Source organism: Salmo salar, chromosome 24 (genome assembly GCF_965601325.2).
Source record: "Salmo salar chromosome 24, fSalSal1, whole genome shotgun sequence".
Lineage (NCBI taxonomy): Eukaryota > Metazoa > Chordata > Actinopteri > Salmoniformes > Salmonidae > Salmo > Salmo salar.
In genome coordinates, this window is record NC_138314.1 from 43111926 (window position 1) to 43184014 (window position 72089).

General features: G+C 41.4%; 2 protein-coding genes and 1 long non-coding RNA gene across 3 annotated transcripts; 1 reads left to right on the top strand and 2 right to left on the bottom strand.

Moving 5' to 3' along the window:
- Positions 1 to 26554: 26554 nt before the first annotated feature.
- Positions 26555 to 28534, bottom strand: LOC145863979 (protein FAM200C). Its single transcript, XM_082968718.1, has one exon. The coding sequence runs from the start codon at positions 28423 to 28425 to the stop codon at positions 27280 to 27282; it is 1146 nt and encodes a 381-aa protein (XP_082824844.1). The 5' UTR covers positions 28426 to 28534; the 3' UTR covers positions 26555 to 27279.
- Positions 28535 to 29251: 717 nt separating this feature from the next.
- On the top strand, positions 29252 to 31903 carry LOC145863980 (uncharacterized). The gene is made up of 2 exons (XR_014382568.1): positions 29252 to 30175; positions 30537 to 31903. It is a non-coding gene; the product is annotated as an uncharacterized LOC145863980 (long non-coding RNA).
- Positions 31904 to 39411: 7508 nt separating this feature from the next.
- On the bottom strand, positions 39412 to 51367 carry LOC106585893 (uncharacterized). The gene is made up of 4 exons (XM_082968765.1): positions 50755 to 51367; positions 47165 to 50459; positions 45970 to 46579; positions 39412 to 39607 (listed from the first exon to the last, which is right to left on the bottom strand). The coding sequence occupies exons 2-4, from the start codon at positions 49260 to 49262 to the stop codon at positions 39412 to 39414; spliced, it is 2904 nt and encodes a 967-aa protein (XP_082824891.1). The 5' UTR covers positions 49263 to 50459; positions 50755 to 51367.
- Positions 51368 to 72089: the final 20722 nt, after the last annotated feature.

Here is a 72089-nt window from a genome sequence, read left to right on the forward strand (position 1 = left end):
CCTTGATGCCCTCAATCTCACACAAATTATTAATGAACCCACCAGGTACAACCCCAAAGCCGCAAACACTGGCACCCTCATAGATATCATCCTAACCAACATGCCCTCTAAATACACCTCTGCTGTTTTCAACCAAGATCTCAGCGATCACTGCCTCATTGCCTGCACCCGTAATGGGTCAGCGGTCAAACGACCTCCACTCATCACTGTCAAACGCTCCCTGAAACATTTCAACGAGCAAGCCTTTCTAATCGACCTGGCCCTGGTATCCTGGAAGGATGTTGACCTCATCCCGTCAGTAGAGGATGCCTGGTTATTTTTTTTAAATGCCTTCCTCTCCATCTTAAATAAGCATGCCCCTTTCAAGAAATTTAGAACCAGGAACAGATATAGCCCTTGGTTCTCCCCAGACCTGACTGCCCTTAACCAACACAAAAATATCCTGTGGCGTTCTGCATTAGCATCGAACTGCCCCCGCGATATGCAACTTTTTAGGGAAGTTAGAAACCAATACACACAGGCAGTTAGAAACTCCAAGGCTAGCTTTTTCAAACAGAAATTCGCTTCGTGCAACTCCAACTCTAAAAAGTTCTGGGACATTGTAAAGTCCATGGAGAATAAGAACACCTCCTCCCAACTGCCCACTGCACTGAGGATAGGAAACTCTGTCACCACCGATAAGCCCACTATAATTGAGAATTTCAACAAGCATTTTTCTACGGCTGGCCATGCTTTCCAACCGAACTACCCCTACTGCCTTCCCTGTAGCTCAGTTGGTAGAGCATGGTGTTTGCAACGCCAGGGTTGTGGGTTCGATTCCCACGGGGGGCCAGCACAGAAAAAAAAAAAAATGTATGAAATTGTATGAAATGTATGCATTCACTACTGTAAGTCGCTCTGGATAAGAGCGTCTGCTAAATGACTAAAATGTAAAATGTAAAAAATGTACTGCATTCAACAGCACTGCACCCCCCACAGCTACTCGCCCAAGCCTCCCCCATTTCTCCTTCTCCCAAATCCATTCAGCTGATGTTCTGAAAGAGCTGCAAAATCTGGACCCCTACAAATCAGCTGGGCTTGACAATCTGGACCCTTTCTTTCTAAAATTATCTGCCGAAATTATTGCAACCCCTAGCCTGTTCAACCTCTCTTTCGTGTCGTCTGAGATTCCCATAGATTGGAAAGCAGCTGCTGTCATCCCCCTCTTCAAAGGAGGTGACACTCTTGACCCAAATTGCTACAGACCTATATCCATCCTACCCTGCCTTTCTAAGGTCTTCGAAAGCCAAGTTAACAAACAGATTACCGACCATTTCAAATCCCACCGCACCCTCTCCGCTATGCAATCTGGTTTCAGAGCTGGTCATGGGTGCACCTCAGCCACGCTCAAGGTCCTAAACGACATCGTAACCGCCATCGATAAGAAACAATACTGTGCTGCCGTATTCATTGACCTGGCCAAAGCTTTTGACTCTGTTAATCACCACATCCTCATCGGCAGACTCAGTAGCCTTGGTTTCTCAAACGATTGCGTCGCCTGGTTCACCAACTACTTCTCTGACAGAGTTCAGTGTGTCAAATCGGAGGGCCTACTGTCTGGACCTCTGGCAGTCTCTATGGGGGTACCACAGGGTTCAATTCTTGGGCCAACTCTTTTCTCTGTATACATAAATGATGTCGCTCTTGCTGCTGGTGAATCTCTGATCCACCTCTACGCAGACGACACCATTCTGTACACTTCTGGCCCTTCTTTGGACACTGTGTTAACAACCCTCCAGACGAGCTTCAATGCCATTCAACTCTCCTTCCGTGGTCTCCAACTGCTCCTAAACACAAGTAAAACTAAATGCATGCTCTTCAACCGATCGCTGCCTGCACCTGCCCGCCTGTCCAGCATCACTTCTCTGGACGGTTCTAACTTAGAATTTGTGGACAACTACAAATACCTAGGTGTCTGGTTAGACTGTAAACTCTCCTTCCAGACTCACATCAATCATCTCCAATCCAAAGTGAAATCTCGAATTGGCTTCCTATTTCGCAACAAAGCATCCTTCACTCATGCTGCCAAACATACCCTCGTAAAACTGACCATCCTACCAATCCTCGACTTCAGCGATGTCATTTACAAAATAGCTTCCAATACCCTACTCAACAAGCTGGATGCAGTCTATCACAGTGCCATCCGTTTTGTCACCAAAGCCCCATATACTACCCACCACTGCGACCTGTACGCTCTCGTTGGCTGGCCTTCGCTTCATAATCATCGCCAAACACATTGGCTCCAGGTCATCTACAAGACCCTGCTAGGTAAAGTCCCCCCTTATCTCCGCTCACTGGTCACCATAGCAGCACCCACCTGTAGCACGCGCTCCAGCAGGTATATCTCTCTGGTCACCCCTAAAGCCAACTCCTCCTTTGGTCGTCTCTCCTTCCAGTTCTCTGCTGCCAATGACTGGAACGTACTACAAAAATCTCTGAAACTGGAAACACTTATCTCCCTCACTAGCTTTAAGCACCAGCTGTCAGAGCAGCTCACAGATCACTGCACCTGTACATAGCCCATCTATAATTTAGCCCAAACTACTACCTCTTCCCCTACTGTATTTATTTTATTTATTTATTTTGCTCCTTTGCACCATATTATTTATATTTTATCTCTGAACTTTCTTCAAACTACAAATCTACCATTCCAGTGTTTTTCATGCTATACTTTATTTACTTTGCCTTTACCTCCCTTATCTCACATCATTTGCTAACATTGTATTAAATCTTCTTTTTTTTTTTTTTTCCTACTGCATCATTGATTGTATGTTGTTTTACTCCATGTGTAACTCTGTGTTTTTGTATGTTGTCGAACTGCTTTGCTTTATCTTGGCCAGGTCGCAATTGTAAATGAGAACTTGTTCTCAACTTGCCTACCTGGTTAAATAAAGGTGAAATTAAAAATTAAAAAATGTCCCAGGAGTGGTAAACACTGTTGAAGTGTATAATTGTAATACATTCCTGCAAACACAGCATCATTCAAATAATGGAGTTTGATATGACTGAAAAAGAAGGTCTCAGAGATCATACCTGAACCGCACCTTTTATTTGCCAAGGAAGAGTACATGATCAGTGAATATATATTTAATGTACAGGCTACAATGTGGGAATCTCATGCATGGAAATAACTACAGTACATGTGTATGTACACTGCTCAAAAAAATAAAGGGAACACTAAAATAACACATCCTAGATCAGAATGAATGAAATAATCTTATTAAATACTTTTTTCTTTACATAGTTGAATGTGCTGACAACAAAATCACACACAAATAATCAATGGAAATCCAATTTATCAACCCATGGAGGTCTGGATTTGGAGTCACACTCAAAATTAAAGTGGAAAACCACACTACAGGCTGATCCAACGTTGAAGTAATGTCCTTAAAACAAGTCAAAATGAGGCTCAGTAGTGTGTGTGGCCTCCACGTGCCTGTATGACCTCCCGACAACGCCTGGGCATGCTCCTGATGAGGTGGCGGATGGTCTCCTGAGGGATCTCCTCCCAGACCTGGACTAAAGCATCCGCCAACTCCTGGACAGTCTGTGGTGCAACGTGGCGTTGGTGGATGGAGCGAGACATGATGTCCCAGATGTGCTCAATTGGATTCAGGTCTGGGGAACGGGGGGGCCAGTCCATAGCATCAATGCCTTCCTCTTGCAGGAACTGCTGACACACTCCAGCCACATGAGGTCTAGCATTGTCTTGCATTAGGAGGAACCCAGGGCCAACCGCACCAGCATATGGTCTCACAAGGGGTCTGAGGATCTCATCTCGGTGCCTAATGGCAGTCAGGCTACCTCTGGCGAGCACATGGAGGGCTGTGCGGCCCCCCAAAGAAATGCCACCCCACACCATGACTGACACACCGCCAAACCGGTCATGCTGGAGGATGTTGCAGGCAGCAGAATGTTCTCCACGGCATCTCCAGACTCTCACGTCTGTCACATGTGCTCAGTGTGAACCTGCTTTCATCTGTGAAGAGCACAGGGCGCCAGTGGCAAATTTGCCAATCTTGGTGTTCTCTGGCAAATGCCAAACGTCCTGCACGGTGTTGGGCTGTAAGCACAACCCCCACCTGGGGACGTCGGGCCCTCATACCACCCTCATGGACTCTGTTTCTGACCGTTTGAGCAGACACATGCACATTTGTGGCCTTCTGGAGGTCATTTTGCAGGGCTCTGGCAGTGCTCCTCCTGCTCCTCCTTGCACAAAGGCGGAGGTAGCGGTCCTGCTGCTGGGTTGTTGCCCTCCTACGGCCTCCTCCACGTCTCCTGATGTACTGGCCTGTCTCCTGGTAGCGCCTCCATGCTCTGGACACTACGCTGACAGACACAGCAAACCTTCTTGCCACAGCTCGCATTGATGTGCCATCCTGGATGAGCTGCACTACCTGAGCCACTTGTGTGGGTTGTAGACTCCGTCTCATGCTACCACTAGAGTGAAAGCACCGCCAGCATTCAAAAGTGACCAAAACATCAGCAAGGAAGCATAGGAACTGAGAAGTGGTCTGTGGTTACCACCTGCAGAACCACTCCTTTATTGGGGGTGTCTTGCTAATTGCCTATAATTTCCACCTGTTGTCTATTCCATTTGCACAACAGCATGTGACATTTATTGTCAATCAGTGTTGCTTCCTAAGTGGACAGTTTGATTTCACAGAAGTGTGATTGACTTAGAGTTACATTGTGTTGTTTAAGTGTTCCCTTTATTTTTTTGAGCAGTGTATATAGGACTTGCATCTTTGGCACAATAAAGTTATTATACTCTACTCAATCCATAGGCTTCATTAATGCCGTTCAGACTTGAAGTTGATACAACTATGATAGCTGAGGTTCATAGATAGGTTCTGAACTAATATTCATACCAAACGTTTTAGGGTCCATACACAGATCGGCTATATACTGTAGCTAGCTACACATCCATAGGCATACAGTTATTTTTATCCTCCACTACACAATAAGCAAGTAAGTAGTTAGCCATCTATGTTACTTCAGATGCATTGCAAGGCAAGGCAAGCTTACACAATTGTAATTTCAATTTGCAGTAAGTGCTTTAGCTAGCTAGATTCTTTACATCCACTGTTTCCCAAGACGACAGCCTGGTTTGCTGGTTTTCTCAGGAGTCCATAAAACATGAAACAACAGAAATTACAATGTCATGCTCATGTCAGCAAAAAAAAAAATGCATGAAATGAAATGTATGCATTCACTACTGTAAGTCGCTCTGGTTAAGAGCGTCTGCTAAATGACTAAAATGTAATGTCATTACACCAGCTTGCTAGCAGGCTAATGTTAGCTAGTCAGCTAACTTGCCAAATAGCGATTTTTGTAAATTAACTGAATGGGGAAAAAATGCAATCGTTTGTCTTTACATTAACTAACATATTCCTCTCAATTGTACATTTTTACCTGACTCGTTATGACGTTATAATTACTTACATTTGCTTCCCCCGTAATGTTTTGTCAGCCATCTTTGCTGAAGAAAGTCACCAGGGACAGGTGACTCGTGCCAAATTTGTCATTGGAACCACTCAATATGATTGGTCATATAAAAACCTTGGGACCTAAATGCATAATGAGTGCTCTAACTCCCCCTTGTGGTGGTCTGGAGCAATGAAGCCGTGACGCTGGTTACCTCTAAAGTCTCGCGGTGTAAGCTCACAACTCTTAAAGAAGGAACCACTGCAATCAATATCACCATTTGTTCAGCACTTTTGAAATGTACAGCGACAGAATTTGGAACATGGGCCGTTATTACAGTATTCTCCCTGTACACCATATCAGAACCGCAGGATAAATAAAGCAGACAATGAAAGCTCTTACAATATTCGATGATTACATTTCTCTAAAACAGGCTATAGTCTACATGTGCACCACCAAGTCAGAACAGCATTGGAGGGGAAAGAGACACAATTATTAGGGTGAGCCACATGGGCTACTAACAGCTTACTACACAACCTACACTTAGTATTACTTTATTAGCTGCAGTCAGTATACATATCTCCCTGGCATATTACATAATTTAAGCAGCAGCATACAAGACATTTTTGGACTCAACTTGTTATGCTGGCTCACTTGAACAGGAAGGTGGTGTGGCGGTTCTTGTGGCAAAGTTTGTCATCAAACCTTGTCATCGCAGTCTGGCATTCTCTGGAATTATGGTGCTTTCAAGACAACTGGGAACTTGAAAAAAAACAGGTTGAATCATGACATCAGTGATCTTCAGGTTGGAGCTCAAGAAAGAGGCCTGAGTTCCCGACTTTGAATTCAGAATTGGATGACCGTTCAAAACGTATTTTCCCAGTCGGAGTTCAAAGTTGTCTTGAACTCACTGAAGTCTAAGATTTCCCAGTTCTGAGTTTCCAGTTGTTTTGAACGTGGCAGGAGTCATGCTGAATAGCAGGCAAGTGATTGCTTTGCTAAGCTTGCAGTTAGCCACTGATTCCTTTCAAACCACTCATTGCTGAATTAGCGATTTCCAACTTGTTGTGTAATGTTTATGTCCAATGGCCGATGACAACCGATACTTTTAATCTATAGTTTCTCTTCATATGACAAGGATTGAAAAGGATTTGCCAGTAGATTGTTGACTGGATTCATGATGATGACTGCTAGCTTTAGTAGCTAAGATTTAGAAAATATGATGTTGACATGATCAGTCCAATCAAAGCTACGGTAAATATAACCTGATTTTTGACTAATTTTATCTGTGGCCAATTACCTTGAGCATTCTTGGATGGGCACTTCTAATGTAACTCTATGGCAGGACCAAAGGGGCTTGAATTTATGTTTTGCAGTGATGTAGTGTCCCCTTGAGTGACAGAACACTGAGCCAATCACGGCACAACTAGAGAACATTACCAACCCCTAAGCTCTGTATTTTCCGCAGGCTGTACCACCACAACACAGAGAGCACTGAGCTAGTTTTAAACACCTGCATTTTGGAGCTGCCTTACGCAAGAAAAGAGACCATGTACAAATGCGGCTTTATTATATATACATATATTTTTTTACATTGTTTGCAAACTTAAATGTGACACTTATTAATGCCAAAATAACATGCAAAACAAGCAACATAATTGCAAAATGTTTTTTTTCTTCTTCTATTGTTAGGGTTGAACTGGCTATTTGTATGCATAACCTTTATAATATACCGGGGAAGCTATGCTACAATATTAAGTATATGAACTGCGGATAAATCAACGCCTGAAGACAGGAAGAACGACACCCGGCGACAGGAAGTGCGTCACGACGCTGGGACCAGCCTGCGCGCCGACGTTAGGAGGAGCAACCACGCTCCTCCTCCCTCTGACAGGCCAGCATTGAGCGGGAACTATCTCTGTCAAAAAGCGTATAAAAGCGAGAACAATAGGATGTGTCGTTCTCTTCTCTGTTTGCCCTGCGAGGTAAAACAGCGAGACCGTATATACGAACCACCTATTTACCACACACGTGTTTGCATTAATTAAAGTACAAATAAATCAGAAGTTACTGTGTGCTGACTATTTTGTTCTGATACCAGAAACGAATAGACGCAACTTTAACACTAAACATGTTGAGCTCAAAACGGGTGTGGCTCTGCCCCACCTGCCCTAAATGACGGCTCACCACTCACAATACTAAAATAATTCTATGATGAATACATTACTATTAAAAGATGAGCTCACCGTTTTTATTGGTGAATCAAAATGGGATGATTCAATCATACAGTGTTTTACAGCGGTGAAGTTTGTTTTATATGAAAGTTTCAGACTTTGCTCTTCAATACCTCTTCAACGGAACATGCAAGGATGATATCACTGTAATATTCTAAATCGGTTGATGATAGTGAATAAGTTACACCCCTTGTTTTTCCAATCCGGTGTCATATTTACTTTTTGGAGGTGAAATGTAGCTAACAATGTGCCATCTTCTGCTCAGAGGGTTAAGGGACCGTCTTAAAACTGCAACGCCTACTGTTGCTTGTAAATTAAAAATGTCAATACCTTCTCAACTACATGACATAGAGATCTCAAACCAATTTGACATTGTAAAGACACCTCTTCTCTCGAGCGCAATTAGTTTAACTCTGTTTGACTTTATCTACAAAATGTGAAATAAGTCAGTACTTCCAAAAAATGTCAATATCTTCCACACCATAAGACTTTCATAAATACAACCAACTAGCTACTGGTTCACAGACCTCATCCCTCCAATCAACTACAATTACTTTTGTAGTTTCTTTCTTTAGCGATTTTACATACCCAAATCTAACTGCCTGTAGCACAGGCCCTGAAGCAAGTATATTATTATATATTCTTTGCACCATTTGAAAGGAAACACTTTGAAGTTTGTGGAAATGTGAATTGAATGTAGGAGAATATAACACAATAGATCTGGTAGAAGAAAATACAAAGAAAAAAACGTTAGGTTTTTTTTCTACCACCATCTCTGAAACGCAACAGAAAGGTCCCAGTTCCAGCCATCACTTTGGTTGTAATTCTGTTGGTGTCCACAAGATGGCAGCAGTGTATGTGCAAAGACGGATAACTTGAAGTATGAGCGAACTACATGACATTTAGTGTGAAGTCACCCAGGTACATTTGGGCAAATCGTGAAGGAGACATTTGCATTCATATTACATTTTTCTGATACTTGGACTTTTATTTAGCTCTTCCAGTATTAGTAGCCATATTATAACTTCAACATTTGCAAAACAACCAGTTTTCATAACTTCATAATTCTGAATATTCTTATAATTTTTGTCCAAAAGGAAAAGGCATGCTGTCGTACAAGGTTACTAGCTACATTTTATGACAGATACAGGGTTTCCGAATACTCCCGTAAAGCCCAGCTCACTGTCTATCTAGTTAGCTTTGTTTGTTTGTGCTTATTTGACATTCAAGTGAAGACCGCCGGCGTTGCTCTCTCACCAAATATGGTGTCCTATAGGATATGTATACAACCAGCTGTTTTTGGTTCAGGAACCTCACCCCACATATTACTTTTTTGTATTTGGTATTTTAAAAATTAATTTGAATTGAGTTTACATTAAAAATACTTCCCTAAAACTTCAATAGCTTCAATACAACAAACTGATATTAGTTCACAGATCTCTTCCCTCCAATTAACAGCAATTCCATGCAATTTTTTACTTTAAATATTTTCATTTTATTTTATGTAAAGAAAATTTCCTTAATAAAACTTCAATAGCTTCAACTCAATATGACTTGCATGAATACAACCAATAAGTACGTTTGGACATTCTCTATTTTTGATCAATGTTAATTGTGTTAACATGACAAATACTTTCTTCAAATCTCAATTACTTCCATTCCATATGACTTGTTAGAATGAAAAAGGTACAGAGACCAGCTTTTGCTCCACTGGCCATTTTAGAGCAGTGTGACCATTTCTGACCATAATTCAGTATGTTCCAAGTCGTTTGAACGAAAAATAATGGTTTTATCAAAATGCGTTTTTTGCCAGAAATGCCTTCTCAAACATGTGAACTTTTATGTGCCTTAATAACAAACTTGTATGCCATCTGTAAATTATGAGCCTTGTTGGTTAAGCCACAGAAAAAGTTGCAACCTTCCCACTAGCCATGATTGGCTGAGATAATGAGTGGGCTGGACATGCCGAGAGAGGAGTTCGGATTGGTCTGCCATATTGAAGGCGTCTGTCTATTTGAGCTCGTCAGCCTGTGTTGGTAATCCTGTTGAACTCAGCTCTTTTTTAATGTATTGTGTAGTGGAGTTGCATAAGTGTTGCTCTCCATTTTCTGGAGGATCAAGTTTTGAAATCAGTGGAATTAGACTATGATAGCTAAAGAGATGGAGAAAACACCTGTCTCTGGATTACATCTTTAAACTAAGGGCAACCGTGATATGGCATTCCTGACAGGGAGACGCATCCATGATGCATGTTGATGTATGCGGGTAAGATAGTCTAGCGTTACCTAGCTACATTTTCATATATAACATGTTTCTAATTTTGACAGAAAGTGGTTTCATTTCAAGCTAAATTGCATTGTTAGCTAGCCAGCTAACGTTAGCTGACTGGGTCCCTAGCTGACATTATTTGTTTCCCAGAGCCGTTTGCTTTTCTAGTTAAGAGTCTAATGTTAGCTAGCTAACATTGGACCTGGTTGGTTAGCTCCCAGCACTGTGGCATTGTTGCCACTTTGTTCATTGTTGTTTAACTAGCTAATGTTAGTTGGCTGGCTCCTTAGCTAAAGTTACGTGACGTGTGTGGTCTTAAACATTGTTTACCAAGCTTGTTTACCTAGCTAGGTTCATTGTTTACCTAGCTAGTTAGCTAGCTATATGTCTTAAGCTAAAGTGTACTGTTAGCTAGCTAACGTTAGCTGGCTGGTGTTGATGATCAGTTACTTGAGAAGGAGACCAAGTCAAAACGCTGGACCGGGTGGATTCAGTTTATAGTAAGGCAGTTTATTAAGAGACAAAGATATTTGCCAAAGCGTGCACGGACTCGTTCGTTTAGCTCATAGGGAACTAGCGGAAGAGAGCCCCGAAACATAGTGTGCGTTTAATTTATACAATGAAATAACAGTGTGTTGACGTAGGTTGAGTCTAGTGGGTCCGCTCTCCTGACTGGTCGATGAGTGGAGGAACGGTCCATTCTCCGGGTGGTGTCGACTTCCCATTGGCCCTTGGCAGTGTCCTTTGTCCTCGGAGTCCAACACCCCTAAGTGTGTGTGTGTGTGTGTGTGGTGTCTGCTAAGTCGTGTCTGGGTGGTTGCGATAGTCATGGGGTGTTGTTTTTTACACCAGTGGTCAGTTCGTGTGGCTAGGGCGCTTCCTGTTTTGTCATGTTATGTGAGTGCTTAAGTCAGCCATCTGTCTCTGAGTGTGCTCGTGATTGGTATCAGTTGGTTGCCCAATATGTCTCTGGAGCCCTGCTGTGCGCTGCTGCAAAGCATGTCGTGCAAATGCCCTCCTTATACATCACTAGGTAAAAAGTTAGATTATCTTTATTACACTGGCTCCCTAGCGGACGTTATTATACGTTTCTCAGAACTGTTTGCTTTTCTAGTTAGAGCCTAATGTTAGGCAGTGTTGGCACTTTGTTCATTATTGTTTCACTAGCTAACGTTAGCTGGCTGGCTCGTTAGCTACCATTACATAACGTGTGTACAACACCCGTTGAATATGGCCGGTGTCAGTAAACGTCTGCAAAAAAGCATAATGAAATTGTTGCCAGCAGAGCTGGTTAGGCTGTTTTCATGTTATCCAGAAGTAAACAAATCATCGGCCAGAGCGTCAAGTGTGCGGTCAGAGAGCGCTCCGAGATGGGTGGGGCTAAAGCTTAAGAGGGTGTGAACGATGCTGAATGGGTGTAGACAAAGAAGAGCTCTTCACTAGATACCAAAACATTCAACGGCGATTTTCCACAAAAGTGAGTTTACATGTTGATCAACTTTCAAATCAGAATGACTTTCCCATTGTTCCTCAAATGCAGTGTATGATATACCATTTTGTAACTCTGAGTCTCTACTTTTATCCAATGTAAAAAAAAAAAAAACAGTTTCACATTTTGCCTCATAAGACTGCATCCGGGTGGTGAGTCACATTTGACTACCTTAAAGCGATAATCCACCCCAGGAATAAAAATCATGAAACTCCTGTCAATTTGGTGAAAGCCTATGGGTGACAGGTAACCTAGTTAACAGCGTTGGGCCAATAACTGAAAGGTTGCTGGTTTGAATCGCCAAGCTCACTAGGTGAAAGATCTGTCGACGTGCCCTTGAGCTAGTCATTTAACCCTAATTGCTCCTGTAAGTCACTCTGGATAAGAGTGTCTGCTAAGTGATGTAAATGTTTGTTCTATCAGTGGATAAAATTAAAATGACAATTTTCCTGCATGATTTAACTTCTAAGTTGTCGGGAAATCATACAGGAACGCATAATACCTATATGGTTCTCATAACTGGTGATAGGGGATAACACACTGTCACACTGAGATTGATAGTGCAGTTTGTTTAGGTGATGGTACAGCTAGCTAGCTACATTTGTATTATTGTGTGTCGCTATGTTTACTAGCTACCTAGCTAGCCAGAGAGCCAAGAGAGAGAGAGAGCATTGCATTGTGGGTTTTGTGGTCGACATGAGCTGCAACAGATTTCCACAGTGATTTTCACATGTTTCTACCAACCTTGCTCTAGCGACAAAATAAAACATTTGTTCACAAAAATATTGTTTTCACATACTAGTGTTATTAAACACTGTTATTAATTGGGATTCAAAAAATGTACATGTTCTATCTGTGGGTAAAATTACAATTTTCCTGCATGATTTAACTTCTAAATGGTCAGGAAATCGTACAGGAACGCATAGTAGCTACATGGTTCTCATAACTGGTGATAGGGGATAACACACTATCACATTTCAGAACGCTTTTAAAACAATTACATGGACTCCAGATTGACAAATCAACCAATACATGGTATGGGCATACTTTCCACATGTTCATATTGTCATGACAAAGTATTTATTTTGCTTAGATGTACTCAGTCTAAACAGTGTAGGAAATTATTCAACACAGTTTCTCCTTCAAATACCATCTCCCAATGCACCATGTGTGTCTGTGGGAAAGGCTGTTGCTGCCATAGCAACGTACTCTGCCCTCACTCTGGCCTGAGATGAACTGTTGAACTCTGTGAGATTGATAGTGCAGTTTGTTTAGGTGACGGTAGATCTAGTATTGACAATTTTCCAGAACATGTGTGGTAATTAATTGCAGAAGAGCTAGCAAGATGAGTGCACTCTATATGTGCTCTGGGTCATAAGACACCATTAGACATGCACCTGTCTGGGGAGTGGACATGACTGTTTATATTTGTTACTGTTATGTCCTAATATGTACTATTGCTATGATTACATATAGCGGTTTTTAAATGTACCACAGGAGAACCAAGAAATGAAGAGCGACACCATGGCTGTCTTTTTGGCTTTTATGTTGATCTGCAATAGTATTGTGAAAAGACAGGACAGGAACACATCAGTCTCCAATGCACCATCTGACAAGGTGTTCTTTCTCTCTGTGTTTTCTCAGACTTTACATATAGCGGTTTTTAAATGTACCACAGGAGAACCAAGAAATGAAGAGCGACACCATGGCTGTCTTTTTGGCTTTTATGTTGATCTGCAATAGTATTGTGAAAAGACAGGACAGGAACACATCAGTCTCCAATGCACCATCTGACAAGGTGTTCTTTCTCTCTGTGTTTTCTCAGACTGAGGAGAACGGGAGCTACGGGTAGTACCAGGGTGTTAGTAGGTGACGCAAGCACCCAGATGAAATAAAATACACTTAATGAAACAAAACCCAAATATGTTAACGTCGTTCAGCTACTGTAGCTGCCTACCTAACATCAACAGGCAGCACCAGTAGCGCAACAATTAAAAATAGACACCAAAAGTAAAGTTCCTGGCGATCATAGCGATCTGACTCCCTCCCCCTTCTGTCTGAACTTGGAATATTCCTGTTTGCGTGCTTGGGCCACTGACCCCCAACCTGGTTGTTCTGTTCTGCGTTGTGTACTATTCTAATAATTTGAAGTTTGATGGAATAACCTTTTTAACTCTCCTACATACACCTCTTGGGATTTTTCCAGAGCATGGGTGTTCCTTTCAGAGGAGCTAGCACAATAATAATAATAGTACTATCATACTATTCTCCTATTTATATCCATGTTATTTTCCTCTCTCTGATTATTGTACTCGGACTATTGGTAATTAACCGTGTCAAGGTTTTTATAATTGTTCTCTCTTTTTGAGTATATTCTTACTTCAAATGTTCCAATTTCTATATACTGTATATTCTTCCACTTCTAGTATCATATTCCTTCAATGGGTATTTATGTACCAATCACATTCACCTCCCCTAGTGCAGGACGAGACGCGTCCCCTCAATCAGATCAAGAGAGGCCCGCAACCTTTTTATCCCACAACAGCAGAGAACTGTCACACTCACCTTTCACGCTTTCCTAAGCGACCTGAGTATACAGGATTTGCATCTTAGTTAATTAATTATCGATACACTCCCTCAACACGATAAGTAATCTTATAGTATTTCTCTTACACTTTCCTAAGTGGCCTGGAATGCACATTCTGATCCACTTCCTCGACACAGAAAAGCAATATTATACCGCATTATTTGAGTAAGGATATTCTAAAAAGTTTCTAACACAGAACCCAAACCGGCAAACGTGATCACGACACGCAGGTTAAAATATCAAAACAAACTCTGAACCAATTATATTAATTTGGGGACAGGTCGAAAAGCATTAAACATGTATGGCAATTTAGCTAGCTAGCTTGCACTTGCTAGCTAAGTTGTCCTATGTAGCTAGCTTGCTGTTGCTAGCAAATTTGTCCTGGGAAATAAACATTGAGTTGTTATTTTACCTGAAATGCACAAGGTCCTCTACTCCGACAATTAATCCACATAAAACGGTCAACCGAAACGTTTCTAGTCATCTCTCCTCCTTCCAGGCCTTTTCTTCTCTTGACTTTATAATGCGATTGGCAACTTTCATAAATTAGGTGCATTACCGCCACTGACCTCGTTTGTCTTTCAGTCACCCACGTGGGTATAACCAATGAGGCACGTGGGTACTGTACCTGCTTCTATAAACCAATGAGGAGATAGGAGAGGCAGGACTTGCAGCGCGATCTGCATCAGAAATAGAACTGAATTCTATTTTAACCCTTGGCAACGCAGACGCTTGTGGCGTGCGCGAGAAGTGTGGGTGATATAATTGAATAACATAAATTTAGAAATCTATTTCGCAACGCGTGCGCGAGTGGTTTAGTCAGCCTGTAAGCCAAATATCTACTTTGTCATGACAATATGAACATATGGATGTGTTCTATACAAGTATGCCCATACCATATATTGGCAATCTGGAGTCCTGGTAATTGTTTTAAAAGCGTTATGAAATGTGATAGTTTTGTCCCTTTCCCCTCCAATACTGTTCTGACTTGGTGGTGCACATGTAGACTATAGCCTGTTTTAGAGAAATGTAATCATCGAATATTGTAAGAGCTTTCATTGTCTGCTTATACGCCCGCTTTATCCTGCGCTTCTGATTTGGTGTACAGGGAGAATACTGTAATAACGGCCCATGTTCTAAATTCTGTCGCTGAAAATTTCAAAAGTGCTGAACAAATGGTTATATTGATTACAGTGGTTCCTTTAAAAGTTGTGAGCTTACACCGCGGAACTTTAGAGGTAACCAGCGTCACGGCTTCATTGCTCCAGACCACCACAAGGGGGAGTTAGAGCAGTCATAATGCATTTGGGTCCCAAGGTTTTTATATGACCAATCATATCCAATTTGATGCGAGCCACCCAGCCCCGGTGACTTTCTTCAGCAAAGATGGCTGACAAAACATTACGGGGGATGCAAATGTAAAGAATTATAACGTCACAACGAGTCAAGCAAAATCTTTACAATTGATATGAATATGATAGTTAATGTAAAGACAAATGATTGTGCATATTTGTTTGTCAAGTTAATTTACGAAAATCACTATTTAGCAAGTTAGCTGACTAGCTAGCATTAGCCAGCTAGCTAGCTGGTGTAATGACATGAGTATGACATTGTAATTTGTGTGGTTTAATGTTTTAGGGACTCCTGAGAAAACCAGCAAACCAGGCTGTCATCTTGGGAAACAGTGGATGTAAAGAATCTAGCTAGCTAAAGCATTTACTGCAAATTTAATGTACAATTGTGTAAGCTTGCCTTGCCGTGCAATGCATCTGAAGTAACATAGCTAGCTAACTATTTACTTGCTTATTGTGTAGTGGAGGATAAGAAGACCTGTATGCTTATGGATGTGTAGCTAGCTATAATATGTAGCCGATCTGTGTATGGACCCTAAAACGTTAGGTTCTGAAGTAATATTCATACCAATCTATGAACCTCAGCTATCATAGTTGTTGTATCAACTTCAAGTCTGAATGGCATTAATGAAGCCTATGAATTGAGTAGAATATAATAACTTTATTGTGCCAAGGATGCAAGTCCTATATACATGTACTGTAGTTATTTCCACGCATGAGATTCCCACATTGTAGCCTGTACATTAAATATATATTCACTGATCATGTATTCTTCCTTGGCAAATAAAAGGTGCGGTTCAGGTATGAATCTCTGAGACATTCTTTTTCAGTCATATCAAACTCTGTTATTTGAATGATGCTGTGTCTGCAGGTATGTATTACAATTATACACTTCAACAGTGTTTACCACTCATGGGACATCAATGATTACACATTGTAACTATGCAATAGAGTAGAAACATGATTTAAGTAAAAGCTGATTTGTTATCCATATATACAGAAAAAAACTTTGCATCTAACACCCTTCATCTGCATTAATCTGAGGACACAGGATAGTATTTCAATGAGACACTTAATTTCAACCAGTGGAGAATGTGAAATGCTTTATTGAAAGAAGTTCATTATCCAGGTGTTATAAATACATACTACATGCATTATAATTATGATAACTGTAATATTATATAATAAATACAACTTCAATTTGTACTTCAATGCACATATGGTGTACATTATAAAATGCTACCCTAATATTCTCTCAGTTCATCACAATTACAGTGTCTCTAGCCGTGTCTCCTAACCAGCCTTGGGCCCCCAGTTGGCCCGAAGGTTATCTTAAGATCGGGTGAGGTGGCGATAACCGGACTGCAGACGAGAGACACGGTCAGTCATCTTAAATCAGCAGGTAAAATGGAAAACTGACCTTGGATCATTAACAATGGGACTACTACATCTCTATCTGTATTTCAATGTAAAGCATCTATTTAATAATACTTCCTGTTGACCCAACCAAGTGACCTTTCACCTATGATCATGCTGTGCCCTCTGCTTCAGCCAGTTCAGATGCGGGAGGGGATCACCAACACAGCTGATATAACCTAGAGGATTTAGGGAGAAGGGAGAGAGGGATGAAGTGAAGGAGAGAGAGTGTTATTATTGTGTGTGTGTGGTCTCACCTGGTGTCCACACTAAGTGTTTCAGTGTTGCCAACTCCTCAGTAAGGAAAGTAGCTATATTGGCTGTCCTAAAAGCCGCTAAATGACGTCATCACCTAATTTGCATTTTACATTTACATTTTAGTCATTATAGCAGACGCTCTGTACATTGTGAGCCATAATTGGCCATGTAATTGTGATGGACGCTGTAGGACAGAGGAATAATGTCATGGGAGAGACAAAAAGTGAGTAAAAAACACCCTAAATGTGTTTAGAACTACAAATGAGCAAGCTGCAGAGAGTGGCACACAGCGAATAAGAACCAGATATTTGATGCCACACTCCTTCAGCACTTTATGGACAGAGGCATTGTCAGTCCCTATCCCCAGGAGTTTCTCTTTTTTAAGACAACACTTCTCGAGGAAAGCCACAACAGCACGGGCTATAGATTTGGCATCTCCTCTCTCCAACTCAACAAGCCCCAGAAATGTTGATACAATTGTCTGCTTGGTGCCACTAAAGTACCTTATCACAACCCCCAGGTACTTAGAAACACTTACATCCGTGGACTCATCAAGGACGAGGCTGAAACGCTGGTCACCCTCATCTGTGACCAACTTTTTCAGAAATTATGGTGCTAGAACACCATTAGTCATTTCTGTTCCTATGCATTTTGAAGTGGGTAGCAGCAGTGGAGTCTGAGAAATGTGATCCAATGTGATCACATGCCAGCATGGAACAGTGTTCAGCAATAGCTTATGCCATGGTGGCTTCAGCCTTTTTTGCAGAGTCAATTTTTTTTAACCATAAATGGCAGCTTGTTTTGGGTGGAACTGTTATAATATGGCTATGTATGCCTTTTGAGTATGTTTTTGAGTTGTCATGTGTTTTTTTACATCACTAAGTTTGGCGTAGAAATCAGCCTTACAATACAGGCAGTATGCCCTTGTATCATCTCCAGTAAACGGCTTTAACCAGCCTTTGAATTCAGGGTTTGATTCCCCACTCATTTCTGTATTTTTGAGCGTATTAGTTTGACTTGAGACATGATGAGCTAGCGAGCCAGCTAGATGTTTAGCTTATGTCACAGAGAGGCACACACACAGTGGACAAGGTGTGTAAGTGACTGAGGCTGTGTGAGTCAAATGCAGTGATTTATTTTAGAGAAAGAACATTTTACATTTACATCCCGCCCTGAATGTAAGCCAGGGCGGGATCAGCTTGCAGTCTGGACGTGGAGGGGTGAACATCTCCTGCTCTGACTGCAGCTGGAAGGGACTGCTGCTTGAGGACTGGGCCGCCTGTGAGTGCTTTGGGACGGGGGTGGGGCCCACGGCAGCACCCGCTGCTCGTTGAGAAGAGAAAGAACAATACAGTGCTTTCACGTCAGTCTCCAATAACACCAGAAAAAGTTGCTCGATTTGTTGCTAGTCGATTTTTTGAAAATGTGTAGCTAGAGGGGTCTGAAAACACGCTAAATATAGCGACTAAGTCGCTAAGTTGGCAAACAGATACATGAGGACAAACAATAGAAGATAATGTCATTATTAGACATAAATACCACTTGAAGCTTGATGATGATTTGAATCAGCTGTGTAGTGCTAAGGCAAAAAAAAAATGTGCACAGACAGGTGTTTGGAGCATTCTGATATGCCACAGCTGGTGAGGTGTCAGGTCGCCTCTGAACTTGAAGGGTGATTATTCCAACTCTCCGTGAAATGCTGCAGATCTGCCCGCAGACGAGGTAGGAACATATCCCACACTGAGGAGGTGGATAGAATTGGACAGGTCAAGGTATCCTTCTTCCTCCAACCTGTGCATGTGAGACAGGTTCCATGTACAACAAGACAGGCAGAGAGGAAGAGAGAAAAAGAACACAGAACAGTTTAATTACCTCTGGTTATGGACACTTGCCAGCAATAAAGCTTCCACGGCCTGTTCCTCGGACAGTGAACATCTGGCAATATCTACATTTTCGACCCCTTGATCAGCTCGCACTCTGAAAGTAAAGAAAATAGCTTGTTTTATGTAGATATGAAAACAATAACTGAGACATGACCGTTCAATCTAAAGCAGCAGATGTCATTTTCAGGATACATCAATACAGCACAGAAAGCTTAACACCAGACTGGTATTGTGGTTGTTCATTAGGTGATGGGAAATATGCAACATGTATACAAAATAATATACTTACAACATTGTACGTTGAAAAAAAGCATTGGAATTAAAAGTGAAATGTTTAAACTGCTTCATTATTTATGTATTACCAATTGATGAAGAACAACTCCAATTTCATACATCATTGAAAATTTGTCTAGGAATAAGTAAGAATAAAACAGTTAAAATAACTTCTTAGATTTGATGGAGACATTATACATCTTAGTACCTTGTATCAATGTGGACGAGAGACGGGTGCAGGAACAGTATTTTTGCCGAGCAATGCAACGAAGCTGGATCATTCTGGCAATGATACCTGCACCATCTACACGTTGCAAAGACTCCCTAACTCTTCGCCATTGTACACGATGGCATATTGCTCGGAGATTTCCTTTGACCATTTTAAAGCCGGCATGGGGCATCCTTGCCTAAATGGCGCTGACTTTCTGGTCTAACTCTTCATCTGACATATCAGAATAGCATTCCCTGACAGACATATTATGTTCTTTCATCCTTATGTAAAAAAAGCGAACTGTTTCACTGTCTTGAAATGTGATTATATATCGACTATGAAACAAATAGGACATGGTGTCACGTCCTGACCATAGAAAGCTTTTATTTTCTATGGTAGAGTAGGTCAGGGTGTGACGGGGTTTTGTCTAGTTTATTTATTTCTATGTTGGTTCTAGTTTCTTTTTTCTATGTTGGGGTTTTGTCTAGTTTATGTATTTCTATGTTAGTTGTTGTCACGTCCTGACCAGCAGAGGGAGTAATTGTATTAGCTTTGGTCAGGACGTGGCAGAGGGTTTGTGTTGTGTGTATGTTCTAGGTAGGTTTTCTATGTGTAGGTTGGGTGCTGGACTCTCAATTGGAGGCAGGTGTTTCTAGTTGCCTCTGATTGGGAGTCCTATAAACAGGTGTGTGTTTTTCTTCGTGGTTGTGGGTAGTTGTTTGTTAGCACTGCTTTTGTTTAGCCTGCTACACTGTCCCTGTCGTGAGTATTGTTCATTGTTTTTTTCCTATGGATGCTTTGCTCGTGTTTTATTAAAAAGATGAGTATCCACATTCCGTCTGCGCCTTGGTCCCATTCTCTCTACTACGACGACACATGTGACAGTTGTAGTTCTTTTTTTCTATGTTGGGGTTTTTGTATGATTCCCAATTAGAGGCAGCTGGTTATCGTTGTCTCTAATTGGGGATCATATTTAAGTTGTTGTTTTTCCCACTAGGTTTTGTGGGAGATTATTTTGAGGTAGTGTATGTTTCACCTCTTCGTCACGATTTGTTATTTTGTTTAGTAGTTTATTTGTATGTCTTGCATAGTTTTCCGTTATAATAAAATGTGGAACGATACACACACTGCGCCTTGGTCTCCTTCGTACGACAAACGTGACACATGGCCTGCTTATGAGTCGCCATGAAAGAAAGTTAGATTAATTCAACTGAAAGTTGAACAGGCGTTTGTAGCTAAATGCTTTTGGTTAGCTTGAGAATAATAATTGCATCAATTAATGTAATATAGTACAATGTTATGAACCGACACTGAATTGTATGAGTTAACTACTAGCTATGTAAAAGTTGGACGGAAGAACGCCCAGTGCTGCTTACCTGAGATGCCATCATCACACAGTCCTTCTTCGTAGGTGTCTGCTATGACTTCCTTTGTGTCGGAAAGAAAGGCTGAACAGTATTGGTTGTATTGTGGGTGCAAAACTCATGACTATGATTACATTTCCATTATCAGCAGCATTTAGGCTGTCCACTTTGAAGAACTGACACAGAATAGCCACATAAGGAATGGAACATATATGACCAGGGCCTGCTACCATTATAACCTATACAGCTGTCAGATGTGGGCATTATCAAGCAAGAACTGAGATGGAAAGATAATGGAGAAAGGTCAAGGAAAGCTATTTTCATATAGAGGGAGGGGACTCTATACGTTATGCAAAGACAGAATCCTATAAAGGTAGGACTCGGTAATATGACAATTTAGTCTTTTTCATGGAAGGGCTCGGCTCTGTTACATGTGTAATAGGGTCCTTCCATGGAAGGGCTCAGCTTTGCTACTCTGTATTAAAGTCTATATTGAATTCACAAGTTCTCGTAAGAGTGTTATATTTCTGAGGCAATATTCTACAACAGTAGCCAAACTGACACTATAAAAACTGGCCAAAATGGAGGGTGGTTGATAGCGAAATTAAATTGGAGATTTGTCTAAATATTTTTTGGAAAAGTTTTGCGCTCCATTACAAAACATTTGATTGTAATTTTTTTTTAAATTACTTTGAAGCCTTGTTTTTGCTTTCAGAACATTCAGATTTTTTTTTATTTTAAGTTTTGTTCTCGACAAAAATACATCCATTTGTTGCAAGTTGGGGAGGGGAGCTAATAGCTGAACAATAGACTATTCAACCATTACTAAAGAATAGTCTAATAGTCGAGCTAGGTGTGAAAAACCCCCGTGCTATCACAGACCAGATTTGCCCTAACGACCAAGGGGGAGTTAGAGCACTGCTTATGCTTTTGGGTCCCAATGCACTACTGTGTTTCAAACTGACAATGAATGGGCAATATAAACCAAATAATGAACTGATAATTGTGCACAACATCAAATGAAACAAGCAGGGAGCGGGTTTCGAACCCTCAACCTTCTTGCCAGAAGTCCAGCGAGCTATCGACTGTGCACCTAAAGCATGCTCAAGCCGCAGTGTCGATAGAGCGCGTCCTCGCGGTAGCTTGCTACTCAATGTAATAGTAATGACTTTCAAATAAGTTACCTTACACGTTATGTTGGCTGACAATTTGTTAGCTATGCTGTCCTTACGAACCACATAGCATATCATTACAGCAGTAATTACCGGTATGTTAGCTATCTACCTAACGTTAGTAGTTATACATCAAACTTGACAGTGTATTAACTATAGGCTAACTACCCAACATTTATTGACTTGATTATTCCCGTCATTCTTAGCTTAGCTAAATGTTATAGTCGTTGTGTGTTCTCAATGGACATTCGGGTGGTTTCATAAATTCGCTCTGGCTATCTACTCCGATTTCAGAACACCCGTTGAATATGGCCGGTGTCAGTAAACGTCGGCAAACAAATGCGCAATTCAATTGTTTCCAGCAACACAGTCACCAACGACTGAAAACTGCCTAACCAGCTCTGCTAGGGTGAGTAAAATGGTCAAAGTGGTCTCATTTGTGTCTGGAAGTTGCTAGCCAACGTTAGCTTGGGTGCTTGACTCCTGTTGTAAGGCCAGAACGCTCAAATCAACCCTACTCCTCGGCCCGAACGTCCAGTGTGTGCTCCGAGAGCGAAACGGTCTGAATTTACCCAGAGGGTTTTTTTGTTTTTTATGCAATAGAAACACCATAATATTAATCAAATTAATTAAGCAAGTACCAGTCAAAAGTTTGGACACACCTACTCATTCTTGATTTTTCTTTATTTTGACTATTATTTTGACTATATTTTGACAACATTGAAATCAGTTAAGAACAAATTCTTAATTACAAGGACAGCCTACTCCTTCCTCACCGTCGGGGAATTGAACCCTGGTCTCCCATCCGGTCCGCACGACACAGGGATTACTTTAGCTAAATAGCCCAGTATTGCGACCATTACTTTGTACAGCGCCATATTTTCCATTCCATCCTAACAGATGGAACATCCTACAAGCACAGCCTACTCCTTCCTCCCCGTCGAGGAATTGAGCCCCGGTCTCCCTAGTGCCCTCCCCGTCTATGGTAATGCCAATATGAAAGACTGTCAAATGCTTCTCAAAGATGACCTCTGTTGGTCAAACTAGCACTAGCTTGCAGTAACATAAAAAATGGCTGACAATTAAATGATGCGCCGCAGAATGCTGCTGCAGCCTGCAAGGTGTGGCGCAGTATGATGCAACTTTTAAAGGAGGAACCACTGTATAGCCGACCTAGCTTGCTCATTAAGGTCTTATAAACTTCTTAGGGCTAGGCGTCGACAACTTCCGGTGATATTGGAGGGCGCGCAATTCAAATAAATAATCATAAAAATTATGGATATTAAACATTTAGGTACATACATGTATCTTATATTGGTTAAAAGCTTAAAACCTCTTCCAGTTCCCCCCCCTATTTTCAATTTCCGCCTGAAGACATACCCAAATCTAACTGCCTGTAGCTCAGGCCCAGAAGCAAGGATATGCATATTCTTGGTACCATTTGAAAGAAAACACTCTGAAGTTTTTGGAAATGTGAATTGAATGTAGGAGAATATAACACAATATATCTGGTTTAGATAATACAAGGGGAAAAAAAACATCAGTTTTTTATTTTTATTGTTGTTGCATCATCTTTAAAATGAACAAGAAAAAACAATCATTCAGATAGGATGATGGGAACAATTTCAGTGAAAAACATAAGAGGGCAACAGTACTTGTGCAAAGTTTCAGAATGATAACTTCCGGAATGAGTGTGCTACATCAAATTTAGCATGAAGTCACCCAGGTGTCCCACACAAGTTACCAAAATGTACCCAAGTGGCCAAATTGGTGAAGTTATACATTTTGAAGCAAATAACTATATACAAAATACCTAAATGGTATTGTAACACACCCCCAAAAAATTGTTGAAAAAAATATTTATATAAATGTACAAAAAATACGGGTAACTATTTACAAATCAAATGTATTTATATATCCCTTCTTACATCAGTTGATGTGCTATACAGAAACCCAGCCTAAAACCCCAAACAGCAAGCATTGCAGGTGTAGAAGCACGGTGGCTAGGAAAAACTCCCTAGAAAGGCCAAAACCTACGAAGAAACCTAGAGAGGAACCAGGCTATGAGGGGTGGCCAGTCCTCTTCTGGCTGTGCCGGGTGGAGGTGGGACAGGTAGCACGTCCGGTGAACAGGTAAGGGTTCCACAGCCGCAGGCTGAACAGTTGAAACTGGAGCAGCAGCACGGCCAGGTGGACTGGGGACAGCAAGGAGTCATCATGCCAGGTAGTCCTGAGGCATGGTTCTAGGGCTCAGGTTCTCCGAGAGAGATAAAGAAAGAGAGAATTAAAGAGAGCATATTTAAATTCACACAGGACACCGGATAAGACAAGAGAAATACTCCAGATGTAACAGACTGACCCTAGCCCCCCGACACATAAACTACTGCAGCATAAATACTAGAGGCTGAGACAGGAGGGGTCAGGAGACACTGTGGCCCCATTTACACACTTTCAATATTTGGAAGACCCTCAGTCCTCTACACAATATTGTGCTGCTGATGCCATGTGCCATAGCAGTCTCTTTCTGCTGTAAAGCAAAGGGTCACCAAGCATGTGGTGCAGGTGATGGGGGACTTCATTTTGCATAGAACACAACGACGCCTCCATGCTGTGCCCTTTTTGCCCTGAGGCACATCCATGCCTGCAGAAATACATTTGGGCAGATGAACACTTGTTGCAGGAGCAGAAGGGACAGGTGCAGTGGTGCTGTAGTCAGCAAGCTCCCTGATGAGCAGCTCTTTGAAAGCTAGCTGTGAGATGGGGGGCTTTCCACAGCTCTTAGCAATTTCCTTGTGTAGGATGAATGCATTCACTACAGCAATGTCGATGAAATGGTAGAAGAAAGTCTTGTACCATTTTGTCGTCTTGTGCAGAACATTGTAATAACCTATCAGCGCATCTGACAGGTCCACACCGCCCATGCTCTTGTTGTAGTCCTTCACAGCAGCTGACCCATTAGCGCTCTTCACCCGCCTGACTACGTTATCGCCACTGTAGGATTTGTGGACTGTTGTGCACATCAACACCTCTCTGGTATCCATCCACTTTACAAAGAGCAGGCCATCTTCAAGGATCCATCGCATGGTACCCCGCTCAGCGCGCTTAGGCATGTCATTCACCTTTGTCTTCGGAAAGCCCACCCTGTTGTTGCGAATGGTGCCACAAGCCCACACATGCCGCTTCTTCAGGTCTGTAAACAGGGTAGGGCTTGTGTAGAAGTTATCCACAAACAGTTTGTAGCCCTTCCCCAGCAGTTGAAAATCCAATAACTCCATTACAGAGTCGTAGCTAAGTCCCTTACCGGTAGCACAACTGTTCTTCCCCTCATAAACAAAGAAATTGCAAGTGTAGGCACACACAGAATCAGCCAAAACAAACAGCTTGTAACCCCACTTGGTCGGTTTGTTTCTCATATATTGTTTGAGGCCGATTCTGGCCTTTGAGGCTACCATCCTCTCATCTATGGACAGGTTCTGTGCAGGCTGAAAGTAGGTCTTGCAGGCATCAACAATGCTGAGGTAGAGAGGCTTGATTTTGCAGAGTCTATCAAATGTTGCTGTGCCTTTCTTCTTGTCATTCTCTTCATCATCTTTTGGGTCGCTGATATGAAGTGCCTGTGAGAGAACCAGAAACCTTTTGCATGACATGACAGTCATGGGGAAAGGCAGTTGGTAGAGAGATGATGTTTTCCAGTAGTCCCTCAGGGTTTTCAGCTTCACCAGCCCCATGTAGATGACCAGTGAAAGGTAGCAGAAAAAGTCTGAAATGCAAATGGGCTTCCATGCTACTTTTTTGCCTGCTTGCTTCTTCGCCCCATACTTATTTGTGTTAGACACGAGAGAATCTACAACTGATGATGTGAAAAACAACTGAAAAAGCTGAAGGGGGCTGTAACCTGCAGTCATGTTCAGCTGTGGTCCTGGATTCCTTTTCGGCCTAAATGTTGGTTGAGGTGGCTCCACGTCTGCTTCGAGGACAGTGTGCCACTCGTCTGTCCCTTTCTTGGCAGGTTGCACACTTCCCCTCCTCCGCTTCTTTGTCAGTGCCTTCCCACCTCTAGATGGCCCAGGAGGTGTGGAGCCAGAGACAGCAGGGGTCCGGCTGGATGGACCAGCTTCAGTGGGGGATGGACACCTTGACATTGGGGGCTCCCAATCTGAGTCAGTGGCACTGTGAAAGAAAAAAGTTCAGTTAGAATAGTTTCACGTATGAGCCCAGGTATAATAAACCGATATATATAGAGTACAGGCAACATAGTCACTAGGTTGAAGTGCTGTTCCATTTCACTCTGGCCATTGTTGTGGGCCTGCCCTCCCCTCAACAGCCTCAAATAGGCTCTTTCATGTGGGGGTGGGGTGGAGTGGCAGACACATGCATCTCAGCCATGCTCCCTCTAATCCACAATATGTTGATTGAGTGGTCGCTGTGTGGGTTTGCTGTTACATTCTACTCCATTCCATTTATTTTAGATATATTATTTTTTTTATATATATATATATTTATTTTATATATACATACACATATATATACACATGTATATATATATATAAATACACACACACACACATACACATACACATATACACACACATTGTCTATGGGTCATACGCATACATACAAACATACCCCCCACCCACAATGTATAGCCAATGAGTACTTTACACATTTCATGACATTTTTATATATTGCAAATAAAATGTTAAAAATCACGAATAATATTTGATATTAAGTTCTTGTTAATCTAACTCAGTGGTTCTTAACCTTGTTGGAGGTACTGACCCCCACCAGTTTCATATGCGCATTCACCGAACCCTTCTTAATTGGAAAAATAAAATTCAAAACATAGGTATATATATTTTACTGGTGCACAAAATGAACCGTGCATCAACATCAGTGTTCAAAGAACAAAACCATTAAAACATGATTTTCACACAAAAACAAAAACATAATAATGAATATTTACTGCAAATCAGTGTGACTTCTGCTGTTGCCTTTCAGAGACCAGTTCAGAAATGCGCGGCTTCACCTTGGCAAGTGCCACTCTCATGTCATTTTCGCAACAAAGTCTGTTCCTTTTCTTCGTTTTTATGTCCAGCATCCTCGAAAAGGATTGCTCGCAAAGATATGTTGTAACAAACGGTATGAAAATCTCCAGAGCTTTCTTAGCAATAACAGGGTACGTTACCATTTGTTGACACCAAAACGTTGAGAGCGTTGTTGTTCTGAAGAGTTGCTGTTGAACCTGGCTCTGCTGAATTTCAATGATTTCATCGAGGTATTCATCGATGACATCTGTTGTCTCAACACTAAACGTGAACGGCTGTCTCACACATGCTGGATATGACTCTCTTGTAGGGAAGTATCCGTCGAGACTTTGCAAGCTCATCTAAGTGGGTGGCAATTGCTTGCTTCAGTTCCGCGGGTACAGAAATGTCTCCGATTCCAGATACATCTTCGATCTTACTTACACAGTCGTCCAGCAGGGGAAAGTTTGCGAAGTTATCGTTCTCTGTTCGTCGTTTCCATAACGGTAGCTTTTTTTGAAAAGCCTTCAGGTTTTCTTCCGCTTCGATGATGTTGACTCCACCGCCCTGCATCAGTTGATTGAGATGATTGAGAGCTGCGAAGATATCAGCCATGTACGCTAAAATGAGAATGAACTCAGAATTTTTTAAGCAATCTGCATGACGATGTTGGTGCTCTTGCAAAAACAGGGCTAATTCCACACGCACGGCAAAAACACGATTCAGCACCTGTCCCCGGGATAACCACCGAACGTTAGAATGGTACAGAAGTACCTCGAATTCAGAGCCCATTTCTTTACACAGCTCACTGAAGATGCGGTGCCTCAGAGCACTATTTCGCACATAGTTCACGCATTCCACTACAATTTTTAATACTTCTGCCAGTTTTGGAGGCAAGGTTTTTGTTGCCAACGCATGCCTGTGCAGAATACAATGCGTAACAATGATGTGTGGTGCATCGGCTTTCACTAGCGCACCAAAACCAGACTTTCTTCCCAGCATGACTGGAGCTCCGTCCGAACAAACTGCAGAAACCATATCCCACGAAAGATTGTTGTCTTTGAAGAAGTCATCCACAAGTTTCTTCACATCGGCTGCCTTAGTTGTTGTCGTAAGAGGCTTACAAAATAAAAAATCTTCCTTTATCACGTCGTCTTTCACATAGCGCACAAATACAGCAAGCTGGCTTAGATTGGAAACGTCTGTGGTCTCGTCGAGTTGAAGGCTGAATTTTGCCGGGCTTGAAATCAGATCTGCAACTACTTGAGCCAAGATGTCTTTGCTCATGTCCTCTATTCTGTCGCTAATGGTGTCAATTGAAAGAGGAATTTGGGATAACTTAACCCTTTCACGCGTGAGTTCCAAATATCTAACGGTCGCCCCAGCGTGAGTTTTTTTATGCACGTGATGTTCGAACGTTCTCTCCATTCCAGGATGTGATTGATACGTAACAGTGCATTTAATCCGCGCTGTCCTCAAACCAAAGCATGCAGACTGTTTTTATTTATAGGCTGTTTCAACTTCAATTTCAAATGATTTTCTAACAAGTTTTTATTTTCTAAGAACAGTTTGAATTTAGGTGTGTTCCGCCTCCTCATTCATTCACATAAAAATAGTCATTTTTTTCTTTTGCGGACAATTAAATTTTTGGGACATTTCTGACCCGGACAAAATTCCCCAAGCACTTTCCAATTGTTTGTGCAGTTCAGGTCTGCAGACATTTGCTAATCTCCCGTCAGAACAGGATCTGCACACGTGTTCACATTTTCCATCTGTTGCCCTCATTGTTTTCGTTACTAGTAATAACTTTGGAAATGTGTGCGTTTCTATCAAAGTAAGTGCATTATTATGTTGTAATTGTAGTGTACTGTATGTATGGAGCATAATAGATTTGTGTATATTCTTTATAACCGCGGACACGTGAGGTAACGTTACACATTTTATAACCTTTATGTTATATTCAATCGTGCTTAGGTAGCTAGCTACATTCTTCTATTAGCTCTGTAAAACAATCCTAGTTGCGTCGGAGAAGTATTAGCTTGTGTTGTATTTTGAAGCTACCCTGACCTTATGACTCCCTAGTGGCGCAGCGGTCAATGGCACTGCATCTCAGTGCTACATCTCATCACTACAGACACCGTGGTTCAAATCCAGGCTGTATCACAACTGGCTGTGATTGGGAGTCCCATAGGGCAGCGCACAATTGGCCCAGCGTTGTCCGAGTTTGGCCGGTGTAGGCCATCATAGGTAAATAATAATTTGTTGTTAAATGACTTGCCTAGTTAAATAAAATAAAACATATGACCATGGTTTGTTTATTTGGTCTATTCAGCATAGCTCTGTTCTGCCCTGCCTTGCCCCCTTGTGGAGCTCAAAAGTTAGTTTCTTACTGTTATAACTCAAATCTGTGATTTTGTCAATGCAATAAACTATTTTTATAGCAGTGTTTATTATGTTATTTGTAATATTGTTTTATTGCTATATCCTTATATTGTATTCTAATTAATAATTCCTCTTTATTCTGTACTTTCAGAAACCACAAACAGTATTTGCCAATATCATAACTGGAACTGGACATCTTTCCAGCTGAAGATTGAGGACAGCTTTTGTATGCTAACATACACTCCTTAACAGTTTTACTGGATGAAAACACATAGGCCAATATGTAATAGTCGTCTATTTTATTGAAGTATTGGTAGTTGGTTCAACAACAATTTGTTTTACTAGAGGACAAAAAAATGGAATATGCATAACCCATATTTAATATTCATGCAGTGACTGAATAACAACTGCATTTCCACCCCCACCTCTAAAGGCATAGTATCATGGCAGGTCACCTGTCAGGTCAGTCAGTCACTTATTGCTGCAGATGTGCTCAATAATGCTTGAGCATGTGATACTCCTCAAAGCATGGTGAAATACATAGAGGTGTATCACAAGCTAAACACATGTATTTTGTCATCTTCCTCTGCTTACTTCTCCTGGCGCCAGACAGGCAGACTTTGCAGTGCCTCCGTGTGCGACTACCTTGAGCAGCAGTTTGATGGACTTTGCAGGGAAAATGCCGTGCAGTGAGGCGTAGGGGATTGTCTACAGCAGGGCGACCCCTAGTGGAGGGGCGCCGAGGGGTGTGGTGCTCCTCCAACAGCTCTCTCATGAGGTTCTCTCTGTATTTTTGGTAGGTAATTACTTTACCTATGAGGGAGTGGGGAGGATGAGGAAAGTTAGAGGATGATGAGGCAGTGGGTAGGTTGGTGAGATATTGTCACTGTAATTGCATAATGGATTTGTATGTGAACTGTACATCCAATTACAAAAATACCTTGTTCAGTAATCATCTCACCTGTTAGTTGGCGGTGAACTATGCTGCCGTTGAGGATAGCAGTGTCGATCAGCTGGAAAAATATCTTCTTATACCACTTGGTCGTTTTCCGAGTGCATTCCACAAAGCTGTTTATAATGTCCGCCTTATCCACGGCTCCCATTTTGAGGTTATAGTCTAGCACACAATCTGGTTTGATCTTTCTCTCTCCCGTCAGGTGGTCCACCTTCCCTGTGGCCCGACATGGTTGCTGTATGGACAGTGGAGAGGACATGGACGTCTCGTTTGTCATGCCACTTTACTGCCAGCTGTTGACCGTTCTCCTGGAACTCCACCTCCCCTCTCTGCATCTTCCTGCATCCGAATGGCGGCATCCCCTTCCTGTTCGACCTGACTGTGCCACAGGCCCCTGTGCTGTTGGAGAGCAGATGCTGGAAGAGTGTGGGACTGCTGTACCAATTGTCCACGTACAAAGTGTGTCCCTTGCCGAGATGAGGAGCCAGCATGGTCATCACCACGGACCCGGACACCCCAAGCCCCTCATAATGTTTGATGTCAGTGGTGGACCCTGTGTAAACTATAATATCCTGGACAAATCCTGTCTTCACGTCGCACATGACAAAGAACTTGACCCCAAACCTGTGCCTTTTGGAGGGAATATATTGACGGAACGCCAGCCTACCATAACATCAGGGACTCATCAATGCATAGGTCCTTGTATGGCACAAAGACCCGACCAAATGCTGATGTCAGGCTGATAAGAACAATTCTTATTTTGTATAACGGGTCACTTAGGATGGCAGTAGCATTGTTGACGAAATGCAGGCATCGCAGCAGAATTAGGAAGCGGTCTTGGGAAAAGAGGGTGGCAAAGAAGGGAGTTGCAAACATAGGATCTGTGCTCCAGTAGTCTCTTAGGGAGTTCTTCTTTACTATCCCCATGAGGAGGACTGTCACCAGGAAGGTATACATTTCACTAATTGTGGTTGTCACCCATTTAGCGAGTTTCCCACTCACTCCTGGCTCTCTCTTCTCCTGTAGCTCCAAGGCATAGCGATTGTTTCCCACGAGCTCCTCTGTCAGAAACAACTTGAAGCACTCTGCCTCAGTTGGAAATGGCAAGGGGCGTTGCACTCCAGACTGGGACTCGTCAAAGCAAACAGCACGGCCAGGAGGAGTGAAATGACTGGCGGCCTTCCAGCTACCACAGAACTCTTTTACTTCATCCACTGTCGGTCTGCCTCCATCACCACCAGCATCTTCAAAGGGACCTGGTACTTCGTCAGTGGACAAGGGAACCTCAGATTCAGGGTTCTCAATGGCTACAAGGTTGGGGGGCAGCTCTTCACTGTCACTGTCAGAATCTGATTCCTGACTTTCATACTCAGACTCATTGTCAGAATTTTAAAAAATCTCCAGAATTTCCACATTTGTGAGTTGTCTCCTTTTGAAAGACATTGCTAATGCTACAGCTTAGCTCACTAGCTACATACATAAACAACAACACTGAATGGCTCAGAGTGAGAGGGTAGGTGATTGACTGCCGGCATGCGTCACTTGTATCAATAAATCACCATCAGAAAATGTTTTGTGTGGTAATTATTTCTGTATTTACTGTTTTATTCACGTTTTCAATTCTAGGTGACAAATCATGCATTCCGATTCTTGCATAGATTGTAATGGGCACATATTATGTGTGTAAAATACTTATTTGAAGGTTATACTGATTATGATGAGCTAAGCTAATTCCAGCTGTGTGTATGGAGCCATGTTTGTTGACATACAATGCATTCTGGGTTTCACGTAATCGTCTGACCAAAGATGTTATAACAAAATGAGGTGAGTAAGAGTTCACTCATTTTTTGAGGACTTCTGGAAATGAATGGTGGGATGTGAACGACGGTAGACACACCCCTTCAACGTGCATACTATAAACAGACCGGACTCATCTTGTCTGTTATTATCTTCGGTTTCTGTGAGGAAAAAAATGCATGGCTGCGCGCTGAAACTTATCGTCGGATTACTTTCGATTTCTAGAAAGTGTTTTAGTCAATTATTTTGATCAACGGTGAGCAAACCCGTGATGTGATTAATTGTACATAGTAATTGCTATTAGCTAATTCATAGTGTAGTTTATGTCAGCCGAGAGTTAGAAAATATGACCGCTTGTGTTGCGTCAATCTTTCCTCAGCGCTAGGACAAATGTAGCCTACATTTTTCCGGTTAGGATGATTGTGTTATGCTATAGATACTTCTGTGAATATCTGAACATTGCATCCAAAAATAAACTGCTCACCTTCTGGACAACTTTGTAAGGACTGTGTTTGTGTAAATAGTTTCTGAAAAAAGTGTGGCCAGCTGCGCGCTGAAACTAATTGTCGGATTACTTTCAATAATTGTACATAGTAATTGCTATTAGCTAATTCATGGTATAGTTTACGTAAGGACTGTTTGTGTAAATAGTTTCTGAAAAAAGTGTGGCCAGCTCAAATGTTGATTGTTGCGTAATTCGAAACTGGCCGTTCTAAATGAGCATTCTAAATTAGTGTTCTAATCACACGGGGTGTGATCGTACGCTTCAGGGACCACTGTAGAACGATCACACCCCGTGTGATGGTACGTGTGAAAGGGTTAACTTCAGCCGCTTTTCCCAGCATGATATTCGCCATCTTCAACACAGCTGGTTTTATGAGTGTTTCACCAATGGTGTGTGGTTTGCCCTGCTTTGCGATCAGGTAAGCAACTTCGTACGATGCTGTGAGGATCGGTTTGTTGATGGGTACAAAGCCGAGAACAGGCAGAGTAGCCTTTTCATCGAATCTGGCTCTCTTCACCTTGAATTCAGCGAGCGTTGTGTTCTTGTATTGTCCATCTCCATGCAGTTTAAGGAAGTGTTCTCTTAGTTTTGCCGGTGCTAGACTAGAATTGCTCAACTTGGCATTGCAAATCATGCAGTTAGGACGCTGACTCTCATCACGTTCCGTTATACATGTGAATCCATATTGTACATATTCGTCCGACCACTTTCTTTTTTTGCTCGACATAGTTAGTATGAAGGGATTAAAATATTAAGAAAGAAATCACACGAAGTACCATCACGACAGTCACAATTCGACTACTGAGCGCGCCAAATTCCCTGCAGCACAGATAGGCCAAGCGATGTTGCGTGATCACCTGCAGCCAATGATGGCCAAGCGGGGCGTGTCATCACGAATCATATGAGTCGGGTGTGTGTCTTGACCTCCGCCGAACCCCTGAGACTGACTCACCGAACCCCTGGGGTTCGATCGAACCCAGGTTAAGAACCACTGATCTAACTGTATTGTCCAATTTACAATAGGCTTTACAGCGAAGACATGCCATGCGATTGTTTGGGGACGACGCCCCACATCAAAATAATTTTCAACCAGGTCAGGCTTCGTAAAATCACAAATAGCGATTAAATATTCACTTACTTTTTGAAAATCTTCCTTTGTTTTGCAATCCACAGGGTCCCAGCTACAACATGCATGGTCGTTTTGTTAGATAAAATCCTTCTTTATAGCCCAAGAAGTCAGCTTAGTTGGCGCCATCAATTTGAGTAATCCACTCGTTCAACATGCAGAGAAAGGAATCCAAAAGGCTACCGCTAAACTTTATTAAAACAAGTCAAAATATGTTTCTATTGAATCCTCAGGTACCCTAAAATGTAATTAAAATATAATATGTATAGTTAATATTTCATTTCCATTGTAAGAGCATGGGATCTCAAAAGAAAAAAATTCTGGTTGGTTTTTCTTTGGATTTTCTCCTACCATATCAATTGTGTTATAGTCTCATACATTATTTAAACATTTCTTCAAACTTCAAATAGTTTTCTATCCAATGGTACCAATTATATGCATATCCTGGCTTCTGGGCCTGAGTAACAGGCAGCTTACTTTACTTTGGGCAAGTCAGTCAGGTGTGAATTAAGAAAAATAGACCCTAGCCCTAAGAAGTTAATCGAAATTACGGATCGCCGCTCGTCGTCCCTTCATTACATAGTTTGTACATCTAAATTGTCAGTAGAAACCACATTTGTTTAAGCAAGTCAGCCATATCAGCTATGTTTTTTAAAAAGGATTCACTCCATGGTGCTGAAAAGAAAGCTCTGCTGTTGGGACAGCTTTATGTAGACCCTAACAGTTTGTGGGCACCGTTTGTCAAAGTTATAGTGCAATTAATGTATTGATTAGTGTTGTGTTGTGTAGTGGCTTTGCTGGCATGTATCTAAAACATTTTTGGGGAGTTTTCCCCACCAAGATTTACATGCTACAATCACCACTGGGTGGGTGAATTATAACACATCAACCCTGTTACCTAAGAATGTTAGTATTAGAATGTTAATCTTAACTCTTCCAGATGCCTGGCTTTTTCTTTTTCTTGGAGGTTGGCTCAGCCTCTTCTGGAGCCTCTAGCTGCTGGCTCTCTGCCCCCCCCCCCTGCTGGTTCTTTGCCTGTGGCCTCCTTGACCACTCCTGCTGGCCATCTCCAGATCCAACAGGTAAGCTCTTGGCTTACCTGTTGGCCTATGTCCCACCCCGGCAATTCCTGACCTTGGTTGTAGTCGTGGCTGTGTTGGGTGGTTAGACACCGGGTGATGTACTGAGTGCTGAACTTCTGGATTTGCTCATCAGCCTCCAGATTCATCTGCTCCAGCCATTTCTCCTGCTTGTCTTTTAGGTACTGCTCCTTCATCCTCTCCCTCTCCTCCTTCAGTTTCTGATGAGTCCATTTTTTAAGCAGGGACTGCTCTCTCCACTGCTTATTGAAATCCTCCAACTTCTTCCTTCTCTCCTCATCCTTCAGGAGCTCCTTCCTCTTCTCCCTCTCTCTCTCTGCCCGGGTGATGGTAGATGTTAGCCCTTTGTGTACAGGGATGACTGGGTGGGGAGAAGAAGTACAGTTCACATTCAACTTAGGGGATCTCGTATCAACTTAAATGTGATGGACACAGGGAATTAGGAATAGAAAACCCAGTTGGATCTCAATGATTCTTTGCTCTTTTCAACTGAGCAAGTCACGGAATTTGTCAGTAAAGTGCAATACTTCCCTAAGTTGAACTTGAGACCCAAATGGCACCTATTCTTTGTATAGTGCCAGGGCCGGCCCTAGGCATATGCGATCGCTTAGGGCTCCATGGCAACTAGGGGCCCCCAGACCCCCCAAAAAACTTGCCGCATGCAGATGCGTTTGGGCATGGTGTTAGATTCAAAACGGTCAACATTTTCTTTCAATCCCATGGCAAAATGTGTAGAATTGAAGGAAATTAGCTTTAAAACTACTAATTCTTCTCTCCACCCCATGGGAAAATGTGTAGAATTGAAGGAAATTAGCTTTAAAACTACTAATTCTTCTCTCCACCCCATGGGAAAATGTGTAGAATTGCAGCAAACTTGTTTAAAAAACTGCAACATGTTCCCTACGCCCCATTGCAAAGTGTAGATTTGGAGGAAATGTAGTCAAAAACCTGAACAAAATGTTTCTTAGGGCCCCAAAAGGCTATGATGCACTACTTTAGACCAGAGTAATTGAGATCCAGTTGAGTTTTCCATTCTAAATTCCCTGTGTACATTACATTTAAGTTGATACCAGATCAGCTTGACCATTTTGGACAGTAGTTTTATATTGAAACAATGATGCAACATGATGACTGGTGTGGAACTTATATGTGTAGAGGAGACTAAAGAGGATGAGGTCATAAGCAGAGGGAAAACAGGTCTTACCTATATGGACGATCTTATAGCCCTCCTCAGCCTCTCTCTGATACGTTCTCTCGATCTTTTTGAGGTTCCTCTTCTCCCACTTCTTATTCACCCAGCCCACAGCTCTCCTTCGGCTGTTTTTATAGGGTGGGACAAGGTCCTCCTTGTCATCTTCCTTCTCCTCTTCAGTGTTCTCTAACTCACCCCTCTTGTACTTCTCAAGGATCTCCCTTCTTTCCTCTTCCGCAATCTCATCTGTTTTGTTTGCTTCTATTATCTTCTCTCTCTGATTGAAGCTAAATGAAATTCCAGTTGCAATTTGTGTGATGTTACAACAATGCTGCCACTGATGTTTATGCTTGTAGAAATTACTCCTGAAAATTGTTTCACTAATGCAATTATTTACAACCTGCACACATACAGTTATCAACAACAACAACAGTAATGATGTTAATAAGGAAGTTGATATTCAACCAGCAGAAGAAAGGCATAGGGGTTGAGATAAATGAAGGTTCGGTTCAGGACCTAGGGTTGGGTTCAGGTAAAGGTTAGGTAGAGTTTCAGAGGTTAAGGTAAGGGTTAATGTTAAGGAAAGACTTTTAATAATAACAATGACATGTCTTACGTGGGCCAGTTGTAGGTCCACCATCAGCAGCTCCTGCAGTTGTTTGAGTCTGTTGATCTTCTGCATTTTTCTCTGGTTCTCCTCCCATTCTTTGGCTCCTCTGGCCCTCTGGCTCCCTCACTCTCAGGATCTCAGCCTTCCACTCTTTCATTATACACCTTTTTACTCTTCTTCTCCTCCTTTCGTCTTTTAAAAGGGCTCTGAGATTGTCTGTTTCAGACTGTAATTGTTCAATCATCTCGTCCTTCTCCGTTCCACCATTCCTCTTCTTCTTTTCCTCCTCCCAGAGGCACACTTGAAGTCTGTCCATCTCCTTCTTCTGATTTCGGATCGTTCGATCCTTCCCCTCAACTCAAGCATGTGGGCTTCCTTCTCTGTACAGGTCTTCTTCTCTTCTCTCAGGAACTGAACCTCCATCTCTGCCTGCTGGTAGCTGGGAGCAAAGGAATGTCAACACATTATTTAGGAAGTGAACTCAGACAATTTACTACAATATTAAAATAATAATTAAACTTCTGCTCAATTAAACTGTCTTTAATCACACAACTAACACATCTGTGACTAACAATACGTGAATGTGATGAGTTGACTGTCCATGATGGCCAGAGGTGGGTAATGTGTAGCTCTGGTCCAGGGCGTTACGGACAGCCGCATATAATGCCCTGGACCAGAGCTAGGCCATCTCCAGATCCAACGGGCTCTTGGCTTACCTGTTGGCCTATGTCCCACCCCGGCAATTCCTGACCTTGGTTGTAGTCGTGGCTGTGTTGGGTGGTTGGACACCGGGTGATGTACTGGGTGCTGAACTTCTGGATTTGCTCATCAGCCTCCAGATTCATCTGCTCCAGCCATTTCTCCTGCTTTCTTTTAGGTACTGCTCCTTCATCCTCTCCCTCTCCTCCTTCAGTTTCTGATGAGTCCGTTTTTTAAACAGGGACTGCTCTCTCCACTGTAATCCTACATCTTCTTCCTTTTCTCCTCAGCCTTCAGGAGCTCCTTCCTCTTCTCCCTCTCTCTCTGCCCGGGTGATGGTAGATGTTAGCCCTTTGTGTACAGGGATGACTGGGCGGGGAGAAGAAGTAGAGTTCACATTCAACTTAGGGGATCTCGTATCAACTTAAATGTGATGGACACAGGGAATTAGGAATAGAAAACCCAGTTGGATCTCAATGATTCTTTGCTCGTTTCAACTGAGCAAGTCACGGAATTTGTCACTGAAGCGCAATACTTCCCTTCCCTAAGTTGAACTTTATACCCAAATGGCACCTATTCTTTGTATAGTGCCAGGGCCGGCCCTAGGCATATGCGATCGCTTAGGGCTCCATGGCAACTAGGGGCCCCCAGACCCCCCAAAAAACTTGCCGCATGCAGATGCGTTTGGGCATGGTGTTAGATTCAAAACGGTCAACATTTTCTTTCAACCCCATGGCAAAATTTGTAGAATTGAAGGAAATTAGCTCCCCCCCCCCCGGGGGTGTTCAGAAAGCCTACTAATTCTTCTCTCCACCCCATGGGAAAATGTGTAGAATTGAAGGAAATTAGCTTTAAAACTGCTAATTCTTCTCTCCACCCCATGGGAAAATGTGTAGAATTGCAGCAAACTTGTTTAAAAAACTGCAACATGTTCCCTACGCCCCATTGCAAAGTGTAGATTTGGAGGAAATGTAGTCAAAAACCTGAACAAAATGTTTCTTACGGCCCCAAAAGGCTATGATGCACTACTTTAGACCAGGGTAATTGAGATCCAGTTGAGTTTTCCATTCTAAATTCCCTGTGTACATTACATTTAAGTTGATACCAGATCAGCTTGACCATTTTGGACAGTAGTTTTATATTGAAACAATGATGCAACATGATGACTGGTGTGGAACTTATGTGTGTAGAGGAGACTAAAGAGGATGAGGTCATAAAACAGGTCTTACCTATATGGACGATCTTATAGCCCTCCTCAGCCTCTCTCTGATACGTTCTCTCGATCTTTTTGAGGTTCCTCTTCTCCCACTTCTTATTCACCCAGCCCACAGCTCTCCTTCGGCTGTTTTTATAGGGTGGGACAAGGTCCTCCTTGCCATCTTCCTTCTCCTCTTCAGTGTTCTCTAACTCACCCCTCTTGTACTTCTCAAGGATCTCCCTTCTTTCCTCTTCCGCAATCTCATCTGTTTTGTTTGCTTCTATTATCTTCTCTCTCTGATTGAAGCTAAATGAAATTCCAGTTGCAATTTGTGTGATGTTACAACAATGCTGCCTCTGATGTTTATGCTTGTAGAAATTACTCCTGAAAATTGTTTCACTAATGCAATTATTTACAACCTGCATACATACAGTTATCAACAACAACAACAGTAATGATGTAAATAAGGAAGTTGATATTCAACCAGCAGAAGGCATAGGGGTTGAGATAATTGAAGGTTCGGTTAAGGACCTAGGGTTGGGTTAAGGTAAAGGTTAGGTCGAGTTTCAGAGGTTAAGGTAAGGGTTAATGTTAAGGAAAGACTTTTAATAATAACATGACATGTCTTACGTGGGCCAGTTGTAGGTCCACCATCAGCAGCTCCTGCAGTTGTTTGAGTCTGTTGATCTCATGCATATTTCTCTGGTTCTCCTCCCATTCTTTGGCTCCTCTGGCTCCCTCAGGATCTCAGCCTTCCACTCTTTCATTATACCCCTTTCTACTCTTCTTCTCCTCCTTTCGTCTTTTAAAAGGGCTCTGAGATTGTCTGTCTCAGACTGTAATTGTTCAATCATCTCGTCCTTCTCCGTTCCACCATTCCTCTTCTTCTTTTCCTCCTCCCAGAGGCACACTTGACGTCTGTCCATCTCCTTCTGATTTCGGATCGTTCGATCCTTCCCCTCAACTCAAGCATGTGGGCTTCCTTCTCTGTACAGGTCTTCTTCTCTTCTCTCAGGAACTGAACCTCCATCTCTGCCTGCTGGTAGCTGGGAGCAAAGGAATGAAAGGATGAGCAGTAGAAGGTGTGGCAGGAGCAGATGTAACGGTAGAGCTAATAATTGGTTCTAGTGATTTTTCTGATATCAGCTTTGTTTGTGAATTACTAAGTGATTAAAACTCGTAATTCTGTTACCAGATTGGTAACGGAATTACCAAAAAATCTGTAATCAAATTAATGCAATTGAATTGGCTACAATGGAAATCATAATTGTCACTAACCACAATTGGGTTACCTGGTGCTGTCCTCCACTCCACTGGCATACTGTTCAGCTCATAACTGTTTTCTTTCTCCTCTGGTGGTCAAACCAAGAGTGTTAAAACAGTCTGTCTGGACAATCTCATTCTCTCTCTCTCTCTCGCTCTCTGTTTCTCTCTCTCTCTTTCTCTCTCTCTCTCAAATGATTCAGTGTTTTACTGAGTCACTCTGACCAGACTGACTGATTTGGTTTCTTTTCACAGACACTATAATTGATTAACTGTCTATCTCAGGAGTCATATAGAGCTGGCTTCAGTCTCAGTGGTCACACTGCACATGATTCAGAGTCAAATGATGAAAACATTGGTAGAACAAACATCATTATCATCAACAAGTAGCTTTGATAAATAGTGAAACTCAGCACAAAAGCAATAGTGGCATTATAATTAATATAAGTCTCGATATGACAGCAGTCAAAAATAGTCCATTAATATCAGCTTGTGTGTGTCTTCACGCAATGGCATCAGTTGGATTTCATTTAGCTGTTATCCCTTGTCCTAACAGTTGACACAATTTCTGTAACTTTCAAGTCCTTGACACATGTTGACATATGTTACACGCCTCGGACTGGGACGTGGTCAGCAGATAATAAACCTGAATTAACAGGGTAAAATCATGAGACGGAGAAACGTTACTAGTTCTCAGTAGTAGGCGTTCTCCAAGATGTATTAAAATACTGTTCTCTTTTGTTAATCTTTTTGGTTGTCAAAACCAAGTATCCATTACAACTCTATTGTTGCATTACATCTCCACATTTCATATTCCAGTATCAAAAAAATTAAAAGTCTTCAGTTAAAAAACTATCACCACACATCTACACATTCACGTTATATATAACTCACTGTACTATCAGTGTCAATTTGGAAAAAGCTATAAATTACTGGAGGCCTGTGCTAAACGGTGCTACAACCATTATATTAAAAAACAATAACATGTAAGATAACATTGACTGAGATCAACTAGCCTAGAGCTAGCTAGCGCTTAGAGAAGCTACATTTGGTTAGCACCAAGTTAGCAAACTCTTAACCGCTATTTTTGTAAAATTAACACATTTTATTGTGACATCACATATTTACATATTTTACCTGAACTAAACTGAGTCTTTGTTGATAGAAAATAAAACAAATAGGATCTAAAACGTTGTTGAAAAAAAGTACAGAAAGTTCAGACGCCATCTTGATCCCTTCTCTTACATGTAAACCATTAGCAACCTAGCCAACCTCCATTACTTACAATGGGGAAAATACCAACCAGTTTATCACTCTGTTAAAACTCTCTTTAATTGACCAAACTCATGGACAATGTAGTTAACCATGTTACCTCAATATTTTCAGAGTCATATTGCACTTTTGCACATTACGTAACTGAATTAATAGGAAATTCACATAGACGCTGTTAGCTAAATGCTAACAACTGAAAACGAACAAACTAACTGCAAAGCAGTGGAGGCTTCTGAGGGGAGGACAGCTCATAATAATTTCTGGAATGAAGTCAATTGAGTGGTATCAAACACATGGAAACCACATCTTTGATGGGTTGATACCACTCCATTGACTCCATTCCAACCATTATTAGGAGCCTTTGTCTCCTCAGCAGCTTCCACTGTTGCAAAGAAAGGCAAATCCAGCTCATAAAGTTATGTCAGGGATAATCAACGAGGGACTATGTGTTCTATGGTAAATTAAAAAAAAATAAAGTAAAACAAAGACAAAAAGTAATTGACATTTATTTGTGGGATGAGGTTCCTGAAACAATGACAGTTGTTTGTATTCATTAAAGTAATATAGGGTGGAAGCTATTGATGTTTTAAGGAATTATATTTAATGTAAAGTCAATTTAAGTTGGTAGAATATCACCAAGTCAAAAAATACAAAAGTAATTGCTATTGATTGGAGGGATGAGGTGCCTGAACCAATCACAGTTAGTTTTACTCATGAACGTCACATGGGGTGGAATCTATTGACATTTTAAAGCATTATTCATGCAAATTTAATTAATATTTGTAAAAAAGTAGATTTTTTTTTGTAAAGTGAATTTAAATTGCTAGAAAATTCTTCAAGTAAGAAAATACAAAAGTAATTAATGTGGATTGGAGGGATGAGGCCCTTAACCAATAACAGTTGGTTGTATTCATGAAAGTCATATGGGGTGGAAGATATTGGTGTTTTCTTGAAGTACTTTTATGTAAAGTGATTTATTTTACATTTTGTATATTTTATAGAAATACAATTTTTTTAACTAATTGCATTCGAGAGAAAAGGTCTCTTTACAGTGTCAAATTTGTTTGAGATCTCTATGTCATGTAGTTGAGAAGGTATTGATATTTTTCATTTACAGGCAATTAATTGTATGCGTTGCAGTTTTAAGACGGTTCCTTAACCCTCTGAGCAGAGGATAGCACATTTTTAGCTACATTTCACCTCCAAAAAGTAAATATGACACCGAATTGGAAAAACAAGAGGTTTAACTTATTCACTATCATCAGCCGATTTAGAATATTACATTGTCCCGTGTGGCTCAGTTGGTAGAGCATGGTGTTTGCAACGCCAGGGTTGTGGGTTCGATTCCCACAGGGGACCAGTACGGAGAAAAATAAAAAAATTATGTATGCATTCACTACTGTAAGTCGCTCTGGATAAGATTGTCTGCTAAATGACTAAAATGTAAATTTATATATGTTAACCTTTATTTAACTAGGCAAGTCAGTTAAACGCTACCGTCCCACCTGGCCAACATCCAGTGAAAATGTAGAGCGCCAAATTCAAAAACAGAAATACTCATTATAAAAATTCATAAAACATACAAGTGTTATACATCGGTTTAAAGATTAACTTCTTGTTAATCCAACCACGGTGTCAGATTTCAAAAAGGCTTTATGGCGAAAGCATACCATGCAGTTATCTGAGAACAGCGCCCAGCAGACAAATCATTACAAACAGTTACCAACCAAGTATAGGAGTTACACAAGTCAGAAATAGTGATAAAATGAATCACTTACCTTTGATGGTCTTCATATGGTTGAACTCACAAGACTCCACATCCACTTCCTGGATGGATTTTTCTCAGGTTCTTGCCTGCTATATCACTTCTGTTATACTCACAGACATTATTTTGACACAGACACAGTTTTGGAAACTTTAGAGTGTTTTCTATCCAAATCTACCAATTATATGCATATCATAGCTTCTGGGCCTGAGTAGCAGGCAGTTTACTTTGGATACCCTTTTTATCTGGAGGTGAAAATAGAGCCCCCAACCCTAATGAAGTTAAGAACAAATTCTTAGTTACAACGATGGCCTAGGAACAGTAGGTTAACTGCCTTGTTCAGGGGAGGAATGACAGATCTTTACCCTGTCAGCTCTGGGATTCTATCTAGCAACCTTTTGGTTACTGGCTCAACACTCTAACCACTAGGCTACCTGTCACCCCCAGTAGCCTAGTCATCACTTGCATGTTCCGTTGAAGAGGTATTGAAGAGCAAAGTCTGAATCTTTAATATAAAGCTAACTTCACCGCTGTAAAACACTGTATGATTGAATCATCCAATTTTGATTCACCAATAAAAACGGTGAGCTCATCTTTTAATAATAATGTATTCATCATAGAATCATCTTTGATTATAGTATTGTTAGTGGCGAGCCGTCGTTTAGGGCAGGTGGGGCGGAGCCACACCCGTTTTGAGCCCAACGTGTTTAGCAAATATATATATATGTTGCCTGTTTTGCATGTTATTTTGGCATTAATATGTGTCACATATCAGTTTGCAAACAATGTCATTTTTTTTTTTTATCATCCAGTTAATAAAGCCGCATACAGACATGGTCTCTCTTTTGCTTTCTTGAGTAAGGCAGCTCATAAATGCAGGTGTTTCAGCCTAGCTTAGTGCTTTCTGTGGTGGTGGGGCAGCCAGCGAAAAATACGGAGCGTAGGGGTTGGTAATGTTCTCTGGTTGCGCCGTGATTGGATCAACATCATATTTTCAAAATCATAGCTACCAAGCTAGCAGTCATCATCCTGCATCCAGTCAACAATCTACTGGCAAATCCTTTTCAATACTTGTCATATGAAGACAAATTATTGATAAAAAGTATCGGTGGTCATCAACCATTCCAAATAAACACAAAAAGTTGGAAATCGCAAATTCAGCAATGAGTGGTTGGGAAGGAAACAGTGGCTAACTGCAAGCTTAACAAAGCAATCACTAGCCTGCTATTCAGCATGACTTCTGCCGCATTCAAAACGACTGGAAACTCGGAACTGGGAAATCTTAGACTTCAGAAGTTCAAGACAACTGGGAACTCTGACTGGGAAAAAGGGTTTTGAATGTTCATCCAACTCGGAATTCCAAGTCGGGAACTCAGGCCTCTTTCTTGTGCTCTGACCTGAAGATCACTGACTTCATGATTCAACCTTGTTTTTTCATAGTTCCCAGTTGTCTTGAAAGCACCATAAATCCAGAAAATGCCAGACTTTGATGACAAATTTTGATGACAAACCGCCGCGCCACCTTCCTGTTCAAGTGAGCACAGCACAACAAGGTGAGTCCAAAAATGTCTTGTATGCTGCTCTATAAATGATGTAATATGCCAGGGAGATATGTATACTGTAGCTAAGAAAGTAATACAAAGTGTATGTTGTGTAGTAAGCTGTTAGTAGCCCATGTGCCTCACCCTAATCATTTTGTCCCTTTCCCCTCTCATAACTTAGCCTACTGCTCTGACTTGGTGGTGCACATGTAGACTATATATATTGACTACATCCATCCTAGCTCTCTCATTAATGTCTTCATTAAATTACGGATTGCCTCTTATCCACTCATTGTCCCCTTATGCCATAGTTTGTACATCTCAACTGTCAGTAGAAACCACATTTGTTTAAGCAAGTCAGCCATATCAGCTATGTTCTTTAAAAGGTTTCACTCCATGGTGCTGAAAAGAAAGCTCTGCTGTTGGGACAGCTTTATGTAGACCCTAACAGTTTGTGGGCACCGTTTGTCAAAGTTATAGTGCAATTAATGTATTGATTAGTGTTGTGTTGTGTAGTGGCTTTGCTGGCATGCATCTAAAACATTTTTGGGGAGTTTTCCCCACCAAGATTTACATGCTACAATCACCACTGGGTGGGTGAATTATAACACATCAACTCTGTTACCTAAGAATGTTAGAATTAGGTTAAATAAAAGTTACACTCCCCAAAAGGTACTCAATTGGTGGAATGACCCAAGAACTGAACTGGAGGTGGGAGAGCTAACGATGCGTCTACTGTTGCTCTCTCCTCAGATTCTTAGAGAAGCTATTTCAATCTGATATTTCTCCTATGGTCTAAAATAGATGTGTATAGAGGTGTCTCATTGAAAGTCTAACATCTACCATGACTACTGGATGTTTCAATTCTAATAAATAACAATCCACACCGTAACAACAATATTGCTTTTTTAATAACTGCTTTTATTAAAGCGTACAACTTTGCTAACGAAAATGACATCAACAAACATCACTGGCCTGACTTGAGCAGCTCTGCCCGGGGATGGAGCCAGCAACTTAGCTGCTACCGGTCCGGTCCAGGCTACCTGCAGACCTCCTCCCAGACCTCCTTTTCAGCACCTCCCCTTAACAGGTGAGGTGGTGGAAATGATCAGAGTTGCATTCAACTTGAATAAAGATGAGAAACTCTGGTCTGTGGAGCCACTGGTCTGAGGGGAGGACTTCTGTTTAAACCATGTCCATTTGGGATATTTTCTAGGACAGTAGAGGTGGTGAGCAGTGATGAATTCAACTTGGATAAAGATGAGAAACTCTGCTCTGGGGAGGAGAGTCACTGACCTTAGATGGTTTGTTGCCTTGATAAAGAGGATACTTTCTGGCTTGAGGAGAATATAATGTTTTGTGGAGGAAATGTGGCTTCATCGAGTTCCAGCTCTAGGCAGACAGCACGTCAGGAATGCTGTAAGACATCACAGAGACAGGTAAGTATCTACATATTTACATGTGTGTTGCATGTACACTAAACCCTCACATTTGGATAATGTCACTTTTAAAGTGACAACATATATATAAACAGTGTAACATGAATACATGTTTAAACATTATTTACCTCATCTTAATTCTCTTCCAGATGCTTGGCCTTTTCTTGTTCTTGGAGGTTGGCTCTGATGTTTCAGCCTCTTCTGGAGCTTCTAGCTGCTGGTTCTCTGGCCACTCCTGCTGGTTCTCTGCCCATGCCTGCTGGTTCTCTGGCCACTCCTGCTGGTTCTCTGGCCACTCCTGCTGGTTCTCTGGCCACTCCTGCTGGTTCTCTGAACTCCACTCCTGGTTCTCTGCCCATGCCTGCTGCCTCCTTGGCCCCTCCTGCTGGCCATCTCCAGATCCAACAGGCTCTTGGCTTACCTGTTGGCCTGTGGCCCATCCGGGCAATGCCTGACCGTGGTTGGAATCGTGGCTGTGTTGGGTGGTTGGACACCGGGTGTTGATTTGAGCATCAGCCTCCAGATTCATCTGTTCCAGGAATTTTTCCTTCATCCTCTCCCTCTCATCCTTCAGTTTCTGATGAGTCCTTTTTTTAAGCAGGGACTGCTCTCTCCACTGCTTATTGAAATCCTCCAACTTCTTCCTTCTCTCCTCATCCTTCAGCAGCTCCTTCCTCTTCTCCCTCTCTCTCTCTGCCCGGGTCATGGTGGATGTTAGCCTTGTGTGTCCAGGGATGGCTGGGAGGGGAGAAGAAGTAGAATTCACATTCAACTTAGTGGATCTGGTATCAACTTATATGTAATGGACACAGGGAATTAGGAATAGAAAACACAGTTGGAGCTCAAGGATTCTTTAATCTTTTCAATTGAGCAAGGCATAGAATTTGTCAATAGAGGGGAATAATTCCCATCCCGAATTGACCTGACCCTAAGTTGAACATGAGTCCCAAATGGCACCTATTCCTTGTATAGAGCCAGGGCCTATGTGATAGCTTAGGGCTCCATGGCAACTAGGGGCCCCCCGACCCCCCCAAAAGCCTTTTTTGTGTGTGTTTTTTAGGAACTCTTTCTGGGTCTCTACTTAGTCTTGAGAGTTAGACTAGTAGATGACATAAGGTATCATTTAAAAACGTGGTTGTTACATCAGCAGTATTTTTCTTGTTATGTCAGTCAGTCACTCAATTAGCCATGTCAGCTAACATATTCTTTGGACAGTAGTTTTATATTGAAACAATGATGCAACATGATGACTGGTGTGGAACTTATGTGTGTAGAGGAGACTAAAGAGGATGATGTCATAAGCAGAGGTAAAACAGGTCTTACCTATGTGGACGATCTTATAGCCCTCCTCAGCCTCTCTCTGATACGTTCTCTCGATCTTTTTGAGGTTCCTCTTCTCCCACTTCTTATTCACCCAGTCCACAGCTCTCCTTCGGATACTTTTATCAGGTGGGAGAATGTCCTCCTTGTCATCTTCCTTCTCCTCCTCCTCTTCACTGTTCTCTGTCTCACCCATCTTGTAATTCCCAGGGATCTCTCTTCTTTCCTCTTCTGACATCTCCTCTCTTATGTTTGCCTTTATGATGTTCTCTCTCTCTCTGATTAAAGCTAAATGGCCTTCAATGGCTCTCTTTCTCTCCTCCTCTCTCTTTTCCTCTCTCTGCCTCTCCTCCTCTCTTAGTCTGAACATTTCTTTCTGTCTGGCAATTCCAATCTCTCGTTTTTTATCCTGCTCCTCTTGTTGTCTTGCCCTCTCCTGTTTTCTTTCCATCTCCAGCCGTCTTTCCTCCTTCTCCCTCCTGATTTGTTGTCCTCTTTCTATGTGTTCTCGTTCCCCCTTCAACACTTCTAACCTCCTCTCTTTACGTCTATTGAAGACTTCCCGTGCTTTAGCTTTAACATTAACTACTACATCTTTCTTCATGCTTACTTCCTTTCCTCTCTCTTCTCTTTCCATGTAGTCTTCCTCTGCTTTCTTAATAATCACTTCCTGCTTTTCTTCCATCTCTCTCTCCTGTTCTATCTCCAGTTCATTCTGCCCCTCATTTCTTCTTCCTGCTTCCTCCCTATCTCTCATAATCATATTTTCTTTCTCCATCTTTTTCTGTTGCTGATCTTTTAATTCCATCTCTCCCTGATTCTCATTGTCTTTCTCCCTTTCTTTCTCTTTCTCCATTTGTTTCTGTCTCTCCTCTTGTTGTTGTCGTCTGTGTATCTCTTCTATCTTTCTCTGTATCTTGTTCTCCCTCTCTCTTCCCTCCTTCTCCATGTCAATTTGCTTCTGTTTCCATATATCTTCTTCTTGATCTCTCTCAAACTTTCTCTTTCTCTCCTCTTGTTGTTGTCGTCTCTCTTTCTCTCCCATCTCTCTCTGTCTCTCTTTCTCATCGATTTCTCTCTGTCTCTCTTGCTCTCTTTCCATACTTTTCTGTCTCTTCTCCATTCTCTTTCTTTTGATCTGTCTCTGTCTCTCTTTCTCCCTCTCTCGTTCTGTCTCTTTCATCTCTATTTGCTTCTGTTTGTGTCTCTCCTCTTCTTCTTCTTCTCTCTCCATCTCCTTCTTCTTCTCATCTTCTTGTTTTCTCTGTTTTGGTATTGTCTCCATTCTCTTTCTTTCTACATCTTTCTGTTTGTTGTTCTCACCCTCCATCTTCTCTTCCATGTCCATTTGGTTCTGTTTCCATAGATTTTTGTCTGTTTCCATATTTTCTAATTCTATCAGCTGTTCCTTGATTTTCTTGAAGACTTCCTCCAATTCAGACGTCTTTTTGTCATTGATGAGGGCTGTCTCCATCTGCATCTCTCTCTCCACTCTATTTTTCATCTCCTCTTCTCTTCGTCTCCAATCATTTTCTCTCTCTCTGTCTCTATCAAATGTTCTCTCTGGTTCAGTCTCATCTTTCAATCTAATCTCTTCTTTCATTCTCGCAACCTCTCTGTCTAACACTAGTACATTTTGGTTAACCTGTTTCACTCTCTCATTCTGTCTTCTATACGCTTCTTTCGCTCTTTCAAATTTGATTTTGTATTGCATTTCTTTTGTTGTCATATCTTCTTTCAGTCTCTCAACCTCTCTCTCTAACTCTTTTGCCTTTTCGTTAACCAGTTTGACTTTCTCATTCTCTGCAATACGCATGTCTCTTCCTCTTTCAAATATTATCTCCTTTTCAATCTCTTTCAATCTCTCAATCTCTCGTTCTAACGCTTTTATCGTTTCTTCTGCCTGTTTCACTTTCTTCTTCATTTCTTGTCTTTCCAATTCTGCTTTTCTCTCCCTTTCCATCTCCCTTTCTCTCTCTTTTTCCCTCTCTCTTTCCCTCTCTCTTTCTGTCTCAATAGGTTTGTTGTTCCAGGCCAGTCTTGGTCGCTGATCCTCCATGACTTTCTGCCATAGCCTCAATCTTTCTATCTCTTGCTTCATTTTAAAAGGTGAAATTAGTGATAATCTATGACCAAGACATACTTTCAAAGGATTTGCAGAGAATGATACATAGAAATACAACCTAGACCTAGGTAATTGAATCAAACACTGGACAACATCAATAGCAGGGTTATTTTGATCAATTCATCTGGACAATTCATTGTCAATTAATGTATTGACATGTTTGAAAGAATTATGAGACATTTTATGGACAAATACAAACACACAACTAGCTTGCCCATTCAGTTAGGGGTTTGAGAAATTCCCGTTGCAATTTGTGTGATGTTACAACAATGTTACCTCTGATGTTTATGCTTGTAGAAATTACTCCTACAAATGATGTTTCACTAATGCAATTATTTACAACCTGCACACATACAGTTATCAACAACAACAACAGTAATGATGTTAATAAGGAAGTGGATATTCAACCGGCAGAAGAAAGGCATAGGGGTTGAGATAAATGAAGGTTAGGTTCAGGACCTAGGGTTGGGTTAAGGTAAAGGTTAGGTATAGTTTCAGTGAGGTCAAGGTAAGGGTTAACGTTAAGGAAAGGCATAAAAGTTAACATTTGGTTAGCGTACCGCTGTCCGCCACGATTCATTGCCTTTTAATAATAACAATGACATGTCTTACGTGGGCCAGTTGTAGATCCACCATCAGTAGCTCCAGCAGATGTTTGAGGCTCTTGATCTCCTGCATTTTTCTGTTGTTCTCCTTCGCTTCTGTGACTCTCTCTGTCTCTCTGCCTCTCTCTGTCTCTCTGCCTCTCTCTGTCTCTCTGCCTCCCTCTGTCTCTCTGCCTCTCTTTGTCTCTCTGCCTCCCTCTGTCTCTCTGCCTCCCTCTGTCTCTCTGCCTCTCTCTGGCTCTCTGCTTCTCTCTGGCTCAGGATTTCAACCTTCCACTCTTTCATTAGACCCCTTTCTACTCTTCTTCTTCTCCTTACCTCTTCTAAAAGGGATCTGAGATGGTCTGTCTCAGACTGTAATTGTTCAATGATCTTGTCCTTCTCCGTTCCACCATTCCTCTTCTTCTTTTCCTCCTCCCAGAGGCAGACTTGAAGTCTGTCCATTTCCTTGTTCTGATTTCGGATCGTTCGATCCTTCCCCCTCAACTCAAGCATGTGGGCTTCCTTCTCTGTACAGGTCTTCTTCTCTTCTCTCAGGAACTGAACCTCCATCTCTGCCTGCTGGTAGCTGGGAGCAAAGGAATGTCCACACATTATTTAGGAAGTGAACTCAGACAATTTATTACAGCCTTAAAATAATAATTAAACCTCTGTGCAATTAAACTGTCTTTAATAACACAACTCACACAACTGTGACTTACAGTACGTGAATGTAATGAGTTGACTGTCCATGATGGCCAGAGGTGGGTAATGTGTAGCTCTGGTCCAGGGCGTTATGTACAGCTTGCAGACACTGAGCCTTCCTTCAGCAAGCCGCACATAATGCCCTGGACCAGAGCTAGGTTATGTGATGAATGACTTACAGACTGTTCCACATGATAGGAGGGGGTAAGAAGACAGTCCCAGTAGGAGACGGAGATCGTCCAGAAGAAGAAGAGGTGTCCATCTCCTCAGAGACTGTAGTAAAGGTCTACAAGTTTTATTTCTGGAAAATATAGAGATGCCTTCGTTCAGCAACAATGTGTGTTTCTATGTTTCTGTCACTAGATGGGGCCATTGTACACAACATTTACTCACCAGGTCAGTTAATTCAGAAATAGTCTACACATTACAGTACTCAAGCTCTAGCCTACAACCCATCATGCATCAGCACAAGTAATATAATAATACCTCATCACAACTTCATAATCACAGTACACCTGGATTGTGTTCACAAAGTGTTTCAGGGGTAGGAGTGCTGATCTAGGATCAGATCCCCCCCCGTCCATCAAAACGTATTCAGTTTGATTTAAAAGACACAATTGATTATTGATCAGCACTCCTTCTATGAGACTTTGTGAATATGAGCCTGTGTGAAAGAACCTTTCTGGCATATGCTGGCTAGACAGTACACAGACAGACAGATAGTCCGACAGACAGACAGATAAGTCAGCAAGACAGACAGACAGAAGAGTAGATATAGATGGACTGATTGATAGCAACAGAAAAAACTAAGATATAATTGTATTTTATAATGTCAGAAAGAAACAATATTTCAAATACATTAACGTTCACCTTCACATGTGTTATCTTACCATGACAGAATTATAGTCTAAGTAGGCTAGCGGTTGGTTAATGTATTGTAAACTTGTGTAAATATTTGACTCACCTCAAATCACACGTGTCAAAGCCCAGTTTTAGTGTGGAACCGAATAATATCTTTGGCATGAACTTTCTCTGGTCTGGAGCTGTATTGTTGCGTCATTTGAAACGCTTGAGCGTCATAAATCGGTTCACCGCGCCTGCTTGATTGACAGCTAGGGGTTCTCCTGCGCATCAGTGTCCAAAAGTCGATATTGTTGAGCTACTCATAATTGATAAAGACATTTATAACCATTTTCACTCGACTTTTATTTCGTGTATTTTTGTCTAAGGTTATTTGGTAGTCTATGTTGTGTGATTTCTCTTTGTATGGACCTAAAGTACAATGAAATACAAACAGCAACCATAGCCTACAAACATTTCCCACACAAATACAAATGTGGGTGTTTAGTGAGTACACAAAATAATAACAGGACAGCCATAACTGTACAAACAAACATACAATCACAACTCTTGGGCACCAAATATTCAATGTAAAAGCCAAAAGGTAGGCTAACATGAAGTCCGATTCTGAAATGCGCGTCAACAATTGAAGAACTCGTTTTTAAGCATGAAATAAATCCTCGTGGACCAGATTGACCCGCTCTCCCCACTATGTATTGTTTCTGCAGTGAGGATTCACCCCCTTTAGACAATGATGTTGTAATTTATCTGCAGAAAAACGTTGATCTGAGCTCAACAAGCAGTAGTAGCAGTATGCAAATCAGAGAGCCAGATGAATGGATCTTTCACCGATGCATTTCGGTTCCCGACGTTCAACAAAAAGATCCGTTCAAAAAGAGCCGTTCGTTCGTGAACGACACATCACCACACTGTAGTTCTCCACCATTGCGTATCGTGAGCTGGAGGAGCGTTCATCTAACCTCTCATCCAAGTAAATGGCAGCGGCGCATCATCCATCCGCTGAATGTCCCAAGGGAGGGAGGATAGTTTACGATGCAACAAGCGTTTGGGGAGCACATTCATTGAAACGCAATGAGTGTTTTTAAATTGTTGAGGGACTCTTGCTCCAGGGGAAATCTCAGCAGCGATGTCTCTGCTGTGCGTCAGAGGTGGGATCTTTACCTTCTTCACTATGCTTATTATACTGTACATATCTGTCACATTAATCACATTGCACTCAGGAAAGTTGTCTGTAGGCTATTGGGGAGATGCGCATAGCCCGTTGAGTTGTCACGTTCCATGATTAGGCCTATGACTTTTGATTCCACTTTGGCTACCTTGCACCATATTCCTCTCTTGCTATATCTTACACTTTATGCCCTTGTGCTGATCTTGTCTCTAAACAATAATCATGATAGTGTGAATGAGTTGAGTAAACTACACTGTTGTTATCTTCTCAGTCTGTACTGTCCCTGGAAGACCCTCCACATAGTTCACCTAGATCCAGTCCACTTTGTACCGCTGGTCAACTAATCATCCAAACCTCTGATTAGTGAATCAGGTGTGCTGGTGGTGGAATACATGATATGAACTGGTTAGGGGGAGGACAGGTTTGAGAAGGGAGATACTAAATGGACTTTTCGGACCAACATCCCATTGACAGCCCGTCTGGCCAAAACCTGAAACCTAAAACTGACCCTAACCTTAACCCTAACATTAACCAAACCTTTAAGCCTTAAAGGTAGTCTCATCATGGGTGTGATTCAGACTGTAGTTTCTCCATGTGTGTCCAGTAAACCTCCTCTCATCATGGGTGTGATTCAGACTGTAGTTTCTCCCTGTGTCTCCAGTAAACCTCCTGTCATCATGGGTGTGATTCAGACTGTAGTTTCTCCATGTGTGTCCAGTAAACCTCCTCTCATCATGGGTGTGATTCAGACTGTAGTTTCTCCATGTGTGTCCAGTAAACCTCCTCTCATCATGGGTGTGATTCAGACTGTAGTTTCTCCCTGTGTGTCCAGTAAAGCTTCTCTCATCATGGGTGTGATTCAGACTGTAGTTTCTCCATGTGTGTCCAGTAAACCTTCTCTCATCATGGGTGTGATTCAGACTGTAGTTTCTCCCTGTGTCTCCAGTAAACCTCCTCTCATCATGGGTGTGATTCAGCCTGAAGCTGGAGAGGCCAGTGGCAAACCAGCCCGACCACTTTATTACTAGTTGGGGATAGATTGTATCTCTAGAGTTACAGTAGGGCATTTCCATGTAAAAGGACCCAGGAGCACCAACGTGATGTTCATAGGAGCATGTGTAATTTGGTGTCAAATGAAATCTAAGAGTCTATATTTTTGGTAAATTTAACTCTAGATTCATTTTTCAACCAGTGAAGGCTTTGATTTCTGGGTAAACATGGGAAAAGGGATATTAGAAAACATCTTCCAGAAAAAGTCTTAAAAGGTCCAATATCAGAACTACATAAAAACAGAATCATGTTGACGTAAAGACCCCTGACTACTAATATCAACACTTACATTTGGTTTTAGAGAAAGAGTTAACCTTCTTTAAGTTTCAGAAAAATTCCCTTGTGCCTTTTAATTCCGTTACCAAAAACCCACATAACTTTCAGGTATTTTCACATTTCTCTCCCTCAGTGAGGAGGGATTATAATGAAAATAATGGTAGAGATAAAAATGACTTATAGTGATTTTTCTGAGATCAACTTTGTTAAGTGGTTCAAATTCGTAATTCCAAATTGGTAACGGAATTACCAAAGAATCTGTAATAGAATTACTGCAACTGAATTGGCTACAATGGAAATCATAATAGTCACAAACCACAATTGGGTTACCTGGTACTGTCCTCCCTTCCACTGGCATACTGTTCAGCTCATAAAGGTTTTCTTTCTCTTCTCTTGTGGTCAAACCAAGAGTGTTAATACAGTCTGTCTGGACAATCTCTCTCTCTCTCTCTCTCTCTCTCTCTCTCTCTCTCTCTCTCTCTCAAATGATTCAGTGTTTTACTGAGTCACTCTGACCAGACTGACTGATTTGGTTTGTTTTCACAGACACTATAATTGATTAACTGTCGATCTCAGGAGTCATATTGAGTTGGCTTCAGTCTCAGTGGTCACACGGCACATGATTCAGAGTCAAGCTTCCTGATTCAGAATCAAACTGACTGATTCAGGATCTCTGTTAACACTGGAACCGCTGGGCCTCAAGACCCCCCATCAAGCTGATGAGCAGTCATTTTGACTAAAACATTCTAACATTTCATATATGCTATCGCAAAAATAATCATTAGGTTTTGTTTATGATTTCAAACAACACGATAGCATTTCATTACTTGACGTTACTGCAGGCTATATGTAAAAATTAATCACCATGAAAAACACGGTAGTTGTGGTTATGGTAGGTCTGATGGTAGATGTGGTGAAGTAATTATGGTATTGTATTTGTGGTGATGGTAGGTGGGATAGGTGTGGTGATTGTAGGTGTGATAAGTGTGGTGATGGTAGGTGTGGATGGTAGGTATGGTTATGGTAGGTGAGATGGTAGGTGTATTTGTAGGTATAGTGATGGTAGGTGTGGTTATGTTAGGTGTGATGTAGGTGTTATAGTTGTGGTAGTTTTGGTAGGTAGGTAGGTTTGGTGGGTGTGGTGATGGTAGGTGTGGTGAGGGTAGGTGTGATAGGTGTGGTGATGGTTGGTGTGGTGAAGGTAGGTAGGTATGGTAGGTTTGGTGATGGTAGGTGTCATAGATGTGGTAGGTGTGATGGTAGTTGTGGTAGGTAAGTTTGGTAGGTGTGGTAATGATATATACAGTAGGAACATGGTGATGGTAGGTGTGGTAGTTGTGGTTTGTAGGTTTGGTGATGGTAGGTTTGGTGATGGTAGGTTTGGTCGATGTGTTGATGGTAGTTGTGGTAGGTCGGTGTGGTAGGTGTGGTAGGTAGGTGTGGTAGTTGTGGTAGATGGGGTGGTAGTTGTGGTAGGTAGGTGTGGTAGTTGTGGTAGGTGTGGTGATTAGGCTTTGGCTGTATCCAGATTTTCATATAGTCATACCGTCCTTCTCTCATACCAGGATTTAAAGTACTACCAGCATAGCACATGAGGGGATGCTAAAAACACTAGAAAAGCCTATGGGCATCTATTTCCAGAATGCTAACAAATTAGCACAAACTGTTAGCAAATTCACATAGACGCTGTTAGCTAAATGCTAACAACTGAAAACGAACGAACTAATTGCAAAGCAGTGGAGGCTTCTGAGGGGAGGACAGCTCATAATAATTTCTGGAATGAAGTCAATTGAGTGGTATCAAACACATGGAAACCACATCTTTGATGGGTTGATACCACTCCATGGTTTTCTATCCAAATCTACTAATAATATGCATATTCTAGTTTCTGGGCCAGAGTAGTAACCTATTTAAATTGGGTACGTTTTTCATCCGGCCGTGAAAATACTGCCCCCTACACCCCAACAGGTTAATTGAGAAGATCTTGAATTATTATTTTCATATTGTAATAAATTGTATGAGTTCACTTCCTAAATAATGTGTTGACATTCCTTTGCTCCCTGCTACAAGCAGGCAGAGATGGAGGTTCAGTTCCTGAGAGAAGAAGAGCTGTACAGAGAAGGAAGCCCACATGCTTGAGTTGAGGGGGAAGGATCTAACGATCCGAAATCAGAAGAAGATGGACAGACTTCAAGTGTGCCTCTGGGAGGAGGAAAAGAGGAATGGTGGAACGGAGGAGGACGAGATGATTGAACATCTACAGTCTGAGACAGACCATCTCAGAGCCCTTTTAAAAGATGAAAGGAGAAGAAGAGGAGTAGGCAGGGGAATAGTGGAAGGCTGAATTCCTGAGCCAGAGGGAGCCAGAGGGAGGCACAGAAGCGAAGGAGAACCAGAGAAAAATGCAGGAGTTCAAGAGACTCAAACATCTGCTGGATCTACTGATGGTGGATCTACAACTGGCCCACGTAAGACATGTCATTGTTATTAATAAAAGGCAGTGTATGTTCACACAGCTGAAAATGAATCGTTGCGGACAGCGGTATGCTAACACAATGTTAACTTTTATGCCTTTCCTTAATGTTAACCCTTACCTTAACCTCACCTCACTGAAACTATACCTAACCTTTACCTTAACCTGTCTGGGCTAGGGGGCAGTATTTTCACGGCCGGATGAAAAACGTACCCAATTTAAACAGGTTACTACTCTGGCCCAGAAACTAGAATATGCATATTATTAGTAGATTTGGATAGAAAACACTGAAGTTTCTAAAAAACTGTTTGAATGGTGTCTGTGAGTACAACAGAACTCATATGGCAGGCAAAAACCTGAGAAAAGTCAACCAGGAAGTGGAGGATCTGAGAATTGTAGTTCTTCTTTCTAGTCCCTTTCAAAACTACAGTATCTGTGGGGCTACGTTGCACTTCCTAAGGCTTCCATTGGCTGTCAACAGTCTTCAGAAAGTGGTTTGAGCCTTCTCCTGTTACTGGGCAGATAATAGGAGCTCAGTTACTGAGTGGACTGCCTGGCAACAAAGGGATTGGAGCACGCTGTTCCTTCTTTTTCTCCTTGAATGAATACGCTAATGTCCGGTTGGAATATTATCGCAATTTTACTTTAAAAATACCATAAAGATTGATTTTAAACAGTGTTTGACATGCTTTTAAGTACAGTAATGGAACATTTGGACTTTTTGTCTCTGGTACCGCGCTTGCGCGTTATGCCTTTGGATAGTGCTCTGAACTCATGAATAAAACGGTGGTAGTTGGACATAAATATGTATTATTTCGAACAAAAACAACATTTCTTGTGGAAGAAGCAGTCCTGGGAGTGCGTTCTGACGAAGATCAGCAAAGGTAAGATAATATTTCTAATACTAATTCTGAGTTTAGGTTGCGCCGAACTTGGCGGGTGTCTGTATAGCTCGCTGTGATGGCTGAGCTATGTACTCAGAATATTGAAAAATCTGCTTTCTCCGTAAAGCTATTTTAAAATCTGACAAAGCGGTTGCATCCAGGAGTAGTCTATAATTCTTTGAAAATAATTTGTATATATTTTGTCAACGTTTATGATGAGTATTTTTGTAAATTGATGTGCCCATTCAACGGAAGTTTTGGTGGGAATACATTTTCTGAACATCACGCGCCAATGTAAAATGCTGTTTTTGGATATAAATATGAACTTTATCGAACAAAACATACATGTATTGTGTAACATAATGTCCTAGGAGTGTCATCTGATGAAGAATGTCAAAGGTTAGTGCTTCATTTAGCTGTGTTTTGGGTTTTATTGACACATGTCCTTGCTTGGAAAATGGCTGTGTGATTATTTTTTGTCTATGTACTCTCCTAACATAATCTAATGTTTTGCTTTCGCTGTAAAGCCTTTTGGAAATCGGACAATGTGGTTACATCAAGGAGAAGTGTATCTTTAAAATGGTGTAAAATAGTTGTATGTTTGAGAAAGTTGAATTATGACATTTTGTTGTTTTTGAATTTGCCGCCCTGATATTTCACTGGCTGTGTCCCGCAGGTGGGACGCTAACCCAACCCTAGGTCCTGAACCTAACCTTAATTTATCTCAACACCAATGCCTTTCTTCTGCAGGTTGAATATACACTTCCTTATTAACATCATTACTGTTGTTGTTTATAACTGTATCTGTGCAGGTTGTAAATATTTGCTTTAGTGCAACATTTGTAGGAGTAATTTCTACAAGCATAAACTTCAGAGGCAACATTGTTGTAACATCACACAAATTGCAACTGGAATTTCATTTAGCTCTAATCGGGGAGAGAGAAAAGATAAATAGAGGCAAACAAAAGAGATGAGATGGCGGAAGAGTAAAGGAGAGATCCTTGAAGTACAAGAGGGGTGAGTTAGAGAACAGTGAAGAGGAGAAGGAAGATGACAAGGATGACCTTATCCCACCTGATAAAAGTAGCCGAAGGAGAGCTGTGGACTGGGTGAATAAGAAGTGGGAGAAGAGGAACCTCAAAAAGATCGAGAGAACGTATCAGAGAGAAGATGAGGAGGGCTATAAGATCGTCCACATGGGTAAGACCTGTTTTACCTCTGCTAATGACCTCATCCTCTTTAGTCTCCTTTACACACATAAGTTCCACACCAGTCATCATGTTGCATCATTGTTTCAATATAAAACTACTGTCCAAAATGGTCAAGCTGATCTGGTATCAACTTAAATGTAATGTACACAGGGAATTTAGAATGGAAAACTCAACTGGATCTCAATTACCCTGGTCTAAAGTAGTGCATCATAGCCTTTTGGGGCCCTAAGAAACATTTTGTTCAGGTTTTTGACTACATTTCCTCCAAATCTACACTTTGCAATGGGGCGTAGGGAACATGTTGCAGTTTTTTAAACAAGTTTGCTGTAATTCTACAGATTTTCCCATGGGGTGGAGAGAAGAATTAACTGTTTCAAAGCTAATTTCCTTCAATTCTACACATTTTGCCATGAGGTTGAAAGAAAATGTTGGCAGTTTTGAATCTAACACCATGCCCAAACGCGTCCGCATGCGCCACCGTGCGCAAATAGATTTTGTCCCCCCACACCAAACGCAATCACGACACGCAGGTTGAAATATCAAAACGAACTCTGAACCAATTATATTAATTTGGGGACAGGTCAAAAAGTATTAAACATTTATGGCAAATTAGCTAGCTAACGTGCAGTTTCTAGCTAATTTGTCCAGGGATATAAACGTTGAGTTGTTATTTTACCTGAAATTGTCCTCTACTTGAAAATGAATCCACACATAAAACGGTCATCTGAATCGTTTCTTTTTTGGACTTTATATGGCGATTGGCATCTAACTTTCATAGTAAGGTGTATTACCACAACCGACCGACTTCAGTTCATCTTTCAATCACACACGCGGGTATAACCAATGAGGAGATGGCACGTGGGTATATGCTTCTGAAAGCTAATGAGGAGATGGGAGAGGCAGGACTTGCATCGCGTTTGCCGTCACAAATAGAAGCAACTTCTATTTTCGTGCTTGGAAACGCACGTGCGAGCAGTGTGGGTGGAATGATTTAATAACATGTATGTCTACATTTTATTTTGCAACGCTCGCGCACGCAATGTGTCCGGTTTGGGTAGTGTGTAATTCTACACATTTTGTCATGACTTATGTCATGTTAAGATGCAATCTGAATGAAAGTGACTAACACGATCAATGGTAGCCCCTAGTTGCCATGGAGCCCTAAGTGATCGCATATGCCTAGGGCTGGCCCTGGCACTATACAAAGAATATGTGCCGTTTGGGACTCACTGCTTAAAAAAAGGACTCATCAGAAACTGAAGGAGGAGAGGGAGAGGATGAAGGAAAAGTACCTGGAGCAGATGAATCTGGAGGCTGATGCTCAAATCAACACCAGGTGTCTAACCACCCAACACAGCCACGATTCCAACCACGGTCAGGCATTGCCGGGATGGGCCACAGGCCAACAGGTAAGCCAAGAGCCTGTTGGATCTGGAGATGGCCAGCAGGAGGGGCCAAGGAGGCAACAGGCATGGGCAGAGAACCAGGAGGGGAGTTCAGAGAACCAGCAGGAGTGGCCAGAGAACCAACAGGGGGTGCCAGAGAGCCAGCAGCTAGAAGCTCCAGAAGAGGCTGAAACTTCAGAGCCAACCTCCAAGAACAAGAAAAGGCCAGGCATCTGGAAGAGAATTAAGATGGGGTAAAGAATGTTTAGAATGTATTCATGTTTTACACTGTTAACCAGTTATGGCTAGGGGGCAGTATTTTCACGGACGGATAAAAAACGTACCCGATTTAATCTTATTAGTACTCCTGCCCAGAAACTAGAATATGCATATCATTAGCTTTGGATAGAAAACACTCCAAAGTTTCTAAAACTGTTTGAATGGTGTCTGTGAGTATAACAGAACTCATTTGGCAGGCCAAAACCTGAGAAGATTCTGTACAGGAAGTACCCTGTCTGACCATTTCTTGGCCTTGTTGATTATCTCTATCTATTACAGGGGATCTCTACTCTTACGTGACACTTTCTACGGCTCACATGGGCTCTCAGAAGGCGGCAAAATGCTGAATCGTGGCTTTGCAGGCTCTGGCTGAAACAAAGTAGCGCGTTTGGGTAGTGGCTGGTTACAGTACTGTGAGACTCAGGCTCGTGCCCGCGTCGACCGAAAGCTTTGTTGTCTTTCCTCTGTTTAGCTAAACGGAGATTCCCGGTCGGAATATTATCGCTTTTTTACGAGAAAAATGGCATAAAAATGGATTTTAAACAGCGGTTGACATGCTTCGAAGTACGGTAATGGAATATTTAGAAATCTTTTGTCACGAATTGCGCCATGCTTGCGACCCTGATTTACCATTTCGGATAGTGTCTTGGAACGCACGAACAAAACGCCGCTATTTGGATATAACGATGGATTATTTTGGACCAAACCAACATTTGTTATTGAAGTAGCAGTCCTGGGAGTGCATTCTGACGAAGACAACAAAGGTAATCAAACTTTTGTAATAGTAAATCGGAGTTTGATCAGGGCTAAACTTGGTCGGTGTCTAAATGCCTAGCCGTGATGGCTGGGCTATCTACTGAGAATATTGCAAAATTTGCTTTCACCGAAAATATATTTTAAAATCGGACATATCGAGTGCATAGAGGAGTTCTGTATCTATAATTCTTAAAATAATTGTTATGTTTTTTGTGAACGTTTATCGTGAGTAATTTAGTAAATTCACCGGATGTTTGCGGGGGGTATGCTAGTTCTGAACGTCACATGCTAATGTAAAAAAGCTGGTTTTTGACATAAATATGAACTTGATTGAACAAATCATGCATGCATTGTATAACATAATGTCCTAGGGTTGTCATCTGATGAAGATCATCAAAGGTTAGTGCTGCATTTAGCTGTGGTTTTGTTTTTGTGACATTATATGCTAGCTTGAAAAATGGGTGTCTGATTATTTCTGGCTGGGTACTCTGCTGACATAATCTAATGTTTTGCTTTCGCTGTAAAGCCTTTTTGAAATTGGACAGTGTGGTTAGATTAACGAGAGTCTTGTCTTTAAAATGCTGTAAAATAGTCATATGTTTGAAAAATGGAAGTTTTCGGATTTTAGAGGAATTTCTATTTCGCGCCACGCCCATCATTGGATATTGGAGCAGGTGTTCCGCTAGCGGAACGTCTAGATGTAAGAGGTTAATATATATGTTGTCACTTTAAAAAGTGATGTCTTACAGCATCCCTGCTGCGAGCTGGAACTCAACGTAGCCACAGTACCACTGAGGCCCACTTCTCTACTCAATCTTTACTAATGATTTACCTTCACTAATGAACAAAGCAAGAGTGGTCATGTATGCTGATGATTCTACAATGTATAGTGCAGCATCAGAATGTCATGAGTTAACAAATGTACTGAGTACTGTCCAGTTATATGGTCAATCCCTGGTTCTATCACACTTAGAGTACTGTCCAGTTATATGATCATCTGCAGCAAAGAAAGATATAAAAAAGCTCCAAATGGCTCAAAACAGGGCTGCCAGATTAGCGGTTCATTGCTCAGAACAGGGCTGCCAGATTAAGAGCGTCTGCTAAATGACATAAATGTAATGCTCAGAACAGGGCTGCCAGATTAGCTCTTCATTGCTCAGAACAGGGCTGCCAGATTAGCTCTTCATTGATCTATCCATATGAATAATATCCAAATGCATCAGAATCTCTCATGGCCTCATGTTGAAAACAAATTACTATCCAGTCTTCTGATTTTCTTTAGGAATGTTATCTTTCAGGCCAGTTAGTTTATATTAGCAACACACATAACCACCAAACCAGACAGGCAAATTCAGGGCAGCTAAAACAACCCAATCCAAGGACAAATCAATTTAAATCTACAGTTTTATAAAGAGCCATAGCTGAATGGAACTCTTTACCAATCCATATTTCTCAGGCAAAAAGTAAATACCCCTTCAAGTAGAAAATAAAATAACATCTAATGCAATAGACCATATGACTGGACAGGAAATAGAAAGCATCAACTGAATGTTAAATGTGTTTCCTGTCAGGTGTTTTAATTGTCTGTATTGTCTACTTGTTGAATGTTTGAAGTCTTGATTTGTGGTTGTTTGTAATGTCTTGTTAATTGGTGTTGGACCCCAGGAAGATCAGTGAGCGTTACGGCGTTAGCTAATGGGGATCCTAATAAAAATGACGTTATATTAGAGAGGAGTCATCTATACACATCTATTTTAGACCATAGACCTTGTCCCACCTGATAAAAGTATCCGAAGGAGAGCTGTGGACTGGGGGATCAAGAAGTGGGAGAAGAGGAACCTCAAAAAGATAGAGAACATATCAGAGAGAGGCTGAGAAGGGCTATAAGATCATCAACAAAGGTAAGTCCCGTTTTCCATCTGTTCATAACGTTTAAGTTGATACCAGAGTAAGTTAAGACCCTGTAATATTTCCTAACAAATACACACCCAAAATGTTTTTTGGGGGGGGTCGGCTGGGCCACTAGTGGCCATGGGGCCCTAAGCGATCGCATATGCCTATACAAAGATTAGGTGCCATTTGGGACTCATGTTCAACTTAGGGTCAGGTCAATTCGGGATGGGAATTATTGAACTTTATTGACAAATTCCATGCCTTGCTCAATTGAAAAGAGTAAAGAATCATTGAGATCCAACTGGGGGTTCTATTCTTAATTCCCTGTGTCCATTACATTCCAGATGCCCAGAGAGCCAGCAGGGGGAGCCAGCAGGGGGAGCCAGCAGGGGGAGCCAGCAGCTAGAGGCTCCAGAAGAGGCTGAGACATCAGAGCCAACCTTCAAGAAAAAGAAAGAGCCAGGCATCTGGAAGAGTTAAGGGGTAAAGAATGATTAAAATTGTATTGATGTTTTACAGGGTTAATATACACTACCGTTCAAAAGTTTGGGGTCACTTAGAAATGTCCTTGTTTTTTAAAGAAAATTACATTTTTTTGTCCATTTTAAAATAACGTCATATTGATCAGAAATTCAGTGTAGACATTGTTAATTTTGTAAATTACTATTGTAGCTGGAAACGAAGATTTAAAAAAAAAATGGAATATCTACATAGGCGTACAGAGGCCCATTATCAGCAACCATCACTCCTGTGTTCCAATGGTACGTTGTTAGCTAATCCAAGTTTAATATTTTAAAAGGCTAATTGATCATTAGAAAACCCTTTTGCAATTATGTTAGCACAGCTGAAAGCTTGTCCTGAATAACAAATAAATAAAAGTGTTCTTCTTTAGGCTAGTTGAATATCTGGAGCATCAGAATTTTGTGGTTTCGATTACAGGCTCAAAATGGCCAGAAACAAAGACCTTTCTACTGAAACTCAGCAGTCTACTCTTGTTTTGAGAAATTAAATGTGTTTTCTCCTGACAATTTAGATGTACAAACTATGCCATAAAGGGACGACGAGCGGATAAGAGGCAATCCGTAATTTCGATTAAGACCTTAATGTGCAAGCTAGCACGGACATACAGTGGTTCCAACTTTAAAAGTTGCATCATACTACGGCACACCTTGCGGGCTGCCGCAGCATTCCATGGCTCGTCATTTAATTGTCAGCCATTTTTTCTGTTACTGCAAGTTAGTGCTAGTTTGACCACCAGAGGGCATCTTTGAGAAGCATTTGATAGTCTTCTATATTGGCATTACGCGGGAGACCGGGGTTCAATTCCCCGAAGGGGAGGAAGGAGTAGGCTGTCCTTGTAGGATTTTACATCGATTAGGATGGAACGGAAAATGTGGTGCTGTACAACGTGACGGTCAGCAGTAGAGTACTGGGCTATTTAACTAAAGAGTCCCTGTGTCGTGTGGATGGGAGATCGGGGTTCAATCCCCCGATGGGGAGGAAGGAGTAGGTTGTTCTTGTAAATAAGAATTTGTTCTTAACTGATTCCATATGTGTTATTTCATAGTTGTGATGTCTTCACATTTATTGTACAATGTAGAAAATAGTCAAAATAAAGAAAAATCCTGGAATGAGTAGGTGTCTCCAAACGCTTGACTGGTACTTGCTTAATTAATTTGATTAATATTATGGTGTTTCTATTCCATGAAAAACAAAAAACTCGATGGGTAAATTCAGACAATTTCGCTCTCGGAGCACACACTGGACCTTCGGGCCGAGGAGTAGGGTTGATTTGAGCGTTCTGGCCTTACAACGGCAGTCAAGCACCCAAGCTAACGTTGGCTAGCTTGCTAGCAACTTCCAGACACAAATGAGACCACTTTGACCATTTTACTCACCCTAGCAGAGCTGGTTAACCAGAGCGTTGGTGACTAACTGTGTTGCTGGAAACAATTTAATTGTGCTTTTTTTGCCAACGTTTATTGACACCGGCCATATTCAACGGGTGTTGAGCGTTCCTAAATTCATTATACTGCGCTCTGGTACACTCAGACGAGAGTGCTCTGAAATAGGAGTAGATAGCCAGAGCGAATTTATGAAACCACCCGAATGTCCATTGACAACGCACAACGACTATACCATTTAGCTAAGCTAAGAATGACGGGAATAATCAAGTCAATAAACGTTGGGTAGTTAGATAGCCTATAGTTAATACACTGTCAAGTTTGATGTATAACTACTAACGTTAGGTAAATAGCTAACATACCGGTAAATACTGCTGTAATGATATGCTATGTGGTTCGTAAGGACAGCATAGCTAACAAATTGTCAGCCAACATAACGTGTAAGGTAACTTATTTCAAAAGTCATTACTATTACATTGAGTAGCAAGCTACCGCGAGGACGCGCTCTATTGACTCTGCGGCTTGAGCATGCTTTAGGTGCACAGTCGATAGCTCGCTGGACTTCTGGCAAGAAGGTTAAGGGTTCGAAACCCGCTCCCTGCTTGTTTCATTTGATGTCGTGCACAATTATCAGTTCATTATTTGGTTTACATTGCCCATTCATTGTCAGTTTGAAACACAGTAGTGCATTGGAACCCAAAAGCATAATCAGTGCTCTAACAGGCTGACTACACCGCTCGCGTTGCAAAATACATTTTGAAATCTATATTATTCAATTATTGCACCCACACTGCTCGCGCGCGCCAACGAGAGTCTGCGTTGCCAAGGGCTAAAATAGAAGTCAGTTCTATTTCTGACGCAGATCGCACTGCAAGTCCTACCTCTCCCATCTCCTCATTGGTTTATAGAAGCAGGCACCCACGTGCCATCTCCTCATTGGTTATACCCACGTGGGTGACTGAAAGACGAACTGCAAGGTACACACTTCTGTCCAGTTGGTGGCGGAATGCACCTTAAACTGATTGCTAACCGCCATATCAAGTCTGGAAGTTCCGCCTCCCATCAATTCATTAATTGGTTCTCACAACAAACATACTTCCCCTACTTCCTGTAAACAAAAGCCAACGTGGGTGCTTGAAAGATGGATGAGGAGAGATTTATCGTTGAAGTAGAGAAGTACTCACTTTTATATGACCCGTCTTCAAAATTCTACAAGGATCCAACTAAAAAAGATGCGTTATGGAGAGAGATTGCAAAGACCATGTGCATTTCAGGTAAAGTATAACAACCCAATGTTCATCCCCGGTATAAAACGAACTAGCTAGCATTAGCTGAATGTAAATGCCATGTGTGCTGTATGCTTTTTTTAAATACAGAAATCCTCTGAAGCCAAGTCATGTGAGATTTTTGTTTTGTTGAAAATTAGTAGTATTTCCATTTTTCAAATGTTCATGTTTATTTTTTGTTCGTTGTTGAAATAATGGTGGAATTGTAAAATAGTTTTAAAGTGTAGAATGAATACACAAAACAAATGAAGATGTCAAAGTTGAACTTACTGTCCCATGTTGATAAACTACACACACACTCTCTAACACAGTGCATCTAAGTAAGCCTAGCTACAACCATTCTGTCCAGGAAGTCAATTCTGCCTTCCACAGAGGTGAAATACTGAGTAAACTTTACCCTCCTGACCTGCTCTGTTGGCCTGGATGGCTATGCCTCTCATGCCTCGCCTCATCTCTGCCCCACCCTGCTGAAGCCACATCTCCACATCACAAGGCTTTGTGAGGAAGTTGTGGAGGATGCACATCACAACCACTAGGGTATCAACCTTTCTTGGCAGTAGGTTTATTTTTTGGTAGAGGATCCTCCATCTGGCTGCAAGGATCCCGAATGCCTTCTCCACTGTCATTCTAGCTCGACAGAGACGATAGTTGAACATTTCTTTCTCGTAGCTGATGTTATTCCCGGCATATGGCCTCATCAGGTGGGGCTTTAGTGGGAAGGCAGCGTCCCCCACCATTGTGTATGGTATCGTTCCCAAATCTTCACTCCCAGGCAGCAAGGCATCTTGGGGCACCTGCAGGGTTTTTGGTGCCATTGCCCTTCCAAACTGGGAAGTTGGCATAGACTCCTCCATCACTGTTTCTCCCAAAATCTCCCACTTGAATAGCTGTGAAGCGGTAATTGGCATCCAGAAGGGTGAGTATCACCAGAGAGAAGGTTCCTTTATAATAAAAACAAAACGGCTCCCCGAGTTTGGTGGTTTGGTGATCATCCCATTTTTCATGAAACTTGAGAAGTTTGTCTCCAGGTTTCCTCAGTGGGTCGTGACAGATGGGTCGCCAGCATCTTCCTCTCTATGGCCTCACAGGTCTCCATAATACACTGCGACACTGTCTTGAATCCAAGACAATAGGTGAAGGCCAGGCTACAAATAGAGTCGCCAGATGCCAAATACCTGTAATGACAAAATAAATGTTTTGTTATTGTTAACAATCAATTCTATTTTACTCTTCACAGAAGTTGTGCAAAACCAGATGGAAGTCCCTCTGTGACACTTTTGTAAGGCACCTACGGAAGGCCCAGCCCTGTGGTTCTGGGGGAACCAATCAGAAAGAATGGAAATACATGAAAATATATTATATCCAGCCAAGGTATCAATAATATACATTTGAATTGATTGCACAGAATTCTAAATCTCAGCAAATTGCAGTATTGCTGGCCTTATTTAGGTAATCTGCTTCCTAGATGTAATGGAACACAAGTCTACATCTGTGGAGCATCATGATCACCAGTGTGCTGGAGTTTCTTTACACCATATACACTGCTTTTCTCCATGCACCTGCGTACACAATACAACCTTTTCCATTAACTAACCTTAGAGTGACAGCTAGTCTTTGCTTCGACTCTATTGGGGTCCTGTAGTTGGTCGTCTGCTTGGTGAGGTCTGGGCCAACAAAAGACAGAAGAGTCTCCATCTCTTCTGCACTCATCCAGAAGCATCGGTGATGTCGGACAGGGTCCAAGAGCAGCTCCTGGACAAGGTGGTAGTATTGCCCATGCTCCCTTCTCAGCACATCTATGGGATGCACCCATAACCACCTCCTTCCCTGTCTGAGCCTCAATAATACAACGGCGACCAACTTCTGTTTTAGCAGGTGGTGTCTGTTAATCCATGCTGTTTAGAAAAGCATGCATAAAGTATTGTTTAGTTTTAGTTGTATAATATTACAGTTTCTTATTTCATGGGCTTTTATTGAGTAAATGCATTGTTTATATCATCCCAGAGTGGTTTGGTTGTAAGGTGAAAGAGACTGGCTAATTACAGTAATCAGCCTGCTATCATCTACTGTAATTTCCGGACTATAAGCCGCTACTTTTTCCCCACGCTTTGAACCTCGCGGCTTAAACAATGACACGGCTAATATATGGATTTTTCCCGCTTTCAAAAAAAAAAACCACACATTCTGTGACGTGCTCAGTTTTTTTTGGCGGCATGAAGCTTTCATTAGACCAATGAAATTGCCGAACGGGTTAAGGTCAAACAACTTTTTTGTTTACTGTTTAGATTAAATCGAGCACGCTCAAACTTCCCATCATTCTGATTATGGTAGTCATTTTGTCACCCTCATCATGGCAAAGACACTGAGAAATGCATATGATGCAGCTTTCAAGTTGAAGGCGATTGATCTGGCTGTTGGAAAAGGAAATAGAACTGCTGCACGGGAGCTTGGTCTGGAGCAATGACTTTCTTGGTAGGCTACTGTTTACTGATTATTTTTTGTTACAAGCCGTGTTTCGTTAAAGCCTGTGTAAAGTTCATTTGTTTCAATGTACCGGTAGGCACCTGCGGCTTATAGACATGTGCGGCTTATTTATGTTCAAAATAATAATTTTTAACAAATTCAGTGGGTGCGGCTTATATTCAGGTGCGCTCAATAGTCCGGAAATTACGGTATATTATTGGCATAATGGAGTCTTTGAGAGGAAAGTGCCTAAATGTGTAAAACAATTTGTATTTATTAAATGTATTAACTCCTGTCCTGGCATCACTATTGTACAATATGCAATCATGTACTTACCAATGTTATCACTCCTCAATCGCGATGAAATCAGAAGAATCAAAATAAACAGGGTCACTGAAAAATGCAGGCAAGAAAAGGCGCTAAAAACATTGTTCCACCCCCCAAAATAATATAATTGGTTCAGAGTTTGTTTTGATATTTTAACCTGCGTGTCGTGGTCGCGGTTGGTGTGGGGGGACAAAGTCAATTTGCGCACGATGACGCACACGGTCGGTTTCGGTTCCGTGTAACTCCCCTTGGTCATTAGGGCAAATCTGGTTTGTGATAGCACGGGGGTTTTTCACACCTAGCTCGGCTATTAGACTATTCTTTAGTAATGGTTGAATAGTCAGTCTATTGTTCAGCTATTAGCCCCCCTCACCAACTTGCAACAAATTGATGTATTTTTGTCGAGAGAAAAACTTTTAAAAATATATATATTAAATCTGAATGTTCTGAAAGCAAAAACAAGGCTTCAAAGTAATAAAAAAAAAATTGCAATCAAATGTTTTGTAATGGAGCGCAAAACTTTTCCAAAAAATATTTAGACAAATCTCCAATTTAATTTCGCTATCAACCACCCTCCATTTGGGCCAGTTTTTATAGTGTCAGTTTGGCTACTGTTGTAGAATATTGCCTCAGAAATATAACACTCTTACGAGAACTTGTGAATTCAATATAGACTTTAATACAGAGTAGCAAAGCTGAGCCCTTCCATGGAAGGACCCTATTACACATGTAACAGAGCCGAGCCCTTCCATGAAAAAGACTAAATTCTCATATTACCGAGTCCTACCTTTATAGGATTCTGTCTTTGCATAACGTATAGAGTCCCCTCCCTCTATATGAAAATAGCTTTCCTTGACCTTTCTCCATTATCTTTCCATCTCAGTTCTTGCTTGTTAACGCCCACATCTGACAGCTGTATAGGTTATAATGGTAGCAGGCCCTGGTCATATATGTTCCATTCCTTATGTGGCTATTCTGTGTCAGTTCTTCAAAGTGGACAGCCTAAATGCTGCTGATAATGGAAATGTAATCATAGTCATGAGTTTTGCACCCACAATACAACCAATACTGTTCAGCCTTTCTTTCCGACACAAAGGAAGTCATAGCAGACACCTACGAAGAAGGACTGTGTGATGATGGCATCTCAGGTAAGCAGCACTGGGCGTTCTTCCATCCAACTTTTACATAGCTAGTAGTTAACTCATACAATTCAGTGTTGGTTCATAACATTGTACTATATTACATTCATACATATCATAAAATGATAATTCATGCAATTATTATTCTCAAGCTAACCAAAAGCATTTAGCCTGTTCTCGCCATTTTCAGTTGAATTAATCTAACTTTCTTTCATGGCGACTCATAAGCAGGTAATGTCCTATTTGTTTCATAGTCAATATATAATCATATTTCATGACAGTGAAACGGTTTGCTTTTTTTTACAGAAGGATGAATGAACATAATATGTCTGTCAGGGAATGCTATTCTGATATGTCAGATGAAGAGTTAGACCAGAAAGTCAGCGCCATTAAGGCAAGGATGCCCCATGCCGGCTTTAAAATGGTCAAAGGAAATCTCAGAGCAATATGCCATTGTGTACAATGGCGAAGAGTTAGGGAGTCTTTGCAACGTGTAGATGGTGCAGGTATCATTGCCAGAATGATCCAGCTTCGTTGCATTGCTCGGCAAAAATACTCCCATCCACATTGATACAAATCCTAAATTGATAAGGTACTAAGATGTATAATGTCTCCATCAAATCTAAGAAGATATTTTAACTTTTTTATTCTTACTTATTCCTAGACTAATTTTTAATGATGTATGAAACTGGTAATGCATAAATAATGAATCAGTTTAACCTGTTATGCAAGGGGGCAGTATTTTCATGTCCGGATGAAAAGCGTGCCCAGAGTAAATTGCCTGCTACTCAGGCCCAGAAGCTAGGATATTCACATTATTAGTACATTTGGATAGGAAACACTCTAAAGTTTCTAAAACTGTTTGAATGATGTCTGTGAGCATAACAGAACTCATATGGCAGGCGAAAACCAGAGAAAAATCCAACCAGGAAGTGAGAAATCTGAGGTTGGTAGTTTTTCAAGTGATGATAGCCTATCCAATATACAGTGTAAATGGGGTCAGATTGCACTTCTTAATGCTTCCACTAGATGTCAACAGTCTTTAGAAAGTTGTTTCTATTGTGAAAGGGGAGAGAATAAGACCACTCACAGTAAGTGCCTCAGCTGAAAGCTATGAGTTGTTTATGAGCTCCGTTACCTTTCTAATGACAACAGAATTGTCCGTTTGGTATAATATTGAAGATTTATGATAAAAACATCCTAAAGATTGAATATATACATCATTTGACATGTTTCTACGAACTTCAATGGAACTTTTTTTACTTTTCGTCTGGACTTAGCGCCTGCGCTTTGTGCATTTGGATTAGTGAACTAAACGCGCAAACAAAAAGGAGGTATTTGGACATAAAGATGAACTTTATCGAACAAAACAAACATTTATTGTGGAACTGGGATTCCTGGGAGTACATTCCGATGAAGATCATCAAAGGTAAGTGACTATTTATAACGCCATTTCTGAATTGTTGACTCCACAACTTGGCGGGTATCTGTATGGCTTGTTTTGGTGGCTGAGCGCTGTACTCAGATTATCGCATGGTGTGCTTTCGCCGTGAAGTTTTTTTTAAATCTGGCACAGTGGTTGCATTAACTTCTCTAGGGCCAGTGGGATGATTTCGTCCCACCTACATAACAGCCAGTGGAATCCCGTGGCGCGTTATTCAAATACCTTAGAAATGCTATTACTTCAATTTCTCAAACATATGACTATTTTACACCATTTTAAAGACAAGACTCTCGTTAATCTAACCACACTGTCCGATTTCAAAAAGGCTTTACAACGAAAGCAAAACATTAGATTATGTCAGCAGAGTACCCAGCCAGAAATAATCAGACACCCATTTTTCAAGCTAGCATATAATGTCACATAAACCCAAACCACAGCTAAATGCAGCACTAACCTTTGATGATCTTCATCAGATGACACACCTAGGACATTATGTTATACAATACATGCATGTTTTGTTCAATCAAGTTCATATTTATATCAAAAACCAGCTTTTTACATTAGCATGTGACGTTCAGAACTAGCATACCCCCCGCAAACTTCCGGTGAATTTACTAAATTACTCACGATAAACGTTCACAAAAAACATAACAATTATTTTAAGAATTATAGATACAGAACTCCTCTATGCACTCGCTATGTCCGATTTTAAAAT

Excerpts from the sequence above, each read along its gene's own strand:
- LOC145863979 (XM_082968718.1), bottom strand. The coding sequence starts at position 28,425 with ATGGAGAGAACGTTCGAACATCACGTGCATAAAAAAACTCACGCTGGG.
- LOC106585893 (XM_082968765.1), bottom strand. The coding sequence starts at position 49,262 with ATGAAGCAAGAGATAGAAAGATTGAGGCTATGGCAGAAAGTCATGGAG. Across the intron at positions 46,580-47,164 it reads CTATAAGATCGTCCACATAG|CCATCCCTGGACACACAAGG; the intron begins GTAAGACCTGTT and ends CTCCCCTCCCAG. Across the intron at positions 39,608-45,969 it reads TGGAAGAGAATTAAGATGAG|CTACCAGCAGGCAGAGATGG; the intron begins GTAAATAATGTT and ends CTTTGCTCCCAG.